The following is a 72,089-nucleotide window of genomic DNA, read 5'->3' as shown; positions in this document are numbered from 1 at the left end:
AGGAATTATCTACAAAATAGGACTTAGGAAAATTATTTGAAAAATTGGATTTGGAAAAACTATTTTTAAAATAAAAAATGAAGAAAATGAAGATGACATGTGGCCCAATGAGGCCATGCAAACCATATAGAGGTGAGATTCCAAGCTTAGGGCATTTGGAGCATTGACTGCGTATTATTCCATCTCTGCCTGTAAAGAAGACTTCCTAAAGTTCTCTTCTGTTCTCCCTGCCCTTTGACGTTCTTGTTTTTTACTTTTTGGTTTTTCCTAGAAAGCTAGTGACACCAACAATGTCATCCTGCTTCACACCAGAATGGAACCTAGAAAATTCAGCCTCATCCATATCTGAGCTCCTTGCATCAGCCATAACTTGAACTTTAGCACCATCACCATACAAATCATAAAAAATAGCTTTGAAGAGAATGACCGTCTGCTCATTATTCGCCCAACCAACGATACTGTGACGTCCTCAAGGTGATCCCTATTGCTTAAGGCTCCATATTTCTCTTGTTCTACAGCTTCAAGGAATTCTAGTATCATGTGGAAAATTCAACTCAAGATAGTTGGAAAGGCAATCCAATTCACAAGGAGTCGTTGGAATTGAGAGAGTAACTTCTTCAACAGGTACGTAATATTATTCGAGACATGACATTGGACTGGAACGTGGTTCATTTCTTTGACCAGATTATTCAGTCATCAGATATTCCACTCTTGTATGTGAAACGGAATTAAACAATTCACTCACAGACCGGTAGCAGCCTCAAATTGGTCAGTAGCCATCAGCACGTTCAGCAATGCAGTAGGTGCGGTTGTTGACGAAATATTAATATACATAAAATTCAAGAGGTCTATTAGGACATCGAGTTTGGTGAGCGTGTGGAGGAACTTGGCGAGAACAAAACAACACTATTCCAGGCCCTTTCGGAAGATATGAACATGCACTTGAATAGCTGGAACAATCTAGGCAAGAAAGCATTGATGGAGACGAGAACAAAGCTTGAGGAATAGTGGGAAAATTTCCTGACGTATTCACGTTTGCCAGCAGCTTTGAAGCCCCTGTAACTGATTGTGATGAGCTATATCCTCTCATGCTAGCACGAGAATCAGTAGAAACCATTACACTCTCCTTAAAAAAAAAAAAACAAGAGTTGTGAAGAAATGGAGCTCTTATCCTTGATAATGGGGTCACCAACTTCACCGCTACCAAGAAGACGCTGTGAGTGCCAATCCTGCATAACCCAAGCTGCAGCATCCCTTCATGCTCTGCCTGATCCTGAAGCCTTATTTTCAACATTCATGGGCTTCTGTCAAGGAAAAAATAGGAACACTAAGCTCACCGCCATGTGTTTTATGCCTTTCATAATCCAAAAGTGCCTTCTCATAAAAACCTCGAAATATCCATGAAATAGTAGTACATGTCTTTGGGGATTTAAAGGACTCTCCCACTTGCCGCCACAATTTGCATGAGGTCACCTTGTTCTCTTGAAGATGGGCTTCAACTACGTACAGGCATATCCATGTCCATTGCAATCTTCAATTGTTCTTTATTCTGAATGCTGAATTCTTGGTTTTGATGGACAACTCCAACACTTTGCTTCCTCGGAGAATCCAGCTGTCCTTGAGAACTACCAGCAGAACTAGGGTGAGTCAGTTGAAGAAAATCATTTATGCCAAAATGAGCATTCTCAGGGACACTCAAATCCTTTAGTAATGCCATGGAAGTTAAATGATTATTCTCAGATCCATTACTAATTAAACTTAGGTGAGATGCAAGGCTCAATACTATCAGGCCTCCATCTTTGCGTACAGGGACGATGGCATCCAACTCATCAATGAACACCACAACGGGTACAGCTTGGCAAGCTGAATAAAAAAAATGTCATGCAATGCTTGCTCACTCTCTCCATAGTATTGACTAACAATTTCAGCTCCATTTATAGAGAAAAGGTTGACACTAGCATCACCAGTACATAATCGAGCCAAAGAAGTATTTCCCGTACCATGTGGACCATGAAGAAACACTCCTTTTGTAGTTCACAAACCCATTCTTGACAGAGTGTTTTTCACTCATGTGGAAATTACGATACCCTTTAGGACTACATATTCCTCTGATAGACCACCCAATTTAACAGCACTTCTAGCTTTGAAATTCTTAAATTCAAGTTCCACCTATGGTGGACATCCTTTCTATGAGTCTCAGATGATGAATTTGATGACAAATATAAATATAATTTTGTTTCACGGTCTATAACACAAGCATCATCCACATGGACTCACTGAATCAGGAGCTTGAGAGAACAAACCATGACTTCTTTCGTCTATCAAATCATGACTATCACTATCAGGTGACAATTTAATAGCACCTCTCACACAGAAAGTGCAAAGTTCTGAAAGTATTGGGATTGTCATAAGATTCCCAGTGAGTAAACAGAGAGAGTATAACCATGAAGCAGCGCATGACTGCAATCACCAGTCCATTGAACCCAAGATTTGGCCCGAATAGCTCCCAAACATGATTTCAACCAATACGTTAGAGCCTCAGTTCAAACACTAAACTAAGCCCTCAAACAAGATGCCATGGAAACCCCCACAGAGTGATGGCCATGGCACTTCCTTGACTAGGGGAACTCCAACTCAAGGAATGGGCAGTAAAGCACGTGAATCCCAAAGGCCTTGCTACTAAGCCTTTTCAAAGACACCCCAATGCAAGCAACCAACCCCAAACATGATACTCACACTAAACACATTAGAGACGAAAGACACAGTGAAGGAAAACAGAGCATGTGAAAGAAGAAATAATACGATTAAATCTAGCTCTCTTCCATGAAAATCACTGAGAGCTAAGAACCGGTGGGAGGTTCTTAACTGATTTTAACACAAACCAATAGCAGAACCATAATGCAACACATGCAGGAGAAAACAGAGTCTAAGCAAATGGAAACTAAGAAACGGGTTCAACACGTTAGACAACCAACATAAGCATCCAAGTGTTAGGAAGAAGCATCAAATGACTGAAATAATGGAGAACTTCGGGTGTAAAAATAGCTAAACCTGAGCGATCCTTTCGATCAAAAGTCGTTTGGTTCTCAGCAAGTCGCAACTTCTCTCCTCTGTTTCCTCCTTTGCTTGCTCACTCCCTCCACCTTCTCTCTGATAGTTGCTTTTAAGGAATACCTGATTCGTGCCCAATTGGTGTATCAGCTGATTCATGTCCAGCTGGTGCTCCTTGATGGAGGGAGTAATCAACAAAATTTATAACCTATTACACCATGAACTAGGGTAGCAAAGACAAAGCTACTATAGTATAGCGACTCTAGGATCGTTCACTGGGAAGGGTTTCCAAATTACAAATGATACCAATTCAAAGTGAATTGGTACTTTTTCATTTCAAGGTTAGCTCAAGAAATAAAACAAAAACTTTGATTGGTAAAGATTTAGATTTAAAATAATTACAAAGCAAGTGATGGAAATTACTTAGGAAGAAAAACATTCCTTGGAGGGTCAGGTTCACTGGGGAGGTTCCTCATGCAAAAGACATAGCTCAGGTCAATTGGTTCATTTCCTCGCGTGAGATAATCAACATATAGTCAATTCTCTAACCGGTGTTGTACAGATACATCCTTTAATTGGATTTCAGCTTTAATTCTCTCTCACTGATGCAACTTGCAATGGTTCATGCCTCTCACGAGCACTTACCATTCAAAATGATCTTTAACCTTGGACTTCCCTTCAAAAGCTCGCAAGAGATAACTAATGGATGTCTCCTTGGAGTCCAAAAGCTTACCAAGTGTTGGCAATTCTAGAAAATCCTACCTTCAAGTCACCTCCCAGAGGCTCGCAAGGGGTAAACTAGTGCATCTCCATGGTTGGAGATCACTTGCCTTACCAAGTGTTGGCCCAGGTGACTTTAAGGTGTTTTAAGTTAACTAAAAACATAGAAATCACTAAAGGATTTCTCTTCCTCTTCATTCATGGCTGAAACCACAAAGCTTTGCATTCTTGCACTTGGAACCTTTCCCGGCAACCTTAGCTCCAAGGAACTAAAGGTTTAGTTACTCATTCTATGGGGAAACTTCCTCAGAGAGTGCATAACTTAGAAAAAATAAATAATACAAAGTGAGAAGGTAAGGCAAAACAAAGGTCCTGAATTTTACTTGCTTTCAAACTTTTACAAAAGGGTTCCTCCCTGAGAACAGGCTCTCGAGAGCTATTTATATTAACAAAAACAAAAACTAATTATTACATGGATATTTACTCTTTTTACTAACTTAAAAACTAAGGAATCTTATAATTGGTGGCTTTCAAGGAGAATTTTGGGATTTAGACAACAAAAATCTGATGAAAAATATCTCCCAATGTCGGTAGCAAATATCGGGAAGCTCTAGGGACTATTTCGCAAGTGAAAATGATGTCTGCGAGATTTCGCAGAGGCACAAAAAGGGCTGCGAAATCACTTCGCAGCAAACGACTGATTTCGCAACGCTGCGAAGTGGTCTTTCAACTTGTGGTGTTCGGCTTCCAACGTGTCACATATATCGAGAAACTTCAGGAGGAATTCCACAACACTGTACCAAATGGCTGCGAAATCATTTCGCAACAATAGGGTGATTTCGCAACACTTTGCAAAATTCTTCCTTCAGCTTGGAGTGATTGGCTTGCAATGGCTGTAACTCCTTCATTTCAACTCCGAATTGTGTACCGTTTGAAGAATTGGATTGTTAACTTCCTGAGCTTCGAAATGACATATAGCATGCATGAATTGGACTTCAGAAAGTGCTCCAAAAGCGGCTGACATGACTGTCATCAAGAATATGCTTCATGACAGATTTCTCTTTGCTTCTTCTCCTTACATTCCGGATTTACTCATGGCAGCAAAGGACTTCAAAGCTTTAGTTCTTCACGTTTCTAGCCTTCAAAATTGCTTTGCCAAAGATTCCACATAACTCTCCTCAATCTCGGATTGCTTTGGTGATCAAAAAGCTATCAAAACACCAAAACTTAACACATATTGATTAGAAGTGCTTGCAAAGGTCCTTAATATGTTAATTGGGTTAAAAGGCAATAACTACTACTCAAAAGTGTTTAAAAGAGTTAATTACAAGCTATGAAATAGCACATTTTGAGTAGTAATCAATACCCCCTATAGCTTACTCTATTTCTCTCATTTCCCTCAAAACCCAGCCACTATAACCCATCTCCTCTACTCTTTTAGCAAAACTTCTCCCCCCTCTCAAGTGAAGACCCCTTCAAAATTTCTTATCCTCTTTGAAAAGCACCACCACCCTCTATAACAGAAACGCTGCCCTCACTCTCTCTGCAGAATCCTCTCTCATACGCTTCTCCCAGCTTGCACTAATGGCCTCCAAGATTCCATAACAGGTGTCCCTTTTTCATTGCTCCTCAATTCCACTACTCTGATTCCCAACAGCCATCCATGAGTCGACAAGTGGCTCATTGAGAGGCCTCCACCTGGTAAGAAGGAGTTGCTGGGATATGACAAAAACCGAGCTCCATATAAGGGTGTACAAATATGCCCCTCTTTGGTAGAGTTCACGAGTGTAAGCAATATGAACACCGGAATGAAAAGAAAGTGTGAATAGTGAGTGGAATGAAGTGAACCCTACCGAAGAACAAAGGAGACCCCCAATAGGACACTAGGGAAACACGAACTCACTCAGGCCAACAGACGAACACAAAGGCTTTAATCCTAAGAGAAAATGATGTCTCAAAATGCCTCTGAAGCCACACTAAGGATCCGGGCTCCCTCTAAGACGTCTCCAAAAGTGACTCAAAAGATCAATGTCAAAGATGAGTAATAGTCGAACCACCCTAGAGTACGGACAAAACGCGTCTAAAGGAGACTGCCCTATGTGGACTACATGATGAATATGCGATAAGCACGGGGTAAGGAGTGAGGATCTTTCAACCACTAACTCCTCAGATTTTACCCCAGACTTTTGAGAATGAATTTTAATACCCAAGCACCTATAGTATGTTAAAATCCACCTATTCACCCTTGTAACAGGCATTGAGGTCGGTGACTCCCAACCAGTGAAGGCTTAGGGCACCAGGTTTTAAAGATTTTCACCATATACCCCTCAGACCTTGCTCGGGTTTCGAGGCAAGTAAACATTTTTTCTTTTTCTTTTTTTCTTTTTTCAAAGGCTTATTGGCCTTTTATAAGGTGTCCCAACACTATTAAAATGGGGTCAAAGGTACCAAGTCTAAATTTTCCTAAGTCAAGAGGGTGAAATAGTTTTTCATCTTATAATCGGAACCTAGTGTGCACAGTGATGCGACTCATGGTAGCTTAGCTTTAAAGGCGTATCAACAAAATTTATACCTTAAATACTATTACTAAAGTAGCCAAGCTACTATAGCATAGTGGTTCTAGGATCGTTCACTGGGAAGGGTTTTCGCAAACATTAGTGATATTCAAATTAGGAAAATAGGTGATTTTCTTATGGATGTTAGCTTTAAAAGAAGATGTAAATGTTTTAGAAAGATTTAAACTAATCTAAGCTAACATTAAAGACTAAAATGAAAGGGTGTAAAAACAAGTTTCTCAAAGATAGGATAGCTATGCTCTGGCTCTTATGCAAATTGGAAATCTCAGGATAGGCTCCTCGCGTTGGGGTTGCAACTATGGTGATGCTTGCTTCCCGAACCGGTATGGATTTAGCAAATCAAGTTTTAATCCTTTAAAATGGCAAAACAGATGGTAGTGAATTTCGTCAATGGTTATTCACCTTAGACTTCCTTTGAATGGCTCATAAGAGATAACTAATGGTCTAAAGCCAAAAGCTTACCAAATATTGGCAACTCAAAGTCATTCCAGGTGATAAACTCACCTTTCAATGGCCATTGAAATTGGTTCTAACGGATTAATGCAAAACTTGGAATTGAAAACCTCACCTTCCAATAGCTCGTAGGAGATAACTAATGGATAGAAATCCAAAAGCTTATCAAGTATTGGCCGTTGGAAGTTGTCCAAAGGAAATAAAAACCAAACTTTGCATTAATGAACCATTAATGAAAAACGACTACCTTACCTTCCAGGTGCGAGAAATTTCCATGGGATTGCATCCAAGCCATCACATAACATCCATACTTTGAGAAACTAAAAGTTTTAGCCAATCATCCTCTGAGGAAAAGCCCTCAGAGGCTGTTTGGCTACTAAGAAAATAGAAATGGGGAACAACAGGAGAAGAGAGAAAAACAGAGCTTTATATATTTCTTAGTTGATGTACTGAGGATCGATCCCCCCAATATGTTTTGGAGGTGTTGTGCACCTCTATATATAGCAAAATTACAAGATAAAGCCTTATGTCGGCTGAATACAAGGTTACAAAAGGAATTTACACGAGAAAATATCAAGCTAAAAATATCTGGGAAGTCAGTGGTGCGTGCGTGGAGAAACAGAGGAAATTTGGCATTTTCGCAAGGGGAAAGATGAAGGGTCCAAATTTCGCAAGGTGAAAAGCCACCTTGCGAAATTTCGCAAGGTGGGTCTTCATGGTGCGAAATGGCCAAATTTCGCACCATGAAGAAAATCTCCTTGCGAAATGGTGTTCCCATGGTTTGATGCAGTTGTCTTCCGAAGGCCATATCTTCCTCATTTCAGCTCCAAATTGTACACAGTTTGAAGCGTTGGATTCTTGACTTCCTGAGATTTGAAATGGTATATACCATGTAGAAAATGGACTTCGGGAAGTGCTCCAAAAGTGCAAAAGAAGACTGCAGCTGCTGTCCTCTGTTTTCTTCACTCAGTTTTCCTCTTCTCCATTGTTCTTTCCTTGCATACTTTGAACGACTTTGGCAAAGGGCTATGGAGCTCCAAAGCTTGGTTCTTCATGAATTTGAGCTTCCAAAAGCTTTGCCATGAACCATATATAGCTCTCCCTCATTCTTGGATTGCTTTGGTGTAGCTAAAATCTTGTGACATGGCTATCCCTTTGTTTGTGCTCGTGTTTCCACTTGAAATTCAAGCCTGTAAACTTCCAAAATCCTTGCTTTAACTTGTCCAAGTAGCTCCTCCATCATTTGGCATGCTTGAATTGATTCATAAGTTGATAAAAACATGTAAACTTGCCACAAAATGGTTAAAACCAATTACCAAGGACCTTAATGAATTAATTGGGTTAAATGAATATGATTACTACTCAAAGGTGCTTAAAACCATTATAATTAGGTCTACAAAATAGCACTTTTTGGTAGTAATCACACAGTGTGTGAATAGCTTAAAGTGGAAGACATATGGTTGAATTCAAGAGAAGTTTCAACAATTCATCAACTTTAGTAAGCATAATACAAACTCTAAGTCAAGTAAAAAGACAAAAATTCAATTTCTCCCTTTTCATTTTGAAATTTTTTCCTTAATAACCATGGAGAGTAGAATAAAAAACTTAAAAAATTTTAAAATTAACCAAAAAGCAACTAAATTACCAAAATAACTTAGCATTTAAAATAAAAACTTCCTTCCTCAACTCTTTTCCCCCCAACCAAGCTGAACATTATCCTCAATGTGGCAAGAGCAATTGAAATTTCAGGGAGGAAGTGGTACCTCCTGAGTGATATGAAGTTTGAGTAGAATAGGAGAAACCACATGTTTAAAAAAAATAACAAAAGATATGAGTAGAACAATTACAATAAGATTATGCCAAGTATACTAAAAAAATGATAGATATGTATTACTTTAAGAAAGTACACTATGAAGCATAAACAAGTAATACAACCAATCCCAATATATAAAACATAAAAAACATGGGATTATGAGTTCTACTACAGTAAAGAAATACATAAAATAAACTAGGTAAATGATCAGATGGTGGTGGGAGGATCAGGTGGAGATGATGGCTCAGCTATAGAAGTCTAAATACTCGGGATGGATGCCTCTATCTTGCCTGTAGTCGTCTCCTCAGGGGGCATAGTCTGCTCGGCTAGAGGAAGGCCCTATGATGGATCTATAGGCTCTGATGAGATAGGAATATCATGCTAAGGGGGTGCTAGGTCAGGATGCTCTGAGTAGCGGTCAATGTCTGCAAAGTATGACATAGGCCTCTGAACTCTGAAATTGATATGGCAATCCTAGACTCAGATGGAGGAGGAGGCTCATATGTAGCTGGTACAATTGGCGAAGTCCCTGGTGTGGCAGGAGGAACAGAAGATGCAACCTCAAGTATAGGTCTTGTAGAGGGCACTGTAGGAGTAGGTGCTCTCATGTCCGCAGGTATCTCAACCGACCGTGGCTCTATGGATGCTCTGGTGCAGTTGGGGCTCCTAGCTCTACATCATAAGCTGTCATACTCATCCATTTTTCAAGAGTGAATATCTCTCAGCAAATGCTTCTACGCTCAAGCTGAGGCTCAGATGGATATCCCAAGTGCTCCAAGATCTGACATAGCAATCTCGGGAATAGAAGTGGAATGGCATCCGCTCTTAGCAGCTTCTTCCTGTGGACCTTCTCTTCGAAGTAAAGAAGAGCGGCCATGATGAGATGATGAGGGCCAAAGAAAAATCCCTCTGATATCCGGAACAAAGCCTCTAGCAAAGTTCCTCTCCTCTACACCATATGTTGAAGTGGATAGATGTTGTGGCGCAGAAGTGCATCGATAAAGAACATGCTGGGAGGGAGCTCATTCCTCAACAGATATGGGCGTGTTGATGTCCCCCTGGACAGTATATGAACTATATCACTCTGAGAATGATGAGCCCATACTCTATAATTCTTTGGACGTGCTGGCTCATAAGGAATATGTAGGGCCTCTGCTATGTGTCTGGCTCATAGGATGTCATGGCGTCCGTCAATGGTAAAGTGGATGACAGTAGGATCTGGACGCGATGTGTAGTCATAGACTGATAAAAGTCTAATGCTACACGGGGATAGAAGAAATCCCTGGGAGTCATCAGGTGCTCCAAATGGTACCTTTGTAGTAGATGGAATGAATCTCTGAGCTCTGGTTGAAGCCTGAAGGTATCTCTGTCAAAACAAAGCTCGAAGTGGAATGGCCTAGCCGACTATCCAAGTTACCCTCTATGGGTGGCTAAGTGACCATGGACCGCCTGATAATCACCTCAGGAGTCATCCCAGAAAGGATCTGAGACTTTGTAATAGGCGACTGAGGCTCTGATGGCTCAACTAGAGCTGATATCCTTGCTTTCTTCTTAGGAGGGCGGCTAGCTGACTTCTTGGGATGAGAGGAGCTTGCCCCAAGTGTAGTGGGTGGTCTCCTGGTCTCATATCATCTCAAAGAAGGACTCGAAGGTGATCCTTCTACTGAAGGTGGGATGGCAAGTGGCTGTGAAGGCTCATTCATGGAGTCTTGCCCATGAACCACTCTCGGTGCTCTGTGGCGGCTTGAGGGAGATAGGGCCTTGGCTCCTCAGGTTTTGGCCATGGCCGACGTGAAGAAGCTTGAGAATGGGTGGCCGGAGGTGCGCGTGGGACTTTTCTTCAGACGGAGGTCCTTTGGAAATGGTGCTCTGGCTTGGCTCAATTTTTGCACCAAATGGGGGTTTTCGTAGGGCAAATGACCCGTGCGAAATGGAAAATAGCAATTTAAAGGTTTAAATTGGAATTTGAGTGACAGTTGAAATTTTCGCAGAAGAGGGCTTATTTCGTAGCCAAGAGCCAATTTCGCAGCCAAGGGGCATTTTTGCAGCCCATTTCACAGCTGCGAAATGGGGGTGTGGGGCTGCGAAATGGCACTCGTGTGCCAAGGGTGTGTTTCGCAACTACGAAATGGTTTTGCAGAGGGTGCTTGGGCTGGGAAATGAAGCCTTGGAGGATTTTGCAGCCGTTTCGCAGCTGCAAAATGGTGGTTTGGGCTGCGAAATGGCACTCATGTGCCAAAGGGGCGTTTCGCAGCTGCAAAAATTTTCGCATGGGGTGGGGCTTGGGCTGCGAAATGATTTCGTAGAGGAAGGCCTTTTTTGTAGCGAAACCTCGATTTCGAAGAGGGTAGTCTTGGGCTGCGAAATAATTTCGTAGAGGATGCCTCATTTCGCAGGAGGGCTATTTTGGCTGCGAAATTTTCGCAAGCCAATGTATTTGCATGCTTTTGGGCTCCTTTAGTTCCCTGAGACCTTCCTTCACCTATTTTGCAATTCCTCCTAAATTTGATCATTCAAAAAGTCTAAGTTACATCAAAATAACATAAATTAAAACTTAGATTAAAATAAAAACAATTAATAAAGCTCTTAAATTAGCAAAATTAAACAAAAATTATGGACTTTGGCAAGACCAAGTCCATGTGACCCCTTTCTGATTAGGATTTCCATGGCTCAAGGAGGTTAACTTCCTCCTTATCTTGATTGAATTGCTCCATGAATGGTTTGAGACGATGGCCATTGACTTTAAAGGTGTCTGTGCTGTTGGAATTCAGTAATTCCACCATTCCATTGAGATGCACTTGGCGAATAATGAAAGGGCCTATCCACCTTAACTTCAGCTTCCCAGGAAAGATATGGAGTCTAGAGTCATAAAGTAAGACTCTTTGTTCTTTTCGAAATTCTTTGTTGGAGATTAACTGATCATGCCACCTCTTCATCCTCTGTTTTGCAATTTTGGAATTGATGTAGGCATCATTTCTTAATTCCTCCATCTCATTAAGGTCTAAGCACCTTTTTGCCCCGGCTCTAATCAAGTCCATGTTTACCTTCTTGATTGCCCACCAAGCCTTATATTCAATTTCCATAGGGAGACGGCATGCTTTGCCATAGACTAGGTGATAAGGAGACATGCCAAGAATAGTATTGTAAGTTGTTCTATATGCCTATAATGAATCATAGAGCTTAACAAACCAATCTCTTCTGCTCGTGTTCACCACCTTCATCAATATATTCTTGATTTCCCTGTTTGCTAGCTCAACTTGCCTGGAAGTCTGAGGGTGATAAGGTGTAGCTACCTTATGCTTCACCCCATACTTGGCTAATAGGGTTTCAAAAGGTTTGTTGCAAAAATGAGTACCCCCATCACTGATTATGGCCTTGGGCACCCCAAATCTTGAGAAGATGTTCTCTTTGAGAAACTTGAGAACCACTCTATGATCATTGTTTTTACAGGCGATTGCCTCAACCCATTTAGAAACATAGTCTACCCCCACCAAAATATAAGAGTTACCAAAAGACATTGGGAAAGGTCCCATGAAGTCAATGCCCCAGACATCAAAGAGATCAACTATTAGAATGGGGTTCATAGGCATTTGATTTCTTCGTGTTAGCTTCTTGAGCCTTTGGCATCTATCACAGCTCCTACACATGACGTGGGCATCTTTGAAGAGTGATGGCCAACTAAAACCTAATTGCAACACCTTCATGGTTGTTTTCTGAGAGCCAAAGTGGCCTCCACATGCACTCTCATGGCAATGACTGAGGATTCCTTGTTGCTCTTCTTCAGGAACAATGATTACTACTCAAAAAGTGTTATTTTATAGCTTGTAATTAACTCTTTTAAACACTTTTGAGTAGTAGTTATTACCTTTTAACTCAATTGGCATATTAAGTACCTTTGCAATCATTTCTAATCAAATTGTGTTAAGTTTTGGTGTTTTTGATAGCTTTTTGATCACCAAAGCAATCCAAGATTGAGGAGAGTTCTATAGAATCCATGGTAAAGCAATTCGAAGCTCATTTACATGAAGAACCCAAGCTTTGAATCTCTATAGTCCTTTTCCAAAATCAAATCATGAATGCAAGGAGGGAAAGCAAATAGAGAAATCTAACATGAAGAATTCAAGATGATAGAAACTATTGGACTCATTTCGAGCACTTCCTGGAGTCTATTTCATGCATACTATATGTTGTTTCGAAGCTCAGGAAGTCATAAATCCAACACTTTAAATAGTATGCAAATCGGAGTTGAAATGAAGAAGTTATAGCCATTGGAAGCCAATCACACCAAGTTGAAGGCCAATTTTGCAACTGCGAAATCAGCCTTTGGCTGCGAAATGGAGACTTTCAGCTTGCGAAATTTTGTAGCCCATCTTGCATGCCTATGAAATCCACTTGAGTGCTTCCAGATATTTGCCACCGACTCTTTTAGATTTTTTCTTCAAATATTTGTTGTTTAAATCCCCATTTTCTCCTTATAATCCACTAATCATAGGATTCCTTAGTTAATAAGTAAGAACAAAGGGTGAATAACCTCATGTATATAGTTTGTAATTTTCTTTATAGAGATCATCTCGAGAGCTTGTTCTCAGAGACCACTTTTTGTATAGTTTTGAAGGAAGTAATACACAGAGCTTTGCTCTGCCTTACCTACTCATTTTGATTGTATTTTTCTTACTAACCAAACAAACTTTGAGGAAGTTTTCTCAGAGAATGAGTGGCTAGGGTTTTTGTCTCTTAGAGCTAAGGAAGCTGGGTAAGGTGCCGAATGCAAAAATTGGAAGTTTTGTTGTTTCAACTTTTAATGAAGAGAAAGTGTGACCCATTAATGGTTTCTATGTTTTTAGTTAACTTAAAATGCCTTTAAATCACTTGGGCCAACACTTGGTAAGGCAAGTGATCTCCGTCCATTGAGATGCACTAGTTTATCTCTTGCAAGCCTTTGCGAGGTGATTTGAAGGTAGGATTTTCTAGAATAGCCAACACTTGGTAAGATTTTGGACTCTAAGAAGACATCCATTAGTTATCTCTTGCGAGCTTGTGAAGGGAAATCCAAGGTTAAGGATCACCTTGAATGGTAAATGCTAGGTGAGAGGCACAAGCCATTCTCAGATGAATCAGTGAGAGGGATTTAGTGTTTGAATCCATAAAAGGGAAGCATCTGTACCACTCCGGTTAGAGAAATAACTATATGTTAATTCTCCAATGCGAGGAAAAGATTCAAGTGACCGGAACTCTATTTTTGTATTAGGAGCTTGACCTTGTGATCCTAAAAATCCAAGAAACACTTTTCTTTATTAGTAATTTCAGTTACTATTATTTTTGGTTAGCTTAAAACCAATCCTTTTTCAACCAAAGATTATGTTTTCTTTTAAAGCTAACCTTGAAATGAAAAAGCACCAATTCAACTTTGAATTAATATCAGTAATAAGTTGAAAACCCTTCCCAGTGAACGATCCTAGAGCCACTATGCTATGCTAGCTGAGGCTATCCTAGTACATGGTGATATAGGTTATAAATTTTTTTTATTACTCCCGTCTGAGGACTAAAATCAAGGTACACCAATTGGGCACGAATCAGACACACTTCCTTATTATTTGATCTGCACAATACTTGAAAAGGAAAGGTTCTTCCCAATAATAGGCATGAATCTTTGCAAAGAAGTGTTTCTTCTCTTGTGCTTTTCACTCACTTGGAACTTCACCAGTAACCAGATAGTTAGCAATATGAGCATACCAAGGAGTGTTTCCTAGCAACATAAGTGATTCCTCTGGAAAGTCATCATTAATAGGTAAAACATGGGAATTGTGTGCTATAGCCAACCTTGAAAGGTGGTCAGCTACCACATTCTCCACTCCTTTTTTATCTCTGATTTGGAGATTGAACTCTTGTAGTAAGAGAATCCATCTAATCAACCTTGATTTTGCATTTTGCTTTGTCAATAAATACTTCAAGGCTGAATGGTTAGTGAAAAAAATGATGAAAGACCCTACTAGATAAGCATGAAACTTGTCTAAGGCAAACACTATAGCTAACAATTCTTTCTCTGTAGTTGTGTAGTTCCTTTGAGCTTCGTTCAATGTTTTGCTTGCATAGTAGATCACATAGGGCTTTCCATATTCTCTTTGGCCAAGAACAGCTCCTATAGCAAAATCACTGGCATCACACATCACTTCAAAGGGTAGTTGCCAGTTAGGAGCCCTCACTATTGGAGCGGTTGTCAAAAATTGCTTCAGTTGATCGAAACTCCTTTGACATCTCTCATCCTGATTCGTGATTCCCAATTGGTGTCTCAGCTGATTCATGTCCAGCTGGTGCTCCTTGATTGAGGGAGTAATCAACAAAATTTATAACCTATATCACCATGCATTATGATAGCTTTAGCTAATATAGCATAGTGGCTCTAGGATCGTTCTCTGGGAAGGGTTTTCAACTCACAACTGATACCAATTCAAAGTGAAATTGGTGCTTTTTCATTTCAAGGTTAGCTTAAGAAATAAAACACAAACTTTGGTTGAACGAGGTTTTGTTTCAAGCTAACTAAAAAGAAAGTAATGGAAATTACTTATGAAGAAAAACATTCCTTGGAGGTTTAGGTTCACAGGGGAGGTTCCTCATGCAAAAACAGAGCTCCGGTCATTTGGTTCATTTCCTCGCATTAGAGAATTAACATATAGTCAATTCTCTAACCGGTGTTGTACAGATGTATCCTTTAAATGGATTTCAGCTCTAATTTCCTCTCACTGATGCAACTTGCAATGGCTCGTGCTTCTCACCTAGCATTTGCCATGCAAGGTAATCATTAACTTTGGACTTCCCTTCTTAAGCTCGCAAGAGATAACTAATGGATGTCTCCTTGGAGTCCAAAAGCTTACCAAGTGTTGGCAATTCTAGAAAATCCTACCTTCAAGTCACTTCCCAAAAGCTCACAAGAGGTAAACTAGTGCATCTCCATGGACGGAGATCACTTGCCTTACCAAGTGTTGGCTCAAGTGAATTGAAGGTGTTTTAAGTTAACTAAAAACATAGAAATCATTAAAGGATAACACTTTCTCTTCATTAATGGCTTAAACCACAAAGCTACTAATTCTTGCACTTGGAACCTTTCCCGGCAACCTTAGGTCCAAGGAACTAAAAGTCTAGCCACTCATTCTTTGAGGAAACTTCCTCAGAGCTTGTTTGGCTAGTAAGAAAAATTAGATGAATAAAAACAATCAAAACAAGTAGGTAAGGCAGAGCAAAAACTCTCAATTTTACTTCTTTTCAAAAACTATACAAAGCGTTTGTGTAAAAGCCTTGTTTTTCATCCGTCCCCTCTCTGACGAAACTTACAACCATTAAATTTGGGTTTATTTACCCTTTGTTCTTGCTTAAAGACTAAGGAATCCTATGATAGGTGGGTTACAAGGAGAGTTTGGGGATTTAGACATCAAATATCTAAAGCAAAAAATCTCAAAATGTCGGTCGCAAATATCGGGAAGCTTCAGGAGAACACCCGTTGGACTGTGCAAAATGGCTGCAAAATTTTCGCAACAAAAGGACAAGATTTTCGCAGCCCAAGGCTGATTTCGCAGCCGTACAAAAATCTTCCTTTAGCTTGGAGTGATCTTCTTGCAGTGGCTGTAACTCCTTCATTTCAACTCTGAATCATGCACCGTTTGAAGCATTGGATTGTTGACTTCCTGAGCTTCGAAACGACATATAGCATGCATAAATTGAACTCCAGAAAGTGCTCCAAAAGTGGCTAAAATGAATGTCATCAAGAATGCTTCATGGCTGGTTCTTCTTTGCTTCCCCTCCTTGCATTCCGGATTTACTTATGGAAAAGGACTTTAAAGCTTTGGTTCTTCATGTTTCTGAGCTTTCCATTGCTTTGCCATGGATTCCAAAGAACTCTCCTCAATCTCGGATTGCTTTGGTGATCAAATTACTAACAAAAACACCAAAACTTACACACTTTAATTAGAAATGCTTGCAAAGGTCCTTAATATGTTAATTGGGTTAAAAGGTGATAACTACTACTCAAAAGTGTTTAAAAGAGTTAATTACAAGCTATCAAATAGCACTTTTTGAGTAGTAATCACATCCCATACAAACTTAACATCCTTAACCAATAATTCACAAAGAGGCTTTGAAAGCTTAGAGAAATCTTTTATAAACTTCCTATAGAACCTTGCATGGCCAAGGAATTGCCTTAATCCTTTTACATTTGTTGGGGATGGCAATTTGACAATAAGTTCCACCTTTTCTTTATCAACTTCAATGCCTTTCTCAGAGATGATATGGCCAAGGACAATTCCTTGCTGTACCATAAAATGGCATTTTTCCCAATTGAGCACCAAGTTATTTTCAATGCATCTGTTTAGAACCGCTTCCAAGTTGACTAAGCATTCTTCAAATGTACTTCCATATATGGTGATGTCATCCATGAAAACCTCCATAATTCGCTCCACCATATCACTGAAGATACTTAGCATACATTGTTGGAATGTTGCAGGTGCATTGCATAAACCAAAAGGCATTCTTCTATAGGCATATGTTCCAAATGGACATGTGAAAGTGGTCTTCTCCTGATCTTCAACATCAATTTCTATTTGAAAATACCCAGAGTAACCGTCCAAGAAACAATAGAAAGGATGGCCAGAGACTCTCTTCAACACTTGATCAATAAATGGCAATGGAAAATGATCCTTCCTTGTCACAACATTCAATTTTCTATAATGAATACACACCCTCCAACCTGAAGTGAGGTGTGTAGCAACTTCTTCTCCACTTCCATTTTGGACCACCGTGATCCCTGACTTCTTTGGTACCATTTGAGTAGGACTCACCCATGGGCTATCCGATATGGGGTAAATAATACCTGCTTGAAGTAGCTTCAGAACCTCAACTCGCACCACCTCTTGCAGATGAGGATTCAATCTTCTTTGAGGTTGACGAATTGGTTTAGCTTCTTCTTCCATGTATATATGATGTGTATAGACCAAAGGGTTGATGCCTTTCAAGTCAGATATCTGCCATCCTATTGCTTTCTTACACCTCTTGAGAACTTCAAGTAGACACACCTCCTAAGGAGTAGTAAGAGATGAAGATGTAACAATAGGGCACTTTTGATTCTTTTCTAGGTATGTATATTTCAACTCCGTGGGCAGAGGCTTCATATTGGGATTTGGGGTCTCCTCTTTAGCAGCTTCTTATGCCTCCTCTTTATTGAACAAAAATAGAATCTCTTTTCTCCTTCTCCAACCTTGTAGAGCGGCAAGCACATCAGAGGGTTCAGGCAACCCTTCTTTAAGATCCCCAAGACTTTCATTCAACTTCTCTTGCATTTTCTTATTACAATGCTCCTCCACTAAAGTGTCAATAATGCATAACTCTTCTGGACCTTCTTCTTCTTCCAGAGTGATTGGCTTTTTAGAGATATAGAAGATATTGAGCTCCAATGTCATGTTACCAAACGTGAGTTGCATGAGTCCATTCCTACCATTTATTATTGCATTTGATGTAGCAAGGAATGACCTTCCAAGGATGATAGGAACATAATTAGTTTCCTTAACAATTGGGTCTGTGTCAAGAACAACAAAGTCTATTGGATAATAGAAAATATCAACTTGAACTAAGACATCTTCAATTATCCCCCTTGGAATTTTCATTGATCTATCTGCTAGAAATAAAGTGATTGACGTTAGCTTCAATTCACCAAGTCCCAATTGCTTGTAGACAGAGTATGGTAGCAGATTCACACTTGCTCCCAAGTCTAACAAAGCTTTCTCCACTAAAGTTCCTCTAATCTTGACCGAAATGGTAAGGCAACCCGGATCTTTGTACTTCAAAGGAGACTTGCATTGTATGATAGCACTTACTTGCTCGATCAAGAAGGCTTTCTTATTCATATTCAACCCTCTTTTGATAGTACACAAGTCCTTTAGGAATTTTGCATAAGTTGGAACTTGTTTAATCATACTAGCAATGGGATGTTGACCTTCACCCGTCTCAATACTTCAAGAATTTTTTATGCATTTATGATTCCCTTTTTCCCATGCAAAGCTTGAGGAAAAGGTGGAGGTGTGTGTTTCTTCATCGTATCTCCCTTGTTAAGTACTTTCTCCGGATTTGCATTCACTGTTGAATCATGGTCCTCTTTTCCTTCACTGTTATCTTCCTTCTTTCCTTTGGTTTCCTCCCTCTTCTCTATCTCTTCTTCTTCTTCTTCTTCTTTCTCAACATGTGGCTTGGGTGTTGGCAGCTCAACCTTTCTACCACTCCTTAGAGTGATCAAGGCTTTAACATCTCTCACCTATGAAGACTCTCCTTCATGAGTTTCCACTTCATGGACACCCTTGGGGTTTTGGTGAGGTTGAGAAGGAAATCTACCCTTCTCTTGCACTGTGTTCAGGTTAGTGAGCCTTGAGATTGAGTGTTGGAGATTATCTATCTTCTGTGATAAGTCATTTTGCATCCCATCCATCCTTTTATTCAATGTATTCTCTACACTGTCAATTCTTTGATTGAGTTGAGCATTGATGGATTTTTTATCTCCAACAAAATCTCCCACAACCTTGCTTAGATTCACTATTGCTTGTTCAAGATTTGAAGATTGTTAAGATGCTTGAGTTGGCTGTGTATACTGAGGTACTCTTTGCTTCCAGGAGAAATTTGGATGGTTCCTCCAATTTGAGTTGTAAGTATTTCCGTACGAAGCATTGTTGTTGGGCTTGAATTGTCCAATGACATTTGCTTGTTCTTCAAACATTTCCCTAGCAGCTAGAATTGTAGGGCACTCCTTCACCAAGTGCTCATAAGATTGACAAATAGGACATGACTTGACTTGCACTGGTGTTTCAGCAACAACTTGCACTTCATGTATCTTTTTCAGTTCTAGCTCCTCCAATCTTCTTGTCATAGCTGCAACATTTGCTTTCATATCAACATCTTCATTCAAGGTGTACATCCCAGCCTTAGCATTAAAGGCATTTGATTGAGACTTCATCTTCCCCACTTTTCCTTTGTTCGGTTCATCCCATCCCCTTGAAACTTCAGCCACATAACTCAAGAAATCCATGGCTTCCTCCGGATTCTTACTCATGAAATCTCCTCCACACATTGTCTCGAGGAGTTGTTTCATTGAGGAAGACATCCCATCATAAAAGTAACTCACTAATAGCCATGTATCAAAACCATGGTGAGGGCAAGCATTGATGGCTTCCATGTATCTTTCCCAACACTCATAGAATTTCTCATTCTCTTTAGTTGAGAAGTTTGAAATTTCCCTTTTCAAGCCATTTGCTCTATGAGTAGGAAAAAATTTCTTAAGGAATTCAACTTGTAAATCAGTCCAAGTCTGGATACTCCTTGGCCTTAAAGAATTAAGCCAGATGTTGGCCTTATCCTTTAAAGTAAAAGGAAATAGATTTAGCCTCATCAAGTCGATTGAAGCTCCTCCTTCTTGGAATGTATCACAAACATCTTCAAATTCCTTGATATGTGCATAGGGATTCTCACTTTCCATCCCATGGAAAGTAGGTAAAAGTGGAACAATATGCGGTCTAATTACTACCTGCTCTGTAGGGGGCACTATACATGATGGTGCACTCATATGAGGTGGATGCATGTGGTCCCTCATTGATCTGAATGCATTGGGATTGTCCTGGTGACCATGGTGACTATGCTGATCTTCAGGTGTAGCTTCCATGATATTCAAGCTCAATTCCAACTCCTTGTTATGAGGTGTTTCAAGTTTCACAAGCCTTCCTCCACTATCTCATATCCAATTTGGCATACACAACTAGTATCAACTATAACAAAAAAGAAACAAACAAAAACAAAAGAAAACAAGACTACAAAAAGACTAAGATTAACTCAAACTACATTAAAAGAAGTGCTAAAATATTAACAAGTAAAAGAAACAATTAAAAGAGTTAGTAAAATGAAAGAAAAATCACCAAACTTGTGATGAAAATCACAAGTACTCTAAAAAAATAATATTATTGTGAAGTTGGCACCTTCCCAGCAATGGCACCATTTGATTCGTTCCCAATTGGTGTACCTTGATTTTGGTCCTCAGACGGGAGTAATCAACAAAATTTATAACCTATATCACCATGTACTAGGATAGCTTCATGTCACGGACTTAGTCGTTTCCTAAGCTCGTGCGGCACTTAGGCAAATCAAGACACTTGATCTTGCTAAGTCAGCCTTAACCCCAACACTTAGCTTGCTAGGCTAAGATGCTCACGACTCGGAAGCTTGAGAAGTTGTAGTAGGCAACTTTTAAAGAATGGAAGCTCTTATTACTCAAGGAAGCCTTTACAAGTGCTTGGAAGCTCACTTGCTTGGTGCCTTGGCCAAATGAGGCCCTCACCTATTTATAGGCACCAATGGAACTCTCTAGAACCTTGGAGGGTTCCTTACAATTCATGAATATTCTAGAATGTCCTACACTATTCTAGAATATTCAAGAGACTTCTAGATTTCTCTAGAAAGCTTTGGACCCTTCTCATGCCTTCTACCATAGTGTAGAGTTGTGTGGACTTCTCTAGGCATTTCTAGAACCTTCCACACTCTTCCCACTAGTGGCTAAGTGTGGATGTCTCCAAGGGTCTCTAGAAGCTTCTCACCTCCTATATAAGCCATGGGGAGGGTCATTTGAAGCATCTTGTGACACTCTCCCCCACCTAAGCCGCAGACGTCCTCGTCGTGTCTTTTGCCCGGAACCGCTCAATCTGCTCCTGGAACTACCATAGTGCATTTGCTGGCTCCCAGCTAGCCTCGCTTTCTGGTAGTCCCTTCCATTTCACTAAGTACTCTGTAGCAGGAGGCACACCACGCCTTCTGATGATTCGGTCTGCAATGATGTGTTCCACCTCCTTGTCATAGGAGGTCACAACCGCTGTAGGTGCCCTCTTAGAAAGCCCTCGGCTTGGATCATTCTTGTCTTCGTGATATGGTTTCAAGTAACTCACGTGGAAGACAGAGTGAATCTTTAACCTTGGCGGTAACTCCACTTTGTAGGACACCTTGCCGACCTTTCCAAGTATAGGGAAGGGTCCTTCATACCTCCTCACAAGGCCCTTATACACCGGTCTTAAGGACTTGAATTGTTGAGAAAGGAGCTTGATAAGCACCATGTCTCTGACCTTGTACTCCGTGTGACGTCGCTTCTTGTCAGCCCACTTCTTCATTTTCTTAGCGGCCTTGTCCAAGTATGAGCGGGCTATGTCAGCTTGCTCATGCCACCCTTTTGCGAACTTAAAAGCCGCTGGACTTCTCCCCGTATAGCCAATCGTTAGAGTGTGAGGAGTTAACGGTTGCTGTCCCGTAGCTAGCTCGAACGGGCTCTTATTGGTCGCCTCACTCCTTTGCAGGTTGTATGAGAACTGGGCTATGTCTAGCAACTTAGCCCAATCTTTCTGGTTGGCATTTACGAAGTGCCTTAGGTAGAGCTCCAGTAAGGCATTCACCCTCTCAGTCTGCCCATCCATCTGTGGGTGAAAGCTTGTGGAGAAGTGAAGCTCCGAACCCATAAGCTTGAAGAGCTCTGTCCAAAACTTCCCAGTGAAGCGCGGGTCGCGATCACTGATGATGATCTTAGGCAACCCCCAATACTTGACTACGTGCTTTTGGAATAGCCTCGCCGTCTCTTCCGCAGTGCAGTCAGTCGGGGCTGCTATGAAGGTTGCATACTTAGAGAACCTATCCACCACCACTATGATAGAGCCGCTGTCCTCCGACTTAGGTAGCCCGATGATGAAGTCCATGGTGACGCTATCCCATGGGCGTTCTGCTACAGGTAGTGGCTCTAACAGGCCTCTAGGTTGTCGCTGTTCCACCTTGTCTTGTTGGCACACAAGACAAGTCCTCACATAGGCCTCAACCTCGTCCCGTATCTGAGGCCAATAGTAAGCCGACTCGAGTAGTGCCCTAGTGCGTCGTTGCCCAGGGTGCCCTGCCCACTTGGTGTCATGGCACTCCTTAATCAGGTTCCGCCTTATGTTCCCCCACTTAGGCACGTAGAGTCGTCTCCCTTTGGTGTAGAGTAAGTCGTCCTCCACCCAAAACCGCTTGGTCTTCCCTTCATGAGCCAGGGCGATGAGGCTCTTAGCCACTGGATCATGTTGCAGTCCTTCCCTTAGAAGATCTATTATGTCTCCTTAGGGCTGACTCGTCATAGATGCTAGCTCGGCTTTGCGGCTTAGGGCGTCGGCCACATGATTAGCACTTCCCGGCTTATACTCCAGCGTATAGTCGAACTCGGCCAGGAAGTCTTGCCATTTAGCTTGTTTAGGACTCAGCTTCTTCTGTGTTTGGAAGTAGCTAGTGGCCACATTGTCAGTCTTCACTATGAAATGAGACCCTAGCAGATAGTGCCTCCAAGTGCGCAAGCAGTGGACGATAGCGGTCATCTCCTTTTCTTACACCATGTAACGCCTCTCCGCGTCGTTTAGCTTGCGACTCTCAAATGCGATTGGGTGCCTTTCTTGCATAAGGACTCCCCCAATAGCGAAGTCTGAGGCATCTGTGTGTACCTCAAAGACCTTGGTGTGGTCGGGTAGTGCCAACACTGGCTCCTCAGTCACAGCCTTCTTCAAGTCCTCAAAGGCTTGTTGGCACCTTTCATCCCATTCCCATGCCTTATTCTTCTTCAGAAGATCAGTGAGCGGAGCGGCCCTTGCCGAATAACCCTTTATGAACCGCCGATAGTAATTAACTAAACCAAGGAAAGATCTGAGTTGAGGTACCTTGGTTGGTGGATCCCATTCTTGGATGGCCTTCACCTTGCTATCATCCATCATCAGCTTGCCATCTCTGATGCGATGCCCAAGGAAGCTCACTTCCTCCTTAGCAAACGAACACTTCTCCTTCTTCACGTATAGCTCGTTCTGCCTCAAGATCTTAAAGACCTTCCTCAAGTGCTCTACGTGCTCCTTTAGAGTGTTACTATAGATGACTATGTCATCCAAGTACACCACCACGAACTTGTCCAAGAATGGGTGGAAGATCTTGTTCATGAGGGTGCAAAACGTTGCTGGGGCATTGGTGAGTCCGAAAGGCATCACTAAGAACTCATATGAGCCATACCTGGTCACACATGTAGTCTTCGGCTCATCTCCCTCCGCAATCCTGACTTGGTAGTAGCCTGACCTTAAGTCCAGCTTCGTGAAGTACCTTGCCCTTCCAAGTTGATCGAACAAGTCAGCAATGAGCGGGATGGGATACTTGTTCTTCACCGTCACCTTGTTGAGTGCTCGGTAATCTATGCACATTCGTAGGGACCCATCATGCTTTTTCTGAAATAGAACCGGCGCGCCATAAGGAGCCTTGGATGGTTGGATGAACCCCGCATCTAGCAACTCCTTGAGTTGTCTCCTTAGCTCCTCCAACTCGGGTGGTGCCATCCTATATGGCCCCATAGCAGGGGGCTTGGCTCCCGGCTCCAGCTCAATCTTGTGATCTTCCTCTCTCCTAGGAGGAAGTCTCTTGGGCAACTCGGGTGGCATAACGTCCTTGAACTCATCAAGGACCCCCTCGATTTCTCTAGGCATGGGTTCTCCCGACCCATCATCCCTTTCTTCCTTGAGGGTGGCGAGGTAGGTCACCTCTTCCCTCTTTAACCCCTTCTTTACTTGCATAGCTGATAGCATAGGGGTCTTGAGCGTACCTTCATTGACCGTAGGGACCATGCACGGCTTCTCCTCCTCTAGGATAGCCATTGAGTGTAGGAAGGGTAGTGGCACGGCCTTGACCTTCTGTAGGAAGTCCATTCCTAGCACCATCTTGAAGTCGTCCATGGGTGCCACTGTGAAGTCAACCCTTCCTTCCCACGAGCCGCAAGCTACTCCATGTGATGGCTTGGCGGCTGAATTGACTGCCTTGAGCCATCCTCCTTCCTTGGATGCTTGGAGGTCCAACCTTCTTGCCTCATCCTCCGAGACAAAGTTGTGAGTGGCACTTGTGTCCACCAGGGCCTTGGTGGCCTTCCCATTCACAAGGGCCTCCACATACATCAGCCCTTTTCTTTGAGGCGTCTTAGGCATCGGCTTGGCCTTAAGGGCATTTAGGAGCTGCAACGATCCCATCTTAGCATCGTCTTCCTGCTCCTTCTCCTCGATCATAGCATTTAAAGCCTTCCTCTTAGGGCAGTCCCGTGTCCAGTGCGGACCATCACACAAGAAGCAATTGGTCCTGGGCGTGAACTCCTTTCGCTTGTCCTTGTCTTTGCCATCCTTGCCATTAGGGCCCTTGCTTGATCCTTCATTAGAAGTGTGGCCTTGCGACCTCTTGTCTCCCCCACCTTTAGCCTGGTTACCCTTGGATGGTGGCTTGGGCTTGGAAGAGTCTCCCCTTCTATAATCCACCAAGGACTCGGCTACTGCCATGGTCGTGGCTAGGTCTTGGACACCACGTCTCCTCAACTCTTGCTCGGCCCAGCTTTGCAAGTTGTCCATGAAGTTGAACAGTAGCTCCTCCTCAGCCATGTTAGGTATCTCAAGCATAAGAGTAGAGAATTCTTTGACATACTCACGGATCGAGCCCGTGTGCTTGAGACGCTTCAAACTCTTCCTTGCTAGGTAAGCCACGTCTTCGGGATAGAATTGCCTCTTGATTTCTCTCTTAAAGGCATCCCATGTGTTTATGGTGCACGTCCCTCTCTCTATGTCGGCAAATCGTCGACGCCACCATAGAGTAGCATTATCAGTGAGGTAAAGGGTTGTGGTGCGTACCTTAGTGGCTTCATCTGTCAATGCAATTGCCTCAAAGTAACGCTCCATGTGCCACAAGAAGTTATCTATCTCCTTGGCATCCCTTTTGCCACTGAACGTGTGTGGCTTGGGCACCTTCACCCTTGGTGCCTCATGAGTGGCCATGACTCGTGCTGATACAGCGGTCTTATAGATGGCCAACTCTTGTCGAATCTCTTGGTCTCGGGCCTCTACTCGTGCAGTCAAGGCCTCCATCCTTGACTCCACACTAGCGAACATGCTCATGACCTTGTCTTAGAAGGACATGAACTCCTCGTGTGACACCGGCTGAACTTGCGAGACCAGCACCCCCTCACGAAGGTCTTGGATCTGCTCCCTTAGATCCTCTAAGCCCTTCTCCATGCCTTGCTCGATCAAGTCCACCCCTTCCCGAGTGTCTGCCATGGCTAGCTCCACCTTGGCTAACCTTGCCTCCATGTTGGCAACAACATCACGAGATGTATCCTTCTTACCTCTGCCCCTGCCCCATATAGTAGGCTCGACCTCCCTCCCACGGGTTTGTTCGCTAGTCTCCTCTATGTTAGAGCCCGACATGCTTCCCTTATGCCCGCTTCGTAGCCACGCTCTGATACCACTTGTCACGGACTTAGTCGTTTCCTAAGCTCTTGCGGCACTTAGGCAAATCAAGACACTTGATCTTGCTAAGTCAGCCTTACCCCCAACACTTAGCTTGCTAGGCTAAGATGCTCATGACTCGGAAGCTTGAGAAGTTGTAGTAGGCAACTTTTAAAGAATGGAAGCTCTTATTACTCAAGGAAGCCTTTACAAGTGCTTGGAAGCTCACTTGCTTGGTGCCTTGGCCAAATGAGGCCCTCACCTATTTATAGGCACCAATGGAACTCTCTAGAACCTTGGAGGGTTCCTTACAATTCATGAATATTCTAGAATGTCCTACACTATTCTAGAATATTCAAGAGACTTCTAGATTTCTCTAGAAAGCTTTGGACCCTTCTCATGCCTTCTACCATAGTGTAGAGTTGTGTGGACTTCTCTAGGCATTTCTAGAACCTTCCACACTCTTCCCACTAGTGGCTAAGTGTGGATGTCTCCAAGGGTCTCTAGAAGCTTCTCACCTCCTATATAAGCCATGGGGAGGGTCATTTGAAGCATCTTGTGACATTCAGCTAGCATAGCATAGTGGCTCTAGGATCATTCACTGGGAAGGGTTTTCAACTTACTCCTGATATTAATTCAAAGTTGAATTAGTGCTTTTTCATTTTAAGGTTAGCTTTAAAAGAAAACATAATCTTTGGTTGAAAAAGAATTGGTTTTAAACTAACTAAAAATAATAGTAACTCAAATTACTAATAAAGAAAAGTGTTTCTTGGAGTTTTAGGATCATTGGGATCAGGTTCCTAATACAAAAATAGAGTTCCGATCACTTGAATCTTTTCCTCGCATTAGAGAATTAACATATAGTTATTTCTCTAATCGGTATGGTACAGATGCTTCCCTTTTATGGATTCAAACACTAAATCCCTCTCACTGATTCATCTTGCAATGGCTCGTGCCTGTCACCTAGAATTTACCATTCAAGGTGATCCTTAACCTTGGATTTCCGTTCTCAAGCTCGCAAGAGATAACTAATGGATGTCTCCTTAGAGTCCAAAAGCTTACCAAGTGTTAGCTATTCTAGAAAATCCTACCTTCAAACCACCTCCCAAAGGCTCATAAGAGATAAACTAGTGCATCTCAATGGATGGAGATCACTTGCCTTACCAAGTGTTGGCTTAGGTGATTTAAAGGCGTTTTAAGTTAACTAAAAACATAGAAACCATTAACGGGTCACACTTTCTCTTCATTAAAAACTGAAACAACAAAACTTCTAATTTTTGCATTCGGCACCTTACCTAAGTTTCTTAACTCCAAGAGACAAAAAGTCTAGCCACTCATTCTCTAAGAAAACATCCTCAGAGCTTGTTTGGCTAGTAAGAAAAATACAATCAAAATGAGTAGGTAAGGTAGAGCAAATCTCTGTGTATTACTTCCTTCAAAACTATACAAAAAGTGGTCTCTGAGAACAAGCTCCCAAGATGTCTCTGTAAAGAAAAGTTACAAACTATATATATGAGGTTATTCACCCTTTATTCTTACTTATTAACTAAGAAATCCTATGATTGGTGGATTACAAGAAGAGAATGGGGATTTAAACAACAAATATCTGAAGAAAAAAATCTAAAAGAGTCGGTCCCAAATATCTGGAAGCACTCAGGTGGATTTCACAGGCATGCAAGATGGGCTATGAAATTTCGCAAGCTGAAAGTCTCCATTTTGCAGCCAAAGGCTGATTTCGTAGATAGCACCTTGTGATTTTGCAGCTGCGAAATTGGCCTTCAGCTTGGTGTGATTGGCTTCCAATGGCTATAACTTCTTCATTTTAGCTTCGATTCATGCACCATTTGAAGCATTGGACTCCTAACTTACCAAGCTTCGAAACGATATATAGTATGCATGAAATGGACTCTAAAAAGTACTCGAAATGTGTCCAACAGTTGCTATCCTCTTAAATTCTTCATGTTAGATTTCTCTCTTTACTTTCCCTCCTTCCATTCATGATTTGATTTTGGAAAAAGGACTATAAAGCTACAAAGCTTGAGTTCTTCACGTAAACGAGCTTCCAATTGCTTTGCCATGGATTCTATAGAACTCTCCTTAATCTTGGATTGCTTTGGTGATAAAAAAGCTATCAAAAACACCAAAACTTGACACAATTCGATTAGAAACACTTGCAAGGGTCCTTAACATGCCAATTGAGTTAAAAGGTAATAACTATTACTCAAAAGTGTTTAAAAGAGTTAATCACAAGCTACAAAATAACACTTTTTGAGTAGTAATCACTAATCATTTTGAATTAAAAAGAATTTTCAAGTGTTAGTTTGGGAATTCATCAAAGGACTTAATGGATGCAAGATCAAGACAATTAGAAGACTCATTAATCATAGGAAACATGTGTAAGATGAATGAATGGGTGCACTTAGGATTTTCATACCTTTTCATGCATCTTAAAAAACTCTGTTTATGCATTAAAGTCACATTTCCATCAAAACCCAAATTTTATCTAATAAACTTTAGGCAAATCATTTCAAAATTGGCATATTAATTTACCTAACGACCTTGCCTAAGTATTAGAATGGAAAATAACATAAAAATATAGGTTTTCGGGCCAAAAATGGTGAACTAATGGAGGCACTGGTCAACCGGCTCAACGGTTAGGGTACCGGTAGATTAGTTATACCTTCCCAATCGAGGTCCAGTCGAGAGATGCAAAAATATTCTCCCTTTTCCAATAGCCTTTCATTCCCTATCGATGGCTGTGCCTTTCCGATCAAGGTTTGGTCAAGTCTCAGTAGAGGCCTAATGATCACTTGTTATGCATTTATTGCCCAACGGCTAGTCAATCGGTCGACCCCCAACTCAACCGGTCAAACTTTTTTTTCGGCATTTTGGCTTTCGAGGCTAGAAACCTATAAATTGAGAGCTTCACTTCATTTGTGAGTATAAGAACACCTGCATTTATTTGTTTACCTACTTATTCTTGCCTCAAAAGCTCTCATTCTTTCTTTGGTGCCTTAAACCTCTACTTGCATATTCCTTAGTGCACCCTTGTTATTCATCTTAGCATTTGAGTTGTATTTGAGCCCTTGTTAATCTAGGTTGAGAGATTTAAATTTGTTATTTGAGTGTTAGAAGCTTCAAGTGAGTAGAGACTTGAAGAGATTGTGTAAGAGCCCATTGGATCCAGAATCAAAGTGTAAAGGTATTAGAATCTTGGTCGAAGTTTCAAGTATAGTGGAACCCTCACTCTGTTAGGAGCTTGAGGAGAGTGGACATAGGCAAAAGGTTCCAAACCACTATAAAATCTCAGTTTTCTCTCTTTAACCTAATCTCTTTATATTTGTCCTTCTTTTTCTTGAATTTATTATGTTTGAAAAAGATTTTTTAAAATCCAATTCACCCCATCCCCCCTCTTGGGCATTTTCCCTTTTAAGATTAGCCTTTATTTTCTCACGGGCAATAATGTGACCGATCGTATAGGTGCAGTATATGCTATAAACGATACTAAAGTGTCGTGATCGGCCAAATTGGGTACAGTCTATGAAAAAAACCAAATAGGACAATGATATGACGGATCATATAGGTCAAGTCTACGTTAAAATCGAAACTGAACTGTTAGGACCTATTCAACTAAGTGCAGTCTGTGATGAAAACCAGACAGGACAACAACATGATTGATCGTGTAGGTGCAGTCTACACCGTAATTGATACTTAAGTGTCGTTATCGACTTGATCAGGTGTAATCTGTGATGAAAACTAGAGAGGATAACGATGTGACTGATCATATAAGTGTAGTATACATCGAAAACAATACTGAACTGTTGTGACTCATTGGATTGGCTGTCGATTATGATGAAAACCAGATAGGAAAACTGTAAGACTAATCATATAGATATGGTCTACGTCAAAACAGAAACTAAACTGTCGAGACCTATCTAACTAAGTGTGGTCTATGAGGAAAACCAGATAGTACAACGATGTGACCAATCATATAGGTCTGGTTTAAGCTGAAACCAAAACTAAATTGTCGAGACCTATCTTACTAGGTGTGATATGTGAAGAAAACCATATAGGACAACGACGTGATCGATCATATAGGTGCAATCAATGTCGAAAAAAAAATTGGGCTTTAGTGACCAACCAATTGGGTGCGGTGTGTGACGAAAACAAGACAAGACAATGGTGTGATCAAACAGATAGGTGCAGTCTATGTCAAAAATGATATTGTACTGTCATGACCGATTGGATTAGGTGCTATTAGTGATGAAAAGAAGAAATGAAAATGACGTGACTAATCATATAGGTGTGGTCTACATCGAAAGGAAACTGAATTGTCGTGACCGATAGGACCGAGTGTCATCTGTGATGAAAACTATATAAGACAATGACGTGACCGATCATGCAGGTGTGGTCTACGCCAAAAACAATACTGAACTATCATGATCGATTAGATCGGGTATCGAGTGTGACGAAAACTAGTTAGGATAACTACGTTACTTATCGTACAGACATGGTCTACGCCGAAGATGAAACTGAGCTACCTGATAGATCAGACCAGGTACGATCTGTCATGAAAACCAGACAAGACAACGACATGACTGATCATACAAGTGTGACTATGCTAAAAATGAGACTGAGTAGTCATGACCAATCAAACCTAGTACAATCAATGATGAAAACTAGACTAGACAACAACATGATCGATCATACAGGTGTTGTATACATTGAAAATGAAACTAAGTTATTGTATCGATCCGACCAGGTGTAGTCACTAACGAAAACCAAATAGGACAATAGTGTGACCGAATCTATAGGTGCAGTTTACATAGAAAATAATATTGAACTATCAAGACCGATTAGATCGAGTATCGATTGTGACGAAAACCAAATAAAACAACTACCTGGTTAATCATAAAGACGTGGTATACACTGAAAACAAAACTGAGTTGTCATGATCGATTGAACCAGGTCCAGTCTATGTTGAAAACCAGTCAAGACAACGATGTGGCAGATCATATAGATCTGGTCTACACTGAAATCGAAACTCAACTTTTGGGACCTATCAGACTGGGTGTGGTATGTGATGAAAACCAGATAGGACAACTATATGATCGATTGGACAGGTGTGGTCTACGTTGAAAATGAAACTAAGTTGTCATGACAAATTGGACCAAGTGCAATCTACAATGAAAACTAGATAGGAAAGCGATGTGATCGATGGTATTGGTGCAGTCTAGACCAAAAATGATATTGAACTACTGTGATTAATCACATCGATTGTTGATTGTGATTGAAACTAGATAGGACAACTATGTGACTGATCGTATAGACGTGGTGTACATCGAAAATGAAACTACGTTATAGTGATCAATTGGATCAGGTATGATTTGTGACAAAAAAGTAGATAGGAAAATGATGTGATTAATCATATAGGCCTAGTCTATGCTGACATTGAAACTAAATTATTGGGACCTATCTGACCAGGTGTTGTTTGTGATGAAAACCACACAGAATAACAACATGAATGATCATACAAGTGTAATCTATGTTGAAAATGAAACTAAGCTACCGTGTCTGATTAGACCAGGTGCGGTCTATGATGAAAGCCAGATAACACAACGACATCACCGATCAATAGGTCTAGTCTACACCAAAATCAAAACTAAATTGTCGGGACCTATCTGACCAGGTGCGATCCATGATGAAAACTAGATAGGACAATAACGTGACCAATCGTACAGATGCAATCTAAACCTAAAACGAAACTAAACTGTTAGGATCTATTTGATCGAGTGCGGTTTATGATGAAAACCAGACAAGACTACAATGTGACTAATTGCAGTCTATGCCAAAAATGAAATTGAGTTGTCATGATTGATTGGACTGAGCATCACTTGTGATGAAAACTAGACAAGACAATGACATGACCGATCATACAGGTGTAGTCTACGCCGAAAACAATAATGAACTATCGTCATCGATCAAATCAGGTGCCGACTGTGATGAAAACCAGATAAGACAACTATGTGACTAATCATATAGATACAGTCTACACCAAAAATGAAACTAAGCTGCCATGATATATCTAACCATGTCCTCTATGTTACGAAAGCCAGATAGGACAATAACATGACAGATCATATAGGTGTGGTCTACGCCGAAACCAAAACTAAATTGTAGGGACTAATTTGATCGAGTGCAGTCTATGATGAAAACTAGATAGGACAACGATGTGATAGATCAAATAGGTGCAATCTACGCCAAAAACGATATTGAACTATTGTGACCAATCAGACTAAGTGCAGTTTGGATGAAAAATAGACAAGACAATGATGTGATCGATCGTATAGGTGTAGTCTACACTGAAACCGATACTGAATTATAGTGATCGATCAAATCGGATGCCGACTAAATGAAAAATAGATAAAACAACTAGGTGACTAATTGTATAGATGTGATCTACGCTAAAAACAAGACTGAGTTACCATGACCGATCAAATAGGGTCCAGTCTGTGATGAAAATGAAACAGGATAATGATATGACCGATCATACAAATCTAGTCTATGTTGAAACCAAAATTAAACTATTAGGACCTATTTGATCGGGTGCATTCTATTCTAATAACTAGACAAGACAACGACTTTACCGATCATGCACATGTGTTGTACGTCGAAAATGATATTGAATTATCATGGCCGATCAAGCTGGGTGTAGTTTCTGACAAATCCCAAAAATGACAATTATGTGATCGATCCTATAGGTGCAGTTTATGCCGAAAACAATATTGAATAGTCATGACCGATCGGATTGGATTTCAAATGTGATGAAAACCAAATAGGATAATTGCATGACTGATCCTATAGATGTGGTCTACAATGAAAATGAAAATGAGTTGCTGTAATCGATTAGATTGGGTCTGGTCTATGACAAAAAACTAGATAGGACAACGACATGACTGATCGTATAGGTCTTATCTACACCAAAAATCGAAACTCAACTTGTGGGACCTATCTAACTGGGTATGATTTGTGATGAAAACCAAATAGGACAATGATGTGACTAATAATACAAGTGCATTATACACCGAAAACGATATTGAATTATTGTGACCAATCAAACCTGATGGAGTCTATGACAAAAATCAAATAAGATAATGACATGACTGATCATACAGGTACAATCTATGCCAAAAATGAAACTGAGTTGTCATGATCGATCAGACGGGGTTCGGTCTTTAATAAAAACTAGACATGAGAACGATGTGACCGATCATATAGGTTTGGTCTATGTCAAAACTAAAACTGAACTATGAAGGCCTATTTCACCGAGTGGAGTTTGTGATGAAAACTAGAAGGATAATGACTTAGCCAATCATGTAGGTGCATTTAACAACGATCGGGTGCAATCTGTGACAAAAACAAAACAGGACAATGATGTGACTGATCGTACAAGTGCAATCTATGTTTTCACAATACTAAATTGTTATGACTGTTCGGCTCGGGTGTCGACTGTGACGAAAACAAGAAAGGACAACTACATGATTGATTATACATATGCAGCCTACGCTTAAAATGAAACTGAGCTGTAGTGATCGATCAGACTATGTCCGATATGTGACGAAAACCAGACAAGACAACAACGTGAACGATCATATAGGTTTAGGCTATGCTGAAACTGAAAATGAACTATCAGGACCTATCTGACCAGGTACGATCCGCAGTGAAAACCAAATAAGACAATGATGTAACCAATCTTACAGGTGCGGTCTACACTGAAATGATATTAAACTATCATGACCAATCAGATTAGATATCGACTATGATAAAAACCAGATATGACAACTACATGACTAATTGTACAAATGCGATTTGCACCGAAAATGAAGCTAAGTTGTCATGACCGATCGAATCGGGTCTAGTTTGTCACGAAAACCAAATAAGGCAATAGCATAAGTGATCATATAGGTCTAGTCTACGTCGAAATCGAAATTGAACTATCTAGGCTTATTTGATTGGGTGTAGTCTATGATGAAAGTTAGATAGGACAATGATGTGATCAATCATACAGAAGTGGTTTACACCGAAAATGAAACTGAGTTGTCATGACAGATTGGTCTAGGTATGGTTTGTAATGAATATTAGACATGATAGCAACGTGAACAATCTTATAAGTCCAATCTACGTCGAAATTGAAACTGAACTGTCACGACCTATCTGACCAAATGCGATTTGTGATGAAAACTAAATAGGACAACGAGGTGACTCATGGTATAAGTGCATTCTATGCTGAAAATGATACTAAGCTATCATGACCAATTAGATCGGGTACAATTTGTGATGAAAACCAGACAGGACAACGACGTGACTGATAGTATAGGTTTGGTCTACGTCGAGATCGAAATTAAACTATCAGGACCTATCTAATCGGGTGCGACCTGTGATGAAAACAAGACAAGACAATGATGTGACCAATCATATAGGTGCGATCTACGCCAAAAACGATACTAAACTTTAGTGACCAATCGAATCAGTTGCCAACTATGACAAAAATAAAATATGACAACTACATGACTAATCTTGCAGATACGGTCTATACTGAATACAAAATAGAGCTTCTGTGATCGAGCAGATCAAGTCCAATTTGTGACGAAACCAAATAAGATAACGATGTGATCGTATAGGTATGATCTACCTCGAAATCGAAACTAAATGGTCGTGATCTATTTGACCAGGCATGGTTTGTGATGAAAACCAGATAGGACAATGACGTGGTCGATCTAAATTTTAGTGATCGATCAGATCGGGTATCGATTGTGATGAAAGCTAGATAAGAGAATGACATGACTAATCAAACAGATACAGTCTATGCTGAAAATGAAACTAAGTTGCCATTACCAATTGAATCAGGTATGGTTTGTGACAAAAACCAAGTAAGACAATAACATGATTGATTGTTTAGGTCTAGTCTTCATCGAAATCGAAACTGAATTGTTGAGACCTATCTCACCGGGTGCGATTTGTGATGAAAACCAAACAAGACAACGACATGACAAATTGTATAGGTGCGGTCTACGTGGAAAACAATATTGAACTATCATGACTAATCAGATCAGGTACCGTCTGTGACGAAAACCATATAGGACAACTACGTGACTGATCGTAAAGATGCAGTCTACGTAAAAAATGAAATTGAGCTACGGTGACCAATCGGACCGTATTTGGTCTGTTAGAAAAACCAGACAGGATAACGACATGATCGATCATATAGGTCTGGTCTACATAGAAATCAAAACTTAACTTTCAAGACCTATTTGACTGGGTGTAGTCCATTATGAAACCCAAACAAGAAAACAACATGATCAATCGTACATGTGCATTCTATGTTTAAAACGATACTGAATAGTTGTGATCGATCGGATTGGGTGCAGTCTGTGACAAATACTAGACAAGATAACAACATGACGGTTCGTACAGGTGCGATCTGCTCCGAAAACGATACTAAACTGTCATGACCAATTGGATTGAGTGTCGACTGTGAAGAAAACCAGATGGACAACTACGTGATTGATTGTACAAATGTGATTTATACCGAAAACAAAACTAGGGTAGTGTGATCGATTGGATCGGGTAAGGTTTTTAATAAAAACTAAACACAAGAATGACATGACCAATCATATAGGTATGGTATAAGCCGAAACCGAAACTGAATTATCAGGACTTATCTAATCGAGTGCGATTTGTGATAAAAACTAGACAGAACCATGACATGACTGATTTAATTATTATGAAGGATTGGATTAGGTGCCGATTGTGATGAAAACTAGATAGTACAATTATGTGATTGATTGTATAAATGCGGGCTACATCGAAAACGAAACTAAGTTGTCGTGGTCGATCGGATCGGGTCCAGTCTGTGACAAAATCAGATAGGACAATGACGTGATCGATCGTACAAGTGTGGTCCACACCGAAAATGAAAACGAATTGTCATGATTGATCAATTCGGGTGTCATCTGTGATGAAAACCAGATTGGGCAATGATGTGACTGATCATATAGGTGCGATCTATGTTTTCATGATACTGAACTGTCATGATTAATTGGATCAGGTGCCAAATTTGAAAAAAAAAAAAAACTAGATAGGACAATTGCATGTTTGATCATACAAATACAGTCTACATTGAAAAAAAACTAAGCTATCATGATTGATCGGACCGTGTTTGATTTGTGATGAAAACCAGATAGGACAACGACATGAGATCATATAGGTCTAATCCATGTTGAAACCGAAAATAAGCAGTCGGGACCTATTTGACTATGTGTGGTCTATGATTAAAACCAGGCAGGACAACGACATGGTAGATTGTAAAGGTGCGATCTATGCTGAAAAAGAAACTAAGTTGTTGTGACTGATCAAACTAGGTACGATTTGTGTTGAAACTGAAACTGAACTATCGGGACCTATCTAACTGGGTGTGGTCAATGAGGAAAACTAGACAAAACAATAGTGTGATCAATTGTATAGGTGCAATCTACGACATAAACAAAACTAAGTTGTCATGACCGATCATACCGAGTGTAGTCTATGATGAAAACCAAACAGAACAACGATATGACTGATCAAACAGGTGCAGTGTATGATGAAAAAGAAACTAAGTTGTCATGATTGATAGGACCGAGTGTAGTTTGTGATTAAAACTAGACAGGACAACGACGTGACTGATAAAATAGGTCTAGTCTACGATGAAATCAAAACTGAGTTGTCAGGACCTATTGAATCGGGTGCGGTCTCTTATGAAAACTAGAAGAGACAATGACATGATTGATTGTATAGGTGTGGTGTACGCCAATAACAAAACTGGGTTATTGTGACCAATCAAACTGGGTGTTGTTTGTGACAAAAACAATGATGTGACTGGATGTAGAGATGTAATGTATGCCAAAAATGATATTGAACTATCATGACCGATCAAACCAAGTGTCGTTTATGATGAAAACCAGACAAGACAATGACGTGATCGATCATACAGTTGTGGTCTACATCGAAAACAATATTGAATTGTCGTGACCAATCAGATCAAGTGCTAACTGTGATGAACATCATATAGAACAACTACGTGACTAATTGTACAGATATAGTCTACGTCGAAAAATGAAACTGAGTTTTCATGATTGATTAGATTACGTATGTTCTATAACAAAAATCAGACAAGACAACGACGTGATCAATCATATAAGTCTGGTCTACATCAAACTAAAATTAAACTGTCGGAACCTATCTGATTTGGTGTGGTATGTGATGAAAACTAGAGTGGACAACGAGGTGACTGATCGTACAGGTGAAGTTTACAGTGAAAACGATAATGAACTTTTGTAATAGATTAGACCAGGTGTAGTCTATGAAAAAAACTAGAGAGGACAATGACATGTCCAATAGTATAGGTGCGGTCGGGACCTATAAAATGGGGTGCGATCTGTTACAAAAATCAAATAAGACAATGACATGATTGATCTTATACATGCGGTCTTCATTGAAAATAAAATGAAACGATCGAGACTGATTAGAACAAGTATTGTTTATGATGAAAACCAGATTGGACAATGACGTGACTAGAAGTACAAATGTAGTCTACATCAAAAATGAAACTGAGTTGTCATGATTGATCAAACCGAGTGTGGTCTATGATTAAAACCAAACAGGATAATGATGTGACCAATCAAATTGGTCTGGTCTACGCCGAAATTGAAACTAAGCTATCAAGACCTATTGAACTGGGTACGGTCTCTTGCAAAAACAAGAAAATACAATGACATGATCGATCGCATAGGTGCAGTGTACACTAATAACGAAATTGGGTTGTCATGACTGATCATACTGGGTGTTGTCTATGATGAAAACAACAATGTGACCGAACGTAGAGGTATGGTGTATGCCAAAAATGATATTGAACTATCATGACCGATCGAACTAGGTGTCATCTATGATGAAAAATAGATAGGACAACGACGTGACCGATCATACAGGTGTGGTATATGCCCAAAAATGATACAAAACTATCGTGACCAATCGGATTGGGTGTCAACTATGATGAAAACCATATAGAACAACTGCATGACTAATTATATAAATACAGTCTACACTGAAATCGAAACTAAATTGTTGGGACTTGATTACTGATTCGTTCCCAATTGGTGTCTCAGCTAATTCATGTCCTCTCAATGGTCCCTGACAGTGGTGCCATTTGATTCATGTCCAGCTAGTGTCCCTTGATTTTGGTCCTCAAGGAGTAATCAACAAAATTTATAACCTATTACACCATGTACTAGGATAGCCTTAGCTAGCATAGCATAGTGGCTCTAGGGTTGTTCACTGGGATGGTAATTACTACTCAAAAAGTGTTATTTCATAGCTTGTAATTAACTCTTTTAAACACTTTTGAGTAGTAGTTATCACCTTTTAACCTAATTAACATATTAAGGACCCTTGCAATCAATTCTAATCAAATTGTGTTAAGTTTTGGTGTTTTGATAGCTTTTTGATCACCAAAGCAATCCGTGATTGAGGAGAGTTCTTTGGAATCCATGGCAAAGCAATGGAAAGCTCAGAAACATGAAGAACCGAAGCTTTGAAGTCCTTTGCCATAAGCAAATCCGGAATGCAAGGAGCAAAAGATGTCCGGACACACCATCGGAGGGCGGCGGAACGTGGGCTGTGGCAGGCTATCGGAATGACGTAGCAAGGCTTGCTCACTTTAGTCAATGATCCGGACAACATATCCGGATAGGATATGTTATCGTCCGGGTGTGATGTTCACAAGTGCCGTGTGCTTCTCCCTGAGGGAGTCCGGATAAGGGAGATCTCGGGAGCTTGTTCTTGGAGACAACCTTTTGTAATAGTAAGAAATATATTTTATAGAGCACTTCCTCTGTTTTTCCTTCATATTTTTGTTTTCTCGTTCTTTTTATTTCTAGCCAACCAAACTCTAAGGATTTTTCCTCAAAGGATGAGTGGCTAGGCTCTTCGTCTCTTGGAGTGAAGAAAGCCGAGTAAGTTTCTTCATGCATAAATTGGAAGTTTTGTTGTTTTAGTTTTTAATGAAGAGAAAGTATGACCCATTAATGGTTTTTATCTTTTTAGTTAACTTAAAACGCCTTTAACTCACCTGGGCCAACACTTGATAAGGCAAGTGATCTCCGTTCATTGAGATGCACTAGTTTATCTCTTGAGAGCCTTTGGGAGGTGGTTTGAAGGTAGGATTTTCTAGAATAGCCAACACTTGGTAAGCTTTTGCACTCTAAGGAGACATCCATTAGTTATCTCTTGCGAGCTTTTGACGGGTAATCCAAGGTTAAAGATCACCTTGAATGGCAAATGCTAGGTGAGAAGCATGAGCCATTGCAAGGTGCATCAGTGAGAGGGATTTAGTGTTTGAACCCATTAATGGGAAGCATCTGTACCGCACCGGTTAGAGAATTAACTATATGTTAATTCTCTAATGCGAGGAAAAGAAACAAGTGACCGGAACTCTCCTTTTTGTATGAGGAACCTGAGCCTAGTAATCTAAACTCCAAGAAACACTTTTCTTTATAAGTAAAATCAGTTACTATTTTTGGTTAGTGATTACTACTCAAAAGGTGCTATTTCATAGCTTGTAATTAACTCTTTTAAACACTTTTGAGTAGTAGTTATTGCCTTTTAACCCAATTAACATGTTAAGGACCCTTGCAATCAATTCTAATCAATATGTGTTAAGTTTTGGTGTTTTGATAGCCTTTTTGATCACCAAAGAAATCCAAGATTGAGGAGAGTTATGTGGAATCTTTGGCAAAGCAATTTGAAGCTCAGAAACGTGAAGAACTAAAGCTTGGAAGTCCTTTGCTGCCATGAGTAAATCCGGAAATGTAAGGAGAAGAAGCAAAGAGAAAGCTGTCATGAAGCATATTCTTGATGACAGTCATGTCAGCCACTTTTGGAGCACTTCCTGAAATCCAATTTATACATGCTATATGTCGTTTCGAAGCTCAGGAAGTCAACAATCCAATTCTTCAAACGGTGCACAATTCAGAGTTGAAATGAAGGAGTTACAGCCATTGCAAGCTGATCACTCCAAGCTGAAGGAAGAATTTTGCAAAGTGTTGCGAAATCACCATTTTCTTGCGAAATGATTTCGCAGCCATTTGGTACAGTGCTGTGGAATTCCTCTTGAAGTTTCCCGATATATGTGACATGTTGGAAGCCGAAAACCGCAAGCTGAAAGCCAACTTCGCAGCGCTGCGAGATTAGGCGTTTGCTGCGAAGTGATTTCGCAGCCCTTTTTGTGCCTCTGCGAAATCTCGCAGACATCATTTTCACTTGCGAAATGATCCTTAGTGCGTCCCGATATTTGCTACCGACATTGGGAGATATTTTTCATCAGATTTTTGTTATCTAAATCCCAAAATTCTCCTTGAAAGCCACCAATTATAAGATTCCTTAGCTTTTAAGTTAGTAAAAAGAGTAAATATCCATGTAATAATTAGTATTGTAATTTTTCATATAAATAACTCCCGAGAGCCTGTTCTCAGGAGGAACCCTTTTGTAAAAGTTTGAAAGCAAGTAAAATTCAGGACCTTTGTTTTGCCTTACCTTCTCACTTTGTATTATTTATTTTTTCTAAGTTATGCACTCTCTGAGGAAGTTTCCCCAGAGAATGAGTAACTAAACCTTTAGTTCCTTGGAGCTAAGGTTGCCGGGAAAGGTTCCAAGTGCAAGAATGCAAAGCTTTGTGGTTTCAGCCATGAATGAAGAGGAAGAGAAATCCTTTAGTGATTTCTATGTTTTTAGTTAACTTAAAACACCTTAAAGTCACCTGGGCCAACACTTGGTAAGGCAAGTGATCTCCAACCATGGAGATGCACTAGTTTACCCCTTGCGAGCCTCTGGGAGGTGACTTGAAGGTAGGATTTTCTAGAATTGCCAACACTTGGTAAGCTTTTGGACTCCAAGGAGACATCCATTAGTTATCTCTTGCGAGCTTTTGAAGGGAAGTCCAAGGTTAAAGATCATCTTGAATGGTAAGTGCTCGTGAGAGGCATGAACCATTGCAAGTTGCATCAGTGAGAGGGAATTAAAGCTGAAATCCAATTAAAGGATGTATCTGTACAACACCGGTTAGAGAATTGACTATATGTTGATTCTCTCACGCGAGGAAATGAACCAACTGACCTGAGCTATGTCTTTTTCATGAGGAACCTCCCCAGTGAACCTGACCCTCTAAGGAATGTTTTTCTTCCTAAGTAATTTCCATCACTTGCTTTGTAATTATTTTAAATCTAAATCTTTACCAATCAAAGTTTTTGTTTTATTTCTTGAGCTAACCTTGAAATGAAAAAGTACCAATTCACTTTGAATTGGTATCATTTGTAATTGGGAAACCCTTCCCAGTGAACGATCCTAGAGCCGCTATACTATAGTAGCTTTGTCTTTGCTACCCTAGTTCATGGTGTAATAGGTTATAAATTTTGTTGATTACTCCCTCCATCAAGGAGCACCAGCTGGACATGAATCAGCTGATACACCAATTGGGCACGAGTCAGTTAGCTTAAAACCAATCCTTTTTTAAACATCTTTATATTTTCTTTTAAAGCTAACCTTGAAATGAAAAGGCACCAATTCATCTTTGGATTAATATCAATTGTGGAGTGAAAACCCATCCTAGTGAACGACCCTAGAGCCAATATGCTATGCTAGCTAAGGCTATCCTAGTACATGGTGTAATAGGTTATAAATTTTGTTGATTACTCCCTTCTGAGGACAACAATCAAGGGACACCAGCTGGACACGTATCAAATGGCACCACTGTCAGGGACCATTGAGAGGACATGAATCAGCTGAGACACCAATTGGGAATGAATCAGATGGGTTTTCACTTCACAATTGATATTAGTTAAAGAGCTGAATTGGTGCCTTTTCATTTCAAGGTTAGCTTTAAAAGAAAACATAAAGATGCTTGAATGAAAAAGGTTTGGTTTTAAACTAACCAAAAATAGTAACTGATTTTACTTACAAAGAAAAGTGTCTCTTGGAGTTTTAGATCACTAGGCTCAGGTTCCTTATACAAAAAGGAAGTTCCGGTCACTTGTTTCTTTTCCTCGCATTAGAGAATTAACATATAGTTAATTCTCTAACCGGTGTGGTACAGAGGCTTCCCCTTAATGGGTTCAAACACTAAATCCCTCTCACTGATGCATCTTGTAATGGCTCATACCTCTCACCTAGCATTTGCCATTCAAGGTGATCCTTAACCTTGGATTACCTGTCAAAAGCTTGCAAGAGATAACTAATCGATGTCTCCTTGGAGTCCAAAAGCTTACCAAGTGTTGGTTATTCTAGAAAATCCTACCTTTAAACCACCTCCCAAAGGCTCGCAAGAGATAAACTAGTGCATCTCAATGGATGGAGATCACTTGCATTACCAAGTGTTGGCCCAGGTGATTTAAAGGCGTTTTAAGTTAACTAAAAAGATAAAAACCATTAACGGGTCCCACTTTCTCTTCATTAAAAACTAAAACAACAAAACTTCCAATTTATGCATGTGGAAACTTACCCGGATTTCTTCACTCCAAGAGACGAAGAGCCTAGCCTCTCATCCTCTGAGGAAAAATCCTCAGAGTTTGATTGGCTAGAAATAAAAAGAACAAGAAAACAAAAATATGAAGGAAAAACAGAGCAAGTGCTCTGTAAAATATATTTCGTCCTCTCGTCGGATTACATGATGATATGAGAACAAGCTCCCGAGAGATTGATTCTCTAAAGAAAATTACAACTATATATAAGAGGTTATTCACCCTTTGTTCTTGCTTAAAGACTAAGGAATCCTATGATAGGTGGGTTACAAGGAGAGTTTGGGGATTTAGACATCAAATATCTAAAGCAAAAAATCTCAAAATGTCGGTCGCACATATCGGGAAGCTTCAGGAGAACACTGCAATACTGTGCAAAATGGCTGCGAAATTTTCGCAGCAAAAGGACAACATTTTCGTAGCCAAAGGCTGATTTCGCAGTCGTGCACCATTCTGCCTTCAACTTGGAGTGATCTTCTTGCAATGGCTATAACTCCTTCATTTCAACTCTGAATCACGTACCATTTAAAGCATTGGATTATTGACTTCCTGAGCTTCGAAACGACATATAGCATGCATAAATTGGATTTTAGGAAGTGCTCCAAAAGTGGCTGAAATGACTATCATCAAGAATGCTTCATGGCAGATTTCTCTTTCCTTCCCCTCCTTGCATTCCGGATTTGCCTATGGCAAAGGACTTTAAAGCTTCAAAGCTTTGGTTCTTCATGTTTCTGAGCTTTCCATTTGCTTTGCCATGGATTCCAAAGAACTCTCCTCAATCTTGGATTGCTTTGGTGATCAAAAAGCTATCAAAACACCAAAACTTAACACAATTTGATTAGAATTGATTGCAAGGGTCCTTAACATGCCAATTGAGTTAAAAGGTAATAACTACTACTCAAAAGTGTTTAAAAGAGTTAATTACGAGCTATCAAATAGCACTTTTTGAGTAGTAATCAATTACTACTCAAAGAGTGCTCTTTTATAGCTTGATATAAGCTTTTTTAAACACTTTTGAGTATTAATTAATACCTTTTAACTCAATTGGCACGTTAAGGACCCTTGCAAATGTTTTTAATCAATTTTTGGCTAGTTTTGGTGTTTTTGGTAGCTTTTTTATCATTGAAGCAAGCCAAGAATGAGCGAGAACTTTGTGCAACCCTTGGGAATGAGCTTCCAAGCCAATCAAGAGATGCAAGGAAGAGGATTAGAGAAAGAAATCCATCATGAAGCAATTTTGCATGGTGATGAGAAATCTTCGCATGCTATGCGAAATTCAAAGGACAGTAGTTTCAAGGAAAATTTGGAGCACTTCCTAGAGTCTATTTTCTACATGCTATATATCATTTCGAAGCTCGGGAAGTCAGGAGTCTAACGCTTCAAACAGTGTGCAATTTAGAGATGAAACGAAGAAGTGATGGCCAATTGAAGGCAACTGTTCAAAGCTAAAAAGGAATTTCGCATTGACATTTCCTGATGCGAAAATTTTCACATTGACATTCCCTGATGAGAAAATTTTCACACTGACATTTCCCAATGCGAAAATTTTCGCATTGACTTTCTCCGATGCGAAAATGTAATAGTTAGATATTTTACACCAACTCTATTAGATTTTTACCTTAAGATATTTGGTGTAATTATCAATTCTCTCCTTGTAATCAGTTGAAGATCTTTTAAGATATTTAGGATATCTAATTAAGAGGTTGAAAATATCTCTCTTTATATATCCTAAGATATCTCCTTGTAATATCTATCTCTCATTTTTACTGATATCTCTCATCTCTCTGAAGAGGGGAAGACATTGGAGTGGAGATCACTTGTACATGTTTTTAGTAAGAAATATACAGAGCATTGCTCTACTTTACTTACTCGTTTTGATTGTATTTTTCATTCTAGTCAAACAACCTCTGAAGATGTTTTCTCAGAGAATGAGTGGCTAGACTTTTTGTCTCTTGGACGAAAGGGAGCTAGGTAAGGGACCCGACTACAAAAGTGGGAGTTTTCCTTGTTTCAATTTTTAATGAAGAGGAAGTTGTGACCCGTTAATGGTTTTTATATTTTTAGTTAACTTAAAACGCCTTAAAATCACTTGGGCTAACACTTGGTAAGGCAAGTGGACTTCATCCATTGAGTTACACTAGTTTATCTCTTGCGAGCCTCTGGTAGGTGGTTTAAAGGTAGGATTTTCTAGAATAGCCAACACTTGGTAAGCTTTTGGACTCTAAGGAGACATCCATTAGTTATCTCTTGCGAGCTTGTGAAGGGTAATCCAAGGTTAAGGATCACCTTGAATGGCAAATACTAGGTGAGAGGTACGAGTCATTGCAAGATGCATTAGTGAGAGGGAATTAGCGTTGAAACCATTAATGGGAAGCAACTGTAACACACCGGTTGGGAGGATAACTATAGGTTAAATCCCCAATGCGAGGAAAGATCCAGAATCTCCACTTTTGTATAAGGGGCCTGAACCTAGTGACCTGAAAATCCAAGAGACCCTTTTCTTTGTAATTAAACTCATTTACTATTTTTAGTTAGTTTAAAACCAACCTTTTCCAAATCAAAGATTATGTTTTCTTTTAAAGCTAACTTAGAAAAGAAAAAGCACCAATCCAATTCTTTAAATAATATCAAGTGTGAAATGAAAACCCATCCTAGTGAACGATCCTAGAGCCACTATGCTATGCTAGCTGAGGCTATCCTAGTACATGGTGAAATAGGTTATAAATTTTGTTGATTACTCCCCTCTGAGGACTGAATTAGAAGACACCAGCTGGGCACGAAATCAAGACCTATCTAATCGGGTGCAGTGTGATGAAAACCAGAGTGGACAACAAGGTGACCGATCATACAAGTGCAGTCTATGAAGAAAACAAGAGAGGACAACGACATGACATATCATACAGGTGTGATCTATGCTAAAAATGATATCGAATTATCATGACCAATCAGATCAAGTGTCGATTATGATGAAAACCATATAGAACAACTATGTGAGTGATTATACAGATGTGGTCTTTGCTGAAAATGAAACTGAGTTGTTTTGATCAATTGGATTATGTACATTCTGTGACAAAAACCAGACAGGACAATGATATGATCGATCATATAGGTCTGGTCTACACTGAAATCGATATTGAACTATTATGACCAATCTAATCGGGTACAGTCTGTGATGAAAACCAAATTGGACAATGACTTGACTGATTGTGCAGGTGCGATCTATGCCGAAAAAGATAGTAAACTATTGTGACTAATCAGACCAGGTGTAGTTTGTGATGAAAACCAGATAGCACAATGACATGATCTATCATATAGGTGTGATCTATGTTTTCAAGATGCTGAGTTGTCATAACCAATCAGCTTGGGTGCCAACTGTCTCGAAAACCACATAAGACAACTACGTGACTGATTGGACAATGTCCAATCTATGATTTAAACCAAACAAGACAACAACATGACTAATCCTATAGGTCTGGTCTACGCTAAAATCAAAACTGAACTGTCAGGTCATATCTGACCAGGTGTGGTATGTCATGAAAACCAGACAAGATAACGACATGATAGATCGTACAGATGTGGTCTATGCCAATAAAAATTTGAGTTGTTATGATAGATTGGATTGGGTATAATCTAAGATGAAAACCATACAAGACAACGGTGTTACCGATCGTACAAGTGTAGTATACATTTTCACAATACTGAACTATCATGATCAATCGGTTCGGGTGCCAACTATGACGAAAACCACATAGGACAACTACATGACTAATCATACAATCTACGTCGAAAAAAAAATTGACCTGTTGTGAGCGATCGAACAGTGTCCAATCTGTGACAAAATCCAAATAGGACAAGATGTGACCAATCATATAAGTTTGATTTATACTAAAATTGAAACTTAACTGTCGGGTCCTATATGACCAAGTACAATTTGTGATGAAAATCAGATAGGATAATGATGTGGCTAATCATATAGATGTGGTCTACGCCGATAACAAAATTGAGTTGTTATGATCAATTAGATCGAGTATGGTCTGTGAAGAAAATAGGATAGGACAACAATGTGACCAATTTATAGGTCTTGTTTACATCGAAACCAAAACTCAATTGTTGGGACCAAGCTAACTAGGTGTGGTATGTGATAAAAAAAATAGATAATACAATGACGTGACCGAACAAGCAAGTGTGGTCTATGCCGAAAAAGATATTGAACAGTCATGATCGATCGAATTAGGTGTTGTCTGTGATGAAAACAAGATAGGACAATGACGCGATTAATCGTACAGGTGCATGCAATCTAAGCCAAAAATGAAACAGAGTTGTCCAAACCAATCAAATCGGGTGCCATCTATGATGAAAACAAGATAGGACAATGACGTGACTGATCATATAGGTGCAGTCTACACCAAAAATGATACTGAACTATCGTGATTGATTTGATCGAGTATCAATTGTGATGAAAACCTAGGAAAATAGCGTAATTGATTGTATAGATGCGACCTATGTAAAAAATGAAACTGATCTATCTTGACTGGTCAAAACAGGTAAGGTCTTTGACTAAAACCATACAGGACAACAACTTGACCGATTATATTGGTTTAGTCTATGTTGAAATTGAAATTGAATTGTCGAGACCTATTTGACCAGGTGTAGTCTTTGAGAAAAACCAGACAGTACAATGACGCGATTGATTGTATAGGTGTGGTCTATGCTAAAAACGAAAATCAAGTTATCGTGACCAACCGATTAGGTGCGGTATGTGACAAAAACCAGATAAGACAATGACGTGACCAAATGGATTGGTGTGGTCTATGTCGAAAATGATATTGAACTATCGTGACCGATCAGATCGGGTGCCGTATGTGATAAAAATCAGATAGGACAATGACATGATCGATCATATAGGTGCAGTCTACGCTGAAAACAATATTGAACTTCCGTAATCGATTGGATCGGGTGTCAACTATGATGAAAACAAGATAGGACAACTACGTGACTGATCGTATAGATGCGGTCTATGCCTAAAATGAAACTAAGCTATTGTGACTGTTCGGATCATGAGTTGTCTATCACGAAAACCAGATAGGACAACGACATGACTGATCATACAAGTGTAGTCTACGTCGAAAATGATATCGAATTGTCATAATCGACTAGATCGTGTGCTGGCTATGACGAAAACTAGATAGGAAATTTTGTGACTTATTCTACAGATACAGTCCATGCTGAAAACGAAACTTAGCTGGTGTGACCAATCAGACCAGGTCCGGTCTGTGACGAAAACCAAATAACACAACGTGACCGATCGTAGAAATTTGGTCTACATCGAAATCGAAATTGAACTATCAGGATCTGTATGACTAGGTGCAATCTGGGATGAAAACCAGATGGGACAACAATGTGACCCATCGTACAGGTGCAGTCTATAGTGGAAATGATATTGAATTGTCATGACCAATCGGACCAAGTGTTGATTGTGATCGAAATCAAACAAGACAACAACGTGGGTGATAATATAAAATCGGTCTATGCTATAGACGAAATTGAGTTGTTGTGACCGATTGGACTAGGTCTGGTCTATGATGAAAACTAAACAGAACAATGACGTGACTGATCTCATAAATCTGATCTTTGTTGAAATTGAAACATAATTATCAAGACTTATCTAACTCAGTGTGGTCTATGATTAAAACTAAACAGGACTACGAATTGATTGATCATGCAAGTGTGTTCTATGGCGAAAAACGATATTGAACTATCATGATCGATCGGACCAAGTGTCGATAATGACAGAAACCAGATAGGACAGCTACGTTAATGATCGTTTAGATTTGGTCTTTTTCGAAAATGAAACTGAGTTTTCGTGACCGATCAGAGTTACTACAGTCTATGACGAAAACCAAATAGGACAACGATGTGATCGATTGTTAAGATATGGTCAACGTCGATAATGAAACTAAGCTACCATGTTTGATCGGACTAGGTGCAGTCTGTGACGAAACTAGATAGGACAACGATATTACCATTCTATAGGTCTTATATATGTCGAAATCAAAATCGAACTATTGGGACCTATCTAGTCGGGTGTGGTCTATGATGAAAGTAGACAAGACAATGACGTGACCAATCTATAGGTTTGGCCTACGTCAAAATTGATTTTGAACTATCTGGACCTATCTAACCAGGTGTGATTAGTGATGAAAACTAGACAGGACAATGACGTGACCGATCGTGCTAGTGTTGTCTACAACAATAACGATACTAAACTATTGTGACCAATCAAATCAAGTGCTGATAGTGACGAAAATAAGATAGGACAACTATTTGACTGATCATACATATTCGATCTTCATTGAAAATGAAACTAAGTTGTTGTGATCGATCAGACTGAGTATGATTTGTAATGAAAATAAGATAGGACAACTATGTGACCGATCGTATAGGTTTGGCTTAGGTTGAAACTGAAACTAAACCATTGGGACCTATTTGATAGGGTGCCACATATGATGAACACTAGATAGGGAAATGACGTAACTGATTGTATAGGTGCAGTCTACATCGAAAACAAAACTGAGATGTCATGATTGATTAAACCGGGCGTGAAATGTGATGAAAACTAGATCAGAAATTACATAATCGATCATACAAATGTTGTCTATGCCAAAAATGATTCTGAGTTGCATAATAGATCAGACCAAGTGCAATGTGTGACAAAAAGAAGGCAAGACAATGACATGATTGATTGTAATGGTGCGATCTACTCCAAAAATGAAACTGGGTTATTGAGGCTGATCAGATTGGCTACAGTCTAAGATGAAAAACCAGGCAGGACAATGACGTGACCTATCGTAAAGTTGTCGTGTACTCCAAAGACCAAACTAAGCTACCATATCTGATCGGACCGGGTGGGGTCTGTGACAAAAACTAGACAGAACAATGGTATGACCAATCTATAGGTTTGGGCTACGAAGAAACCGAAATTGAACTGTCGGAACCTATCTGATCAAGTGCGGTTTGTGATGAAAAACAAATAGAACGACATAATTGATCGTGTAGGTGCAATATACTTCGAAAAAAAATTGAGTTATTGTGACTAATCAGACTGTGCCATTTATGAAAAAACCATAGAAGACAACAATTTGACCGATCATATATGTGAGGTCTACAACGAAAACGATACTGAGCTGTCTTGATCGACCGGATCAAGTACTGATAGTCACGAAAACCAGATAGGACAACTATGTGACTGGTCGTACAGATACGGTCTTCCTTGAAAATGAAATTGAGTTATTATAGCCGATCATATCAAGTATGATCTATGATGAAAACCAGATAGGACAATGACATGATCGATCATATAGGTTTGGTCTATGCCGAAACCGAAAATGAACTATCGAAACCTATCTAATCAAGTGCAATATGTGATGAAAACCAGACAAGATAACAACATGATCGATCATGTAGATACAGTCTATGCTGAAAAGGATACTGAACTTTCATGACATGTCGGATTAGGTGCTGACTATGATGAAAAGTAGACAGAACAACGACAGGAATAATTGTATAGGTCTAATCTACATCAAAACCAAAACTGAACTTTTGGGACCTATTTGACCAGATGCAGTCTGTCAAAAAAACCAGACAAGACAACGACGTGACCGATCATATAGGTGCAATATACATTGAAAACAAAATTGACCAATCGTGACATACTGATCGGGTGTGGTTTGTAACAAAAATGAAATAGGACAATGACATGACTGAATGGACAAGTGCAATCTACACTGAAAATGATATTGAACTATTGTGATCGATTGGATCAAGTGTCATTTGTGATGAAAACCAGATAGAACAATTACATGATCAATCGCACAGGTGCAGTCTATGCTGAAAATAATACTAAACTTTCATGACCGATCAAATCAGGTGTCGACAATCACAAAAACTAGACAAGAACACTACATGAGTGATCGGACGGGTGCAGTCTACGTAGAAAATGAAACTGAGCTATCATGATCGATCAAATCAGGTGCAATATGTGATAAAAACCAGACAAGACAACGACGTGACCAATCATAATGGTGAGGTCTACACCAAAAACAAAATAGAATTGTCATGACTGATCAAACCAACTACGGATTGTGAAGAAAATAAGACAGGACAATGACGTGTCCAATTGTAAAGATGTCATCTACATTGAAAACGAAACTGAGCTACCATGTCTGATTGGATTGAGTAGGGCTTCTATTTAAAACAAATTGGACAACAGCATGACCAATCTATAGGTTTGGTCTACAATCAAATCGAAATTGAACTGTTGGAACCTATCTGATCGGGTGCAGTCTATGATGAAAAACAGACAGGATAATAATGTGACCAATTGTACAAGTGTGATCTACGTCAAAAACAAAATTAAGTTATCGTGACTGATCGGACCATGTGCCATTTATGATAAAAACCAGACAGAACAACGACTTGATTGATCATACATGTGTGATCTAAGGCGAAAAGGATGTCGAACTATCTTGACTAATCAAATCGAGTGCCATTTGTGACGAAAACTAGATAGGACAACTACATGACTAATCATACATATAAGGCCTTCATTGAAATCAAAACTGAGCTACCATAACCAATCAAACTGAGTACGGTCTGTGATGAAAACCAGACAAAACAACGATATGATCGATCGTATAGATCTGGTCTAAGTCAAAACCGAAACTAAATTGTCGGAACCTATCTGACGAGGTGTGGTATGTGATGAAAACCAGATAAGACAACAATGTGACAAATCATACAAGTGCGGTTTATGCTAAAAACGATATTGAACTTTCATGACATGTTGGATCGGGTACCGACAATGATAAAAAACAAACAGGACAACAACGAGATTGATTGTATAAGTCTAGTCTACGCCAAAATCAAAACTGAACTTTTGTGACCTATCTGACCAGGCATGGTTTATGATGTAAACCAGACAGGACAACAATGTGACTGATCGTATAAGTGTAGTCTACACAAAAAAAATGAAATTGAGAGGTTGTGACCAATCGATCAGGTGTGGTATGTGACAAAAATCTGATAGGACAATGACGTGACAGAATAGATAAGTGCGGTCTACCCTGAAAATGATATTGAATTGTCATGACTGATCGAATTAGGTGCCATCTATAATGAAAACCAGATAGGACAATGATGTGATCGATCATATAGGTGTAGTCTATGTTGAAAACCATATTGAACTTTTGTGACCGATCGAATTGGGTGTTGATAGTTAAGAAAACTAGACAGGACAACTACACAACTGATTGTACATGTGTGGTCTATGCAGAAAACAAAATTGAGTTGTCATGATCGATTGGACCAGGTGTAGTATGTGATGAAAACTAGACAGGACTATGACATGACCCATCGTAATGATGGGGTCTATACTTAAAACGAAATGGAGTTGTTGTCATCGATCAACTACAATCTATGATAAAAACCAAATTGGACAATGACGTGACCGATCGTACAAATGCAGTCTATGCCTAAAACAAAACTAAGCTATTATCTCTTATCAGACTGGGTGCAATCTGTGATGAAAACTAGATATGACAACGACATGACCAATATATTGGTTATGTCCACGTTGAAAATGAAGCTAAATTGTCGGGACTTACCTAACCGAGTGTGGTCTGTGATGAAAACCATATAGGAGAATGACGTGACCTATAGTACAGGTGTGGTCTACGCCGAAAATGAAATTGAGTTATTTTGATCAATCGGACTAAGTGTCATTTGTGACGAAAACCAAACAGGACAACGACATGATTGATAATACATGTGCAGTTTACGATGAAAACGATACTGAACTGTCTTAACTGACCAAATCAGTGAAAATAGTGACAGAAACCAAATATGACAACTATGTGATTGATCATACAACATGTCTTTGCCAAAAATGAAATTGAGTTGTCATGATCAATTGGACCGGGTGCGGTATGTGATGAAAACCAAATAAGATAACAACATGATCGATCGTAATGGTGCAGTCTACGCTAAAAACGAAATTGAGTTGTCATCACCGATTAGCATTACAGTCTGTGACGAAAACCAAATAGGATAATCATATAGATGCATTCTATGCTGAAAATGAAACTAAGCTACTGTCTATGATTGGAACGGGTGTAATATGTGATAAAAACTAGATATGACAACAACATGATCGATCATAATAGTGGGGTGTACGTCGAAAATGAAATTGAGTTTTCCTCACCGATCAAATCGACTATAGTCTATGACGAAAATGAAATAGGAAAATGATGTGACTGATCGTACAGATGTGGTCTACGCCAAAAATGAAACTTAGCTACCATCTCTAATTGGACCGGGTGCGGCTAGTGATGAAAACTAGATAATACAATGAGGTGACCAATCTATAAGTTTGGTCAACATCGAAACCGAAGCTAAACTATTGGGACCTACCTGATAGGGTGTGGTCTATTATGAAAACTAGACAGGAGAATAACGTGACCGATCGTATAAGTGTAGTCCACATAAAAAATGAAATTAAGTTGTCATGATTGATCAGACTGAGTGTCATCTATGACAAAAACCAGACAAGACAACGATGTGACCGACCATATATGTACGGTCTACGATGAAAATGATATTGACTTGTCTTGACTGATTGAATCGGACGATGATAGTGATGGAAACCAAATAGGAAAACTATATGATTGAACATACAAATGTGATCTTCATCGAAAATGAATTTGTGATTTCATGATCGATTGGACCGAGTGCGGCATGTAACAGAAACCATATAGGACACGATAGGACCGATCATAATGGTGTGGTCTATGCCAAAAATGAAATTGAGTTATTGTCACTGATCAGACCCACTATAGTCTATGCTGAAAACAAAACTAAGTTATCGTCTTTGATCGGACCGGGTGTGGTTTATGACAAAAACCAGATAGGACAACGATGTGACTAATCGGATTGGGTACGGTCTGTGATGAAAACCAAATAGGACAATGACGTGATTGATCGTATAGTTATAGTCTATGTCAAAACCGAAATTGAACTACTGGGATATATCTGACCAGGTGTGGTATGAGATGAATACCAGACCAGACAACGACATGATCAATCATATAAGTGCAGTCTATGTTGAAAATAAAACTGAGTTGTAATGATCGATCAAATCGGGTGCAGTATGTGACGAAAACCAAATAAGACAATGACATGATCGATGATAATGGTGCAATCTATGTCAAAAATGAAATTGAGTTGTTATGATCGATCAGACCAATTGTAGTCTATGATGAAAACTAGATAGGACAACGATGTCACCAATCTATAGGTGTGGTCTACGTCAAAGCCAAAACTAAATTGTTGGGACCTATTTAACCGAGTACGGTCTATGATGAAAACTAGGTAGGACAATGACGTGATCGATCATACAGGTGCAGTCTACATCGAATATGATACTGAACTTTCATGACTGCCAGGATCGGGTGTTGAATGTGATGAAAAGTAGACAAGACAACAATGTGATCGATCTTATAGGTCTAGTCTACGTCGAAACTAAAACTGAACTTTCGGGACCTATCTGATTGAGTGTGGTCTATGAGAAAAACCATATAGAACAATAACATGACCGATCTTACAGTTGTGGTTTACACCAAAAATGATACTGAACTTTTGTGACCGTCAGACCGAGTGCAATATGTGACGAAAACTAGAGAGGACAACAATATGACCGATCGTATAAGTGGAGTCTATGCTAAAAAAACGATAATGAACTATCGTGACCGATCAATTGGGTGTCGAATTTGACGAAAACCAGATAGAACAACTACGTGATTAATCATATAAATGTGGTCTATGTCAAAAGCAAACTGAGATGACATGAGCAATTGGACAAGGTATAGTTTGTTATGAAAATGAGATAAGATAACGATGTAAGTGATCGTATAGGTCTGGTCTGTGGCAAAACCAAAACTAAACTACATGACCTATCAGACTAGTTGCGGTTTGTGACAAAAACCAGATAAGACAATGACGTGACTGATTGTACAGGCGCTTTCTACACCAAAAATGATACTAAACTGTCATGATCGATTGTACAAATGTGGTCTATGTCGAAAACGAAACGGATCTCTCATGATCAATTGAATCAGGTATGATCTATGACAAAAACCAAATAGGACAACGATGTGACCTACGTATAGGTCTATTCTACGTCAAACCCGAAAATGAATTATCAAGACCCTAGATAGAACAATGGCGTGACCGATCGTACAGGTGCATTCTACGTTGAAAATGATATTAAACTGTCATGACCGATCGAACCTGGTGAAGTTTATGATGAAAACCATATAGGACAACGATGTGACTGATCAGATCAAGTGTTGACTATGATGAAAACCAGATAAGACAACTATGTGACTAATCATACAGATGTGGTCTACGTAAAAAATGAAACTGAATTGTTGTGATTGATCAGACTAGGTACGACCTTTGATGAAAATTAGACAGAACAATGACATGACCGATTGTATAGATTTGATCTACGTCAAAATTGAAATTGAAATGTCAGAACCTATTTGACTAGGTGCAGTCTATGATGAAAACCAAACAAGACAACGACTTGACCGATCGTGCAAGTGCATTTTATGCTAAAAATGATACTGAACTATCGTGGCCGATTGGATCAGGTGCCGACTATGATGAAAACTAGATAGAAGAACTACGTGATTGATCATATAGACACGACCTATGTAGAAAACGAAACTGAGCTACCATGACCAATCAGACCGCGTCTGATCTATGACAAAAACCAGATAGGACAATAACATGACCGATCATATTAGTCTAGTCAACACCGAAATTGAATTGCTATGACCTATTTGACTGTGTACGGTCTGTGGTGAAAATCAAATAGGAAAATGATGTGATAAATCATACAAATGTGGTCTTTACCGAAATTGAAACTGAGCTATCATGACCAATCAGACTGGATATGGTTTGTGATGAAAACCAGACTAAACATCAATGTGATCAATCGTGTAGGTTGTTTTTACGTCAAAATCGAAATTGAACTATTGGGACCTATCTGACCGAGTGCGATTTATGATGAAAACTAGATGGGACAACAATGTGATCAATCATACAGGTGCATTCTATACCAAAAATGATATTAAATTATTGCGATCGATCGGACCTAATGTAGTCTTTAATGAAACCCAGACAGGACAATGAAGTGACTACTCGTACAGGTGCAATATACACTGAAAACAATATTGAATTATCGTGACCAATGGGATTGGGTGCCAACTATGATGAAAACCAAATAGGACAACAATGTGATTGATCATACAGATGCGATCTATATCGAAAACGAAACTAAGCTCTCGTGACCAATTGAATCGGGTATGGTCTATGACGAAAACCAGATTAGACAATGACGTGGTTGATCATATAGGTTTGTTCTATGCCAAAACTAAAACTGAACTGTGGGGACCTATCTGATCAGATGTGATCTATGATGAAAACCAGATTGGACAACAGTGTGACCAATCATACAGATATGTTCTACGTTGAAAACGATGTTGAACTATTATGATTGATCAGAACTAGTGAAGTCTATGACGAAAACTAGACAGGACAATGATGTAACTGATCGTATTGTAGTGGTCTATGTTGAAAATGATACTAAACTTCGTGATCGATGGGATTGGGTGTTGACTATGATGAAAACCAGATAGGACAACAATGTGACTAATCGTACAAATGCGGTCTATGTCACAAATGAAACTAAGCTATTATGACAAATCGGATCGGGTTCGATCTTTGGTAAAAACTAAATAGGACAATGACGTGACTGATCGTATAGAAAACTATCAGGACCTATTTGCCTAGGTGTGGTCTTTGATGAAAACTAAACAGGAAAATGACTTAATCGATAGTGTGGGTGTGTTATATGTTGAAAACAATACTAAACTATTGTGATGGATTGGATTGGGTGTTGACTATGATGTAAACCAGATAGGAGAACTACATGACTGATCATTTGGATGTAGTCTACACCGAAAACGAAACTAAGCTATCATGACTGATCAAATCGAGTACAATTTGTGAAAAAAACCAAACAGAACAATGATGTGACCAATCATACAAGTGCGTTCTACGCTGAAAACAATAGTGAACTGTGATGATTGATTTGACTTAGTGCAGTCTATAACAAAAACCAGATAGGACAATGATGTGATCGATCGTATAAGTGCGGTGTACGCTGAAAACAATTTTGAACTATTGTGACTGATTGGACCGAGTGTAGACTGTGACAAAAATTGGATATGACAATGACGTGACTGATCGTACAAATGTGGTCTATGCTGAAAATGAAATCGAGTTGTCGTGATCGATCGAACCAAGTTCGATCTTTTCTGAAAATGAGAGAACAATAATGTGACTGATCGCATAGATTTGGTCTACGTTGAAGTCGAAACTAAACTAGCAGGACCTATTTGATCGAGTGTGGTCTATGATGAAAACCAGACAAGAAAATGGCTTGATCGATCGTCCAGGTGCATCTACGATGAAAACGATATTGAACTATCATGACCGATCAGATCGGGGTGCCAATTATGATGAAAACTAGATAGAAGAACTACATGATTGATCGTACAGATGCGATCTACGCCAAAAACGAAATTGAGCTACTGTGAACGATTGAACCATGTCCAGTCTATGATGAAAACCAAACAAGACAATGACATGACCGATCGTATTTGATTACTACCAAAATGTGCTATTTTATAGACCTAATTATAATGGTTTTAAGCACCTTTGTGTAGTAATCATATTCATTTAACCCAATTAATTCATTAAGGTCCTTAGTAATTGGTTTTAACCATTTTGAGGCAAGTTTACATGTTTTTATCAGCTTATGAATCAATTCAAGCATGCCAAATGATGGAGGAGCTACTTGGACAAGTTATGGCAAAGCTTTTGGAAGCTCAAATTCATGAAGAACCAAGCTTTGGAGCTCCATAGCCCTTTGCCAAAGTCGTTCAAAGTATGCAAGGAAAGAACAATGGAGAAGAGGAAAACAGAGTGAAGAAAATAGAGGACAGCAGCTACAGTCTTATTTCGCACTTTTGGCGCACTTCCCGAAGTCCATTTTCTACATGCTATATACCATTTCAAAGCTCAGGAAGTCAAGAATCCAACGCTTCAAACCGTGTACGATTTGGAGCTGAAATGAGGAAGATATGGCCTTCGGAAGACAACTGCTCCAGGCTGGTGCGAAAATTTCGCACAACACCTTCCAAATTCGCACACCCCCTTGCGTGGTGCAAATTTTCCCCTGTTTCTGCCGACTCCACACGAGATCTTTTCTTTTGGATATTTTTGTATAAATTTCCATTCTTCTCCTTGTAATCCACCAATCATAAGATTTATTGGCTAGGAAGGTTGGAAAAACTTCTCTATTTATATCCCCTTGCATCCGTTGTAACAAATATTGATAGATAGATATAGAAATATATAAAGTTCTTTTTTTCTCTCTTCTCCGGTTCTTCCCCATATCTATTTTCTTAGTAGCCAAACATCCTTGGTAGATGAAATCCCCAAGGATGAGAGGCTAAAACCTTTTAAGTTTCTCAAAGTATGGATGTTATGTGATGGCTTGGATGCAATCCCATGGAAATTTCTCACACCCGGAAGGTAAGGTAGTCGTTTTTCATTAATGGTTCATTAATGCAAAGTTTGGTTTTTATTTCCTTTTGACAACTTCCAACGGCCAATACTTGATAAGCTTTTGGATTTCTATCCATTAGTTATCTCCTACGAGCTATTGGAAGGTGAGGTTTTCAATTCCAAGTTTTGCATTAATCCGTTAGAACCAATTTCAATGGCCATTGAAAGGTGAGTTTATCACCTGGAATGACTTTGAGTTGCCAATATTTGGTAAGCTTTTGGCTTTAGACCATTAGTTATCTCTTACGAGCCATTCAAAGGAAGTCTAAGGTGAATAACCATTGATGAAATTCACTACCATCTGTTTTGCCATTTTAAAGGATTAAAACTTGATTTGCTAAATCCATACCGGTTCGGGAAGCTAGCATCACCATAGTTGCAACCCCAACGCGAGGAGTCTATCCTGAGATTTCCAATTTGCATAAGAGCCAGAGCATAGCTATCCTATCTTTGAGAAACTTGTTTTTACACCCTTTCATTTTAGTCTTTAATGTTAGCTTAGATTAGTTTAAATCTTTCTAAAACATTTACATCTTCTTTTAAAGCTAACATCCATAAGAAAATCACCTATTTTCCTAATTTGAATATCACTTGTGTTTGCGAAAACCCTTCCCAGTGAACGATCCTAGAACCACTATGCTATAGTAGCTTGGCTACTTTAGTAATAGTATTCAAGGTATAAATTTTGTTGATACGCCTTTAAAGCTAAGCTACCATGAGTCGAATCAGTATTGGTCTTGTCTACACCGGAATCAAAACTAAACTATTGTGAGCTATCTAACCGTCTATGGTCTGTGATGAAAACCAAATAGAAAAATGATGTGATCGATCGTACAAATGTGGTATATGCCAATAATGAAAACTAAGTTATCGTAACCAATCGGACCGTGTATGGTCTATGATGAAAACCATACAGGACATCAACGTGATTGATCGTATAGGTTGTTTCTACACCGAAATCAAAACTGAATTGTCGGGACCTATTTCACCGGGTATGGTCTATGATAAAAACTAGATAGGACAATGACATGACTGATTGTATAGGTGCGTTCTACGTCGGAAACGATACTAAACTGTCATGATCGATCCGACCTAGTGTAGTCTTTGACAAAATCTAAACAGGATAACAAAGTGATCGCTTGTACAGGTGCAGTCTACGTCGAAAATGATATTGAACTATTGTGACCGATCGGAATGGGTGTCGACTATGATGAAAACCAGATAGGACAATGACGTGACTGATCATACAAATGCAGTCTATGCCGAAAATGAAACTAAGCTCTCATGACCAATCGGATTGGGTATAGTCTGTGACAAAAACCAAACAGGACAATGATGTGACCGATCGTATAAGTCGGGTTTACATTAAAAAAAATGATATTGAATTATTGTGACTAATCGAACCGGGTGCATCCTATGATGAAAACTAGATAGACGATGTGATTGATTGTATAGGTGTGATCCACATAAAAAAAAAATAAAATAAAAAAGTTGTTGTGAACGATTGGGCCAAGTGTCGTGTGTGTCAAAAACCTGACAAGATAATGACATGATCAATCATATAGGTGCGGTCTACGCCGAAAATGATACTAAAATGTCATGACAAATCAAATTGGGTGTCGAGTTTGACAAAACCTAGATAAGGCAACTATGTGACGGATTATACAGATGCAGTCTACATCGAAAACGATACTAAACTTTTATGACCGATCGAATTAAGTGTTGACTCTGAAGAAAACCTAATAGGACAACTACGTGACTGATCATATAGATGTGGTCTATGCCGAAAATGAAACAAAGTTGTCGTGATTGATTAACCAGATATGGTCTAGGCCAAAATTGAAATTGAACTATCGGGACCTATTTAATCGGGTGCGATCAGTGATGAAAACCAAATAGGACAATGACGTGACTGATCGAACAGATGTGGTCTACGCTAAAAACAATTTTGAAATGTGGTGATTGATTGAACCTGGTGCAGTTTGTGAGAAAAACAAACATTACAACGACACATTCAATCATACAGGTGCAGTTTACGTCGAAAACAATACTGACGATGTGACTGATCGTACAGGGCGGTCTACATTTTAATTTACTGAACTGTTGTGACCAATCAGATCAGGAGTTGATTTTGACAAGAACCAAATAGCACAACTATGTACTGATCGTATAGATATAGTCTATGTCGAAATTGAAACTAAGTTGTCATGATTGATCAAATCGGGTCCAATGTGTAACGAAAACTAGACAGGACAACAACATGATCAATCGTATAGGTTTGGTCTACAACAAAATTGAAACTCAACTGTCAAGAACTATCTAACTAAGTGTCATCTGTGACAAAAACCAGATAGAACAATGACATGACCGATCGTATAGGTCTGGTTTATGCTAATATTGAAACTAAACTATTGGGACCTATCTGACTAGGTGTGGTCTTTAATGAAAACTATATATGACAACAATGTGACCAATAGTACAAGTGCGGTCTACATAAAAAACAAAACTAAGTTGTCATGATCAATCCAACTAGATGTAGTATGTGACGATAACCAGACATAATAATATTGAACTATCATGACCGATTGGATCGGGTACAGTCTATGACAAAAATAAGATAGAACAACTACATGACTAATCGTACAGATGCAGCCTATGTCGAAAAATGAAACTCAGCTGCAGTGACCGATCAGACCCGACCTGGTTTGTGATGAATACTAGACAGGACAATGACATGACCGATCGTATAAATTTTATCTACGTTGAAATCAAAACTGAATTGTTAATACCTATCTAATCGGGTGTGGTTTCTGATGAAAGCCAAATAGGACAATGATGTGACCCATCGTACAAGTGCAATCTATGGTAAAAATGAAATTGAGTTGTTGTGATCGATATGATTGGGTTCCATCTGTTACAAAAACCAGACATGACAACGACATGACTAATTGTACAAGTGCAATCTAAGTTGAAAATGATACTGAATTATCGTGACTAATCAGATCGAGTGCCGATTGTGACAAAAACCAGATAGAACAACTACGTGACTGATTGTACAAATGCGGTCTACGCTGAAAACTAAATTGAACTATCATGACCGATTGTACAGGTGCGGTCTATGCTGAAAACGATATTGAATAGTCGTGACTGATCATATCAAGTGCTGACTGTGATGAAAACTATATAGGACAACTACTTAATTGATTGCATAGATGCGGCCTACACCAAAAACAAATATGAAATGCCATGACTGATTGGATGGGGTCAAGTCTACCTAGTCAGATCAGTCACGATAACTCAGTTTTGTTTTCGACGTATACCACACCCATATGATCAATCATGTTGTTTTGTCTGGTTTTCGTCACGTATGACACTTGGTCCAATTGCTCTCAGTCTCACTTTCAGCGTAGTTCGCATCTGTACAATCGTTCACGTCCTTGTCCTATCTAGTTTTCATCACAAACTGCATCCAGTCCGATTGATCAAGACAACTCAATTTCATTTTTGGCATAGACCACACCTATATGACGACCACATTGCTCTCTTGTTTGGTTTTGATGATAGATTGCACCTAGTCAAATAAGTTTTGATAATTAAGTTTCGGTTTCAGTATAGACCAAACCTATACAATCAGACACATTGTTGTCCTATCTGGTTTTCCTCCTAGACCAGACTTGGTCTAGTCGATCATGACAACTCAGTTTTATTTTAAGTGTCGACCACATCTATACGATTAGTCACGTAGTTGTCCTATTTGGTTTTCATCATAGATCATACCTAGTCCAATCTGTCAAGCAACTCAATCTCATTTTTGGCGTAGACAACGCTTGTACGATAAGTCATGTAGTTGTCCTATCTGGCTTTGTCACAGTTGGCACTCGATTTGATCAATCATGATAGTTCAATATTGTTTTCTGCGTAGACTACACTTGGATGATCGGTCACGTCATTGTTTTATATGCTTTTCATCATAAATGGCACTCGGTCCTATTAGCCATGATAACTTAGTTTCCTTTCTACATAGACCACACCCAGTCGAATAGGTTCCGATAGTTGAGTTTCGGTTTCGACGTAGACATGACCTATACAATTGGTCATGTCGTTGTCTTGTCTGGTTTTTGTCACAAACTAAACCTGATTCGTTTGGTCATGGAAGCTCTATTTTGTTTTCAACGTCAACCGCAGTTGTACGATCAGTCACGTAGTAGTCTTATCTAATTTTCATCATAGTTAGCACCCAATTCGATCGATCACGATAGTTTAATATCATTTTTGGCATAGACCGCATCTATACTATCAATCACGTAGTTTTTCTATTTTTTTCATCATAATCGACACTCGATCTGATTAGTAACGATAGTTCAATCTCTTTTTTTGCATAGACCGCACCTATAACATCTGTCACGTATTGTCCTATCTAGTTTTTGTCATAGTCGCCACTCGATTCTATCGGTCACAACAATTCAGTGTCATTTTTAGCGTAGACTACACCTATATGATCGATCATGTCATTGTCCTCTTTGGCATTCATCACAGACTACACCTAGTTTGATCGGTCATGACATTTTAATATCATTTTCAACGTAGAACACACCTATGCGATCGGTCACATTGTTGTCCTGTCTTTTTTTTTCATCACAAACCACATGCGGTTAGATATGTCTTAACAATTTAGTTTCAATTTTGGCATAGACAAAACCTATATGCTCGATCATGTCATTTCCCTATTTGGTGTTTTTCACAGATCGGACTTGGTTCGATCGGTCACGACAACTCAATTTCAATTTCAGCATAAACCGTATTTGCACAATCAGTCATGTAGTTGTCCTATTTGGTTTTTATCACAGTAGGTACTCGATCTGATCTGTCATGAATGTTCAGCATCATTTTCGGCATAGACTGCACCTGTATGATCGATCACATCGTTTTCTTTTCTTGTTTTTGTCACAGACGTCACCCAATTCGATCAGTCATGATAGTTTAATATCATTTTCGGCATAAACCGCACCTGTCTGTTTGATCATGTCATTGCCTTATCTTGTTTTTGTCACACACCACACTTAGTTAACTAGTCACGAAAGCCCAATTTCGTTTTTGACATAGACCACACCTATACTATCGATCACGTTATTGTCCTGTTTGGTTTTCCTCATAGACCACACCCAATCAAATAGGTCCCGATAGTTTTGCTTTGGTTTTGACTTAGACCAGACCTATACAATCGATAATGTCATTGTCCTGTCTGGTTTTCCTCATAGACCGTACCTAGTCATATAGGTCATGATAGTTTAATTTCAATTTTAACGTAGACCACATCTATGCGACTAGTCACGTAGCTTTCATATTTGGTTTTCATCATAGTTGACACTCGATCTAATCAGTCACGACAGTTTAGTATTGTTTTCGGCATAGATTGCACCTATACGACCAGTCACGTCATTATCCTATCTGGGTTTTATCATAGACTGCACCCGGTTAGGTCGATTACAACACTTCAATATTATTTATAGCGTAGACCGCACTTATACGATCGGTGACATCGTTGTCTTGTTTGGTTTTGATTATAAACTGCACTTGGTCAGACAGGTCTCGACAGTTCAGTTTCGATTTCGATGTAGACTAGACCTATACGATATGCCATGTCATTGTCTTGTTTGGTTTTTGTCATAGACTACACCTAGTCCGGTCAATCACGACACTTCAGTATCAATTACAACATAGACCGCACCTATAAGATCGATCACATCATTGTCCATAAGAAAATAAAGGCTAATCTTAAAAGGGAAAACACCCAAGAGGGAGGGGGGTCAATTGGGTTTCTAAAAGAAAAATTCAAACACAATAAATTCAAGCAAAATAAGGACAAATATAAAAAGATAAGGTTAGAGATAGCAAAGTCATATTTTATAATGGTTTGGCACCCTTTGCCTATATCCACTCTTCTCAAGCTCCTAACTAAGTGAGGGTTCCTTTATACTTGAAGCTTCAACCAAGCATCTGACACCTCTACACTTGAATTCTGGCTCAAAAGGGCTCTTACACAATCTCTTCAAGTCTCTACTCACTTGAAGCTTCTAACACTCAAATAAAAAATTTAAATCTCTTAACCTAGCTCAACAAGGGCTCAAATACAACTCAAATGCTAGGATGAATAACATGGGTGCACTAAGGAATATGCAAGTGGAGGTTTAATGCACTAAATAAAGAATGAGAGCTTTTGAGGTAAGAACAAGTAGGTAAACAAACAAATACAAGTGTTTTTATGCTCATAAATGAAGTGAAGCTCTCAATTTATAGGTTTCTAACCTCAAAAGCCAAAATGCCAAAAAGCAGGGTTAACTAGTTGATTAGTCGTTGGGCAATAAATGCATGGCAGGTGATCATTAAGCCTCGATCGAGACACGACCGGATCGGACCTCGATCGGGAAGGCATAGCCATCGACCATGAATGAAAGACTACTGGAAGATAGAGAAGATTTTTGCATCTCTTGACCGGACCTCAACCGAGAAGGTATAACCAGTTGACCGGTACCCTAGCTAATTAAGCCAATTGACTAGTGTCTCGACTGGTTCACCATTTTTCACCCAAAAACCTATCTTTTTATATTCTTTTCCCTTCTAACACTTAGTCAAGGTCTTTAAGTAAATTAATATGCCAATTTTGAAACGGTTTGCTTAAGGTTCATTTGATAAAACTCGGGTTTTGATGGAAATGTAACTTTAATGCATAAACCAAGTTTTTAAAGATGAATGAAAATATATCAAAATCCTAAGTGCACCCATGCATTCATATTACATATGTTTCTTATGATTAATGGGTCTTCTAATTGTCTTGATCTTGCATCCATTGGGTCATTTGATAAATTTTCAAAATAACATCAAAAATTCTTTTTAATTCGAAACAATTAGCAACTTAACCATGGTTTGTTACCATCAAAATGTGATTAGGAGAACCTTGGGTTAACAATCTCCCCCTTTTTTATGATGACAAACCTTGGTTATCTAGGAGGAAAAGAATCTCCCACTCAAACCAATCATGGATCAACAATTAATATTTAAGAATTCAAAACAAGATGATTAAGACATATTAGAGAGTATTGCAATAAGGAACATCCAATGTAAGTCATCAAATATATAGGCATATTATTTATCAGTTAGTACATTATATGTCTAGCAAGCTAAAGTAACTAAAGATAAGCAATTGACGATCTAAACTAAAAAATGATGTGCATGTATGAGTCTCTTATATCTGGCCTCCTAGATCCTAAAATATCTTCCCCTTTGGCAACATAAAAAAGAAACAAGAGGGGTATCCAATTATTCATCAAGGCTGAGGAGGTGGAGGTGGAAACACGGAACATAGGTAGGCTATCATTGCCTCATGCTAGTGCTCCATGCAATCCTAAATGTGATCAATCCTCTGCTAGAGATACTAAAACTGATAAGTAAACCTTGTTTGATACTGGTTCATCCTATCCTCCATGGAATAAAAGCGTGTGTCACTGACCACTGATAATCTGGGCCGATAAATCCATCCAAGGAGCATGGTTAGGAGTAGAAGGTGCTTGAGGTGGTGATATCTCAATATAGGTGGGCTCAATGAGTTCTGGTCCAAAGAATGAGGGATCGGTGTATGATGGCTGAGTAGATGGTCCCTCTATGAATGTAGACTCAGTCATCATCATCTTAAAGAAAGTGGACTCAAAATGAACACCCCGGTTTATGAAGAAATCTCTGTCTACAGTGGGGGAATATCAAGCTCGGGTTCTCTCTAATGGTGGCTACTTTGAGGGTCTACTCCACCCTCCATCTGTCTAATCTCTACCTTCTCCCAAACTTCAAGGTGTACATGTTCCTATCGTTGTCCTTGTGGCTATCCTCTCTTTGCTTTTTTTTATCCATGAACCATCTGGAGCCTTCTTAAATTTCATATGCCCCATAGACTGATCATCATATGTGTCATATGTACTAGGGGCCTTGAAGTCTGTCTCTCTACTAAGGTCAATGTTGGCATCCTTAAACACTTTGGAAAGGAAGCAACCATAGGGGAGTACATGAGTTGTGCTCTTGCAACAGCAATCATGTGAATCATCATCAGATATCCTAAATGGATCCGTCTCTTAGTCATAATGGAATCTATAAGGAATGTCTTGTAATAGGAGGCCTTATCTCGATGTCCACCCCATGCTAGGAAAATGAAGCACAACATATGATGTAGCACTCTACTGATGACCATTAAGTTGTGTGTTGAGGGTTTGCCCATCCCGTGGGCATCTGGAAGTCCAAAAATCCTTTGAATAACCTCTTTAGGCTCAAATCATGGTATAGTGTGGACTCATATACTCTGAGTATAATGCTCTCCAGGTCTGGGCAAATCTCAAATCCTCTAACAATGGATGTGATCAGGTCACCCATGCCGTAAGTCGCCCTTGAGTAGAATGCTCATACCAGTGTTGGAAAAACTAGCTCAAAAATTGTAATAGCCAACAACTAGCCCATCTTAGTGAACAATCCCTCAAATCCAAAGTGTTGAAGTTGAGTGAAGTTTATGTTTCTCCCTAAAACTACCCGTCTATGAGAAAAATGTTGTTTGTACCGTTGGTACTCCTCCAGGGTACTGAATAGGACAGTGTCAAAACACACCTTTTAGCATGCCACTGGCTATGAAGGCTTAGCTGGGTACTTGCCCTGTGCTTTAGAAGCTACAAGCTCTTATTTAGGAGCCATGGAAGATGGTGCTAGAGCAAGGAGAAGATGAGAAGATGGTAGTGAAGGGAAAAACTCGGATCTCTTTGTTTCCCAAGTCCAGATCAGGTTAGGAACATGCATAACTATCCTAGGCTTTTTCTAAATCCTATGCACAATAGAAAAATAACATTTTTATACTTTGAAAGGATTCAAAAAGTGCTAATGAAACTATTGATTCGTTTAATCCAGTCGGGTCTTTTAATAAAAAACATTTATAAATCCTATGACCTCATACTAGCGTAGCAAAGCTACTATAGTATAGCAGCTCTAGGGTTGAACTCTGGGATGGGTTTTCACTCTACCAGTGATAGACTCAAGATTAGAAATTGAATCTGATGATTTCCTTTGTCAAAAACTTATAGTTTAAAAGAAAATAAATTTTTTTTTTGAAATTGGTGTTTGAAACTAAACTAACATAAAACTAAGTAAAAATGGAAGAAAGAAAGTTTCCTGGAGCTTAGGGTTGCTAGGATCAAGTTTAGAATGCAAAGTGGAAATTCATGATTCTTCTTCTCGCATTGGGGACAACAACATAAAGGATGGTTGTTTCCAGAACCGGTATAGGTTTAACAATGAAGATTTAATCCATAAAAAGTCAATAGAAATGGTAGTCAAGGTCCATTAATGGCTTTAGACACTGTGGGTCTTCACCTTGAGTCACTTTCCAATGGCTCGTACATGATAACTAATGGACTGATATGGATCTAGCAATAAGCATCCACAGAGACCTGAAGCTTACCATGTATTGGCCATTCAAAGTGATTCTAAGGGATTTAAAGCAAAACTTTAGATTTAAAAGCCATTTATGAACTCCAACTACCTGTATTTAATGCACGAGAGTTTTCCACTTTAGCATCTGGACTTTTCACCTAGCTTCCTTCACTCCAAGAAACCAAAAGTTTAGCCTCTCATCCTCTAGGAAAACATTCTCAGAGGTTGTTTGGCTTCCAAGAAAAAGAAAATAGTAGAGAGAAAAGGAAAGCGAGAGCCCTCTGTATTTCACTAAGTGTAAAACATAACATATTGTCGAGAGATGATTTCCACCCCTCTTATAGTCTTTACAAAAGCAAAGCCTGTGATTGGCTAATTACAGGGATAAGAAAGGAATTTACATCAAAAATACATAAGAAAAGATCTCATGTGGAGTCGGCAAAAACAGAGGAGATTTCGCACCACGCATGGGCTGGTGCGAAATTCGCACAAGGAAATGTGTTGTGCGAATTTCGCACAAGCTTGGAGCAGTTGTCTTCCAAATGCCATATCTTCCTCATTTCAGCTCCAAATCGTACACAGTTTGAAGCGTTGGATTCTTGACTTCCTGAGCTTTGAAATGGTATATAGCATATAGAAAATGGACTTCGGAAAATGCTCCAAAAGTGCGAAGGAAGACTGCAGCTGCTGTCCTCTATTTTCTTCATTCTGTTTGTTTTTCCTCTTTGCTTCTCTCCTTTACTTGGCTGGTCTTAATGATCCAAAAAGCTGTCAAAATACTAAAACTAGCCACAAATATGATTAGAAGTCATTGCTAGGTCCTTAACATGCCAATTGGAATAAAGATGGAGAACTACTACACAAAAGTGCTTAAAACATAATGAATTAAAGGCGCAAAATAGCACTTTTTGGGTAGTAATCAACTATACCTTAGATTTGGATGTTCTCATATTAAATCTACATAGTAAAGATGAAGATCGAAATTGCAGAAGTCTCGTTAACCCAAAGTCTTCCACTCGATGACTCAAACCTTGATTTTGACACACTTCTGGTATGGAGGAAAAAATAGTGGAGGCTATGGTTCTCTATCTCTGTAGATGATGGAAGATAAAAGCTATGGAAACCCTAACTCTTAGGGGGTATTTATAGGGTTCCTAAGTAGGCTTAAGTGATTTGAGCCCACATAGGCTTAGGTCACTTAATCTAGCCCAAAATAGGTCCTAATTGATTAATTAACTTAAGAGGGCCTAATAATTAATCAATTAGCCCAATCTAGAGACCTTGTTCACTTACCCCTATGCAATCTTACATAATTATCAAAACGCTCGTATGCACAAAAGTGAACCTAAATCCAATCGTACCCCCATAACCCATGCCAACAAGGTATATGAGCTCAAAGCAGGGACCACTAGGACCTATAGGAATAGTAGTTCCCTCAAAATCCATTTCTAAAGTTTATTCAACATCCCACTATAGAGAATTAACTGAACTCCAATATCCTATGTAAATAACAATGAGACACCAAGTGCTCGAGTTCATGACCTACTATCCATTGTGTTCGGTCTCCCCATGAATTGGTGTTCGTAGTTTAATAAGGTGAAACCTATCAACCTTTCTAAACTATCTCTACCATCCTTGAGTTACAAATCCTCTTATTGTGTATTCAATTGGCATATCTTGGCTCTCAAAAAGCCTATGTCAAGTTCCACTTAAGGAACTACTATGGCCATAGTTTCCATGAACACACCTCCTTAGGATCACCCAAGAGGACACTCTGTCTCAATCTCAAGAGATATCATGGTGCCTCTATTGAGAATACTTATTGTTACCGATTTCCATCAATAATGACCCAATCCATAGGGAATATATGATCAACTTACGATCTCAATTATAGGTCAAAGTCATTGCTAACTTTAGCACAAGCTCAATATTCTCTCAAATAGAGAGACAACACAATGAATTAACTTGGTGAGGTCATGAATACTTGACAGCCTTAAGTCATGACTCACCGTAGGTCCTGTCCAAAGTGTAACTATATACATTAGTGCACTCTATATGGGAAACCCATCTCGATAGCCAAGACCAGCCATCCCTCCAATTAGGAGGTAGTGCACTACAACCTCTAGTGGGTTGCCTAGACCCATGAATCGATTGCAAACAAGTCATCTATTTGCAAGGAACCCAAAATTGCAGTAGATCTCGCAAACCCACGATCTTCTACCTGATGACTCGAACCTTGATCTTGGCACATTTCCAGTAGGGAGAAAAAAAAGGTGGAGGCAATGGCTCTTTATCTCTCTGGATGGTGGAAGACCAAAGCTATGGAAACCCTAACCCCTAGGGGGTATTTATAGGGTTCCTAAGTGTGCTTAAGTGACTTGAGCCCACATGGGCTTGGGTCACTTAATCTAGACCAAAATGGGTTCTAATTGATTAATTAACCTAATAGGGCCTACAAATTAACTAGAGACCTTGTTCACTTACCCCTATGCAACCTTATATAATTACGAAAATGCCCTTATGAACAAAAGTGAACCATGAACCAAGAACCAATTAAACCCTCATAACCCATGCCAACAAGGTATATGAACTTAGAGCGGGGACCATTGAGACTCATAAGAATATTGGCTCCCTCATAATTCAATTATAAAATTGATTCAACATCCCACTATAGAGAATCAACTGAACTCTAATATCCTATGTAAATAACAATGAGACACCAAGTGCTCGGGTCCGTGACCTACTATCCATTGTGTTTAGTTTCCTCATGAACTGGTGTTTGTAGTCTAACAAGGTGAAAGTTATCAACCTTTTAAGACTACATCTACTATCCTTGAGTTACAGATCCTCTTATTATGTGTTCAATTAACATGTCTTAGCTCTCAAAGAGCATATGTCAAGTTCCACTTAAAAAACTACTATGACCATAGTTTCCATGAACACACCTCCTTAGGATCACCTAAGGGGACACACTGTCTCAATCCCAAGAGATATCATGGTGCATTTATTGAGAATACCTATTGCTATTGACTTTCATCCACAATGACCTAATCCATAGGGAATATATGATGAACTTACAATCTCACCCATAGATCAAAGTCAGTGCTAGCTTTAGCACAAGCTCAAGGTTGAGAGACAACACAATAAAGTAGCTTGGTGAGGTCATGACTACTTGATAGCCTTAAGTCATGACTCAGCATAGGTTTTGTCCAATGTGTAACATACACACACTAGTGTAATCACCATGGGAAACCCATCCCAATAGCCAAGACCAGTCATCCCTCCAATTAGAAGGTGGTACACTACAACCTCTAATGGGTTGCCTACACCCATGAACCGATTTTGAACAAGTCATCTATTTTCGAGGAAACCATGACTTAGATCTTATATGCAACTCCTAATGCACCTAAGTCATGTACAATGCAAAAGATGCATGCAAGAATGCTCATAAAGTGTAATACATGGAATAAGGATAGATAAAAGTGAAATTGGAACACCATTAAATAAATAATGAATTCCAAATTTATTACATCATGTCTTGCTTTTAGGGGGTCTATCCTAACACCCATGACTTAAATCTTCTGTTAAACTCCTAGCACACCTAAGTCACGTATAATGCAAAAGATGCAGGCAAGAATGCTCATAAAGTATAATACATGAAATAAGGATAGATAAAAGTGAAACTGGAACATCATTAAATAAATAATGAATTCCAAATTTATTACATCATGTCATGCTTTAAGGCATTTATCCTAATAGGTAGAACCTCATGCTGGACCTCTTTACAACCATGGTTCTTTTGTTAAAAACTCTAAAGGCTTTACTTGAAGTTGAGTATCTAAGGAAAATTCAAACATTTGATTTTGCATCAAATTTTCCAAGATTGTCTTTGGTGTTTAATGTAAAACATTTGCATCCAAAGACTTTGAAATAGTTAATGTTGTTTTTTGTTTTTCCAAAGCTCATAGGTAGTTTTCTTAAGGATGGGTCTTAATAAACTCTATTTATAACATAACAAGAGGTGTTAATCGCTTCGGCTCAAACATATTTTGGTAGGTTGTTTTCATTTAACATGGTTCTTGCCATCTGTTGAATGGTTCTATTTTTCCTTTCAACTACCTCATTTTGTTGAGGAGTCCTAGGAGCCAAAAAATTATGGTCAATTCCATGCTCATTGCAATAATTTTCAAAATCAACATTTTCAAATTCTCTCCCATGATCACTTCTTATAAAAGTAATAGCAAAACCTTTTTCATTTTGAACCTTATTGCAAAACTTTGAAAACTCATAAAAGGTTTCATTCTTTTGACTTAATCCTATGCACAATGGAAAAATAACATTTTTATATTTT

Source organism: Vitis vinifera, chromosome 11, assembly GCF_030704535.1.
Source record: "Vitis vinifera cultivar Pinot Noir 40024 chromosome 11, ASM3070453v1".
Classification (NCBI taxonomy): Eukaryota; Viridiplantae; Streptophyta; class Magnoliopsida; order Vitales; family Vitaceae; genus Vitis; species Vitis vinifera.
The sequence above is the reverse complement of the archived record's forward strand: the minus strand, read 5'-3'. Positions refer to the sequence as shown.